Source organism: Drosophila montana, unplaced genomic scaffold, assembly GCF_035044405.1.
Source record: "Drosophila montana isolate Dmon_TW-CO22-7 unplaced genomic scaffold, ASM3504440v1 contig_920_1, whole genome shotgun sequence".
Classification (NCBI taxonomy): domain Eukaryota; kingdom Metazoa; phylum Arthropoda; class Insecta; order Diptera; family Drosophilidae; genus Drosophila; species Drosophila montana.
Genome location: NW_026999206.1, coordinates 160,001 through 217,577, shown reverse-complemented (window position 1 = coordinate 217,577; position 57,577 = coordinate 160,001). Strand labels below are relative to the sequence as shown.

The window sequence follows — 57,577 nt, the reverse complement described above, 5'->3', positions numbered from 1 at the left end:
GACGGCCAAGATGTTGGCTAAGCGGCAGAGGCGGGTAGAAGGGGGGGGGTTAGCTGCAGGCTGCAAGCTGCAAGCTTTTGCAGTGACAAAAACGAATGCGCTGTATGCGCTTTGGCCGTCAATCATTGCCATTATTATTATTATTGTTGCATTCTATCAGACAGTCAATCAAGGTGCGACACGGCGCATTTTGGCCGTTGGCTAAGGTCAGCATTGGCCAGCGCTGCGTATGAGTAATATTGGCGCACGGCCGACTAACAGATCGCAATCGCAAATATTTTGTGCCACTGTGCGCCACAGAACGCCCACAACGAATCGCTGCAATATTAAAGATCAGTGGCAGCGCGCACATTCGAGTGGCAAATACTTATTAGCTGAAAATCAAATTAAATTCGAAAATGCATATTCAAATCGATTTTGCCGCAGGTCGTTCCAGCAACAGCATATCGGACGCCATTTTCTTTTTCTAGAAGGCGCGTCCGCTGCTCGGCTGGGAGTCTGTGTGGCTGTGAGGCTGTGAGGCTGACGCATTGAACACGCGCGGCTTAAAAACGATTTAGTATCTAGAAACGCTTTAATACTGCACATGACTAATTGGCAATCAATCAAGTTTTACTGCTGCTTCTTTCGGCCATTACTAAGCAATGCACCAAAGCCGAGAGCAAAACACAACACGAAACGAAAAGAACATAAAAAAATCAAGTATTTACATAACTGAGCATTGTCGATTACTCATGTTTTGCGGTTGATGTTTGTGCATATTTGCTTTATTCACAATCTATTTTCGTAATTTACGCAATTTGCAATTGCTTCAATTTTCAAATTGCTGCGCAGTTCAATGTGCTGCCAGATAGTCTAAAGGACAAGCGCTTGACGCGCAGCCAACTTCAAGTGAGCAGAAAATTGCGCGCAGCCAACTTCAAGCGAACGCATAACTGCGCGATAATGCGATTGCTTTTAGCGCATCGCTGAGCGACGTCCACGAACGGTTGGCGCCACTTTTTAGATGTAAACCATTTATTAATTATTTAATTGGAGTCCGTATGTGGTCATGTATTCGCCGCGCAAGACCCTTGCAGCGCCTGCAGCGCAGGACTTTGGCTTCCCCTACACGCCCTACGCCATACAGGAGCAGCTGATGCAGGAGCTCTTCCTGGTGCTGGAACGCAAGCAGATTGGCATCTTCGAGAGTCCCACGGGTACCGGCAAGTCGCTGACGCTCACCTGCGGCGCACTCACCTGGCTGCGCCAGCACGAGCAACTGGTGCGCGCCGAGCTGCTGCAGCGGATTGGCGAAGTAGAGGCCGAACTGTGCAGGCTGCAGGCGGCCAGTGCGCAGGCAGAGGATTGGATAACGGCGCAAAGCAACACGCGAACGCAACGCCAGGAGCTGGAACAGCTGCAGCGGCTGCGCGAGCTGCTGCAGCAGAAGGAGCAGGAGCTGGACCAGATCAAGCAGCGCCGAAAGCAGCAACAGCGTCCGGCGCGACGAGCAGGCGAGCTGCTGCTGCAGGCGGCGGCGACAGCAGCTGAGGACACTGCCGCCGAACCGGAGCTGGATTCGGACGAGGGGGAGGAAGAGCACACAGATCATACGCTGGCTGAGCAGCCAGCGGAGGAACGTTTTCGTGATGTGCAAATCTTCTACTGCAGCCGCACCCACTCGCAGCTGGCGCAGATTGTGACCGAGCTGCGCAAGACGCCGCACGGCCAGCACGTACGCTGCATTGCGCTCGGCTCCCGCCAGCAGCTGTGCGTCAATGCGCAGGTGCGCCGCCTGCCCAACCTGGCGCTCATCAACGAACGCTGCCTGGACATGGCGCAGGCCAAGCCCAGCTCCCATGTTAATGCCAGCAAGAAGCCGTCGCAGTCGCAATCGCAGTCGCTTAGTCGTTGCGCCCACAAGGCGCCCGCTCAGCTGCAAAAGCTCAGCGATGCGGCGCTCTCTGAGCCGCTCGACATTGAGGAGCTGGCAGCGGTGGGCGCCGCCTGTGGCGCCTGCCCCTACTATGCCACACGCGTCGCCCAGACGCAGGCGCAGCTGGTGTTGCTGCCGTATTCGCTGCTGCTGCAGCGCAGTGCGCGCCAGCAGCTGGGCATTGATCTGCGCGGCGCCATCATCATTGTGGACGAGGCGCACAATCTGCTGGACACCATTGCCCAGCTGCACAGCAGCGAGCTGAGCCTTGCCCAGCTGCAATTGGCCCGCCAGCAGCTGGCCGCCTACAAGGAGCGCTATGCGCGTCGGCTGAGCAGCGCCAATTTGTTGCGCCTCAATCAGCTGCTGTTCGTGGTGCGCCGCCTGCTTCAGCTGTGCGAGTCGAGTGGAGAGCCGCGCCTGCTGCGCACCTATCAGCTGAGCGCCGAGGGCGACTTCTACAACATTGATCTGCACGCCTTGCTGCAGTTCTGCTCGCGCACACGCTTGGCCCAGAAGCTGCACGCCTTTGGGCTGCAGCTGCAGCGTGAGCCGCAGCCCAGCGAGAATCGTCCGCCGCCCACGCAACAGCTGCTCCAGCGACTGGCCGCACAGCATCAGCAGTGCCAGGCGGGCGGCAAACGCAAGCAGCCAGCTGCTAAGGAGCCCGCAACGCCGCAGACACAGCCGAAGCCAACTGTGACGTCTAGTTCAGCTGTGCCCTCGCCTTTGCGTCCATTCCTGGCATTTCTGGAGACGCTCACCAGCAATGCAGCCGATGGTCGCGTGCTGCTCAATCCCAAGACGTCCACTCTCAAGTATTTGCTGCTCAATCCCGCCGAGCATTTTGCAGACATCGTTGCAGAAGCGCGCGCTGTGAGTAGGTGCCATAAGTTTCCGTTCAAGCTTTCTTTCACATTCCACGTCATCTGCAGCTCATCATAGCCGGCGGCACGATGCAGCCGACGCACGAGCTGACCGCCCAGCTGTTTGCCCACTGTCCCGAGCGTGTGGTCGAGCGTTTCTATAGCCATGTTGTGCCAGCCGATGCGGTTCTGCCATTTGTGCTGACCACAGGGCCAACGGGCGCCAAGCTCTGCTTCAACTATGCGCAACGCGCCAGCCCTGCCATGGTGAGTGCCAGAGATGTTCTACTCTAGCTATAAGTTCCTTTGGATCTCGGAGAGTATACCAGGTAGAGCTAGATAAATCAATGGGTATTACTTTCACGTTTAATGTAATCGTAAAAAGAGAAAAAACTTGGATCTTTTCTACACATTTAAAACTAGCATGTCTTTTATCAATTACAATCCGATTCTATTTAATCAAAATGTTGGATAGAGTTGTAAAGAACTCTCTCATTGACCTCTCTAACAAATTTTATATTTTTATATGCCCAAGGATCTCAGAGCCTGCGCTAGACAGAGTCGGCCCTCGCTCAGATGCCAAATAACTTTATATGCAAGCATCTCAAGCAGTCTAAACCGCATCATACTGATGCGAAAGAAAAAGCAGGCTTAGATCTGTTCTACAGATAGAATTACAGAATTACAAATCTCTTTCAGTCAATCAGAATATTAGAGTCCTTAAGAACTGTCCTACAATTTGTATATATCGGTATGTAGCCATGGATCTCAGGGGCTGGGCCAGCTAGAACTTTCAAATTTAATATGTAACTGCTCTCATACCAGATAAACGAGTATAACTTTTACTTGAAGTTTTTAAATGCTAGCATTAGCTTTATTTTTGTAAAATCCACGGCTCCATACTACATATGCTCTTATGTAACTCAGGGACTCTAAGAGTAAGAGCCATAAAACCTAATCCTTGTTTCTTCCTTTCAGCTGAAGGAGCTCAGCATGGTGCTGCAGAATCTTTGTGGCGTGCTGCCCGCGGGCGTGGTCTGCTTTTTGCCCTCCTACGATTACCTGGACACGGTCTATGCCCATCTGGAGCAGAGCGGTGCCTTGCAGCGGATAGGGCAGCGTAAGCGCATCTTTAGGGAAACAGCCGGCAGCGGGAGCGGGGGCGGCGTGGAGCAGCTGCTGCAGCAATATGCTGATGCCATTGGACAGACCGCAGGAGGCGCCCTGCTGCTGAGCGTGGTGGGCGGCAAGCTATCCGAGGGTCTCAACTTTGCCGACGATCTGGGCCGTGGCGTGATCGTGGTGGGAATGCCATATCCGAATCGCACTGCGCCCGAGCTCAAGGAGCGAATGCGTCATTTGGATGAGACGCTGGGCAGCGGCGCCGGCAACGAGTACTATGAGAATCTCTGCATGAAGGCGGTCAACCAGTGCATCGGACGCTCAGTGCGTCACATACGCGACTACGCCTGCGTCTATCTGCTGGACGAACGCTATGCCAGTGCACGCATCCAGCAGAAGCTGCCAGCCTGGATTGCCCAGCACATAACTGTGGCCAGCGACGGCTTCGGAGCTGTTCAAGCGCGCACAGCGCGATTTTTTAAGGTCAGAAGCTAAAGAATCCCCAAAGGGAGTCGTAAATTAAGCTAAGAGCTAGTGTTTAAATTTGCTGGAGAATCTTTGTTTAAATGTAGAATTGAATTGAGATTGCGAAGGGTAGTTTGAGAGAGTTTGCGGAGAATCTGATTGGGGATTAGAAGTATATTCGCAGAGTCCGGCAAGGCGAAGAGCTGCTGGACAATCTCAACGGGATTGGGAGGGGTATGCCGAGAATCTTTATGTGGGCGTGTTGGGACGGGAAGCCAGGCAGCTCAGGCTATCAAACTCTAGAGAATCTAGAAAGAAATTCCAAGTATTATCCAAGTTAATTTAGAATGTAACAAAAATTTTTTTTTATTAACAATAAATTTTTGGGAATTGGCGAAATTATTTCACGTCGATATCTCAACAGCACGAGAATATTGGGCAAAGAGTAGATTGTAGGATGGGAAATTGCAGCACTGCATATCGGTGCGTTTCCAGTTGGATAGCGTTGAGTATTCAATCTCCAGCTCCTTCATTGTCTCGTAGGCCAGCGAGGATTTGTTAGCAAAGATGGTGACAATAAATTTGCCCGGCTTAAAGGTCTTGATAACCTGATTAATCAATTTCGTATAGTTATTTAGCGCCACATTGCTCTCAAAGCTCACATAGGAGAACTTCTCCTCGGGCGTGATGTGTATGGTCATGTATTCGCCATGCTCATTGATGCCGTTCATCGAGTAGCCGCACGGATCGAACAGGAAGTCGTCGATAACCATGTCGGGCAGTATTTGATCTATGCCAGAGTGTGCCGTCGCCTCGGGTCCAGTGGAGAATTCGGTTTTGCTGAAGGCTGACATCACGTTCTTATCCAGATTTTGCATAAGTATCTCGATGGTTTGATCGGGATCAGCGTCTATATTGTTCTCCTCGACAATAATATCGGGCAGGGCTTTCAGCTCCGGCCTGCTGAACGTATAAAGATACCAACATTCCAGATTAATGGAGCCCAAGCAATACGATCGGCCTTCGGGAAATATGGTATCCAAATAGGAGACCTCCTCGTAAAAGCCTTTGTGTGGACTATTCTGTACCTCGGGTCGGGTAAAGTTCTTTCTCGAATAGAATATATCGCTGATCACAGTGAAACCGTGAACTTTGGCTAATTTGAGCAGCTGCTCCAAGCATTTCAACGGTGTCGTTGTTCCACACGTCTTCAGTATCCATCTGCGCTTCGAGACGAACATGCTGCTCTCGCTTAAAAGGAATGCATCTATAAAATCATTTTTGGTGAAGCTGATTATTTCGCATTTCACGTGGCGCAGCAGATTCTCCCATTCAGGCCGCGTTATGTTGCGTAAGTCGCCTGTGGGACTTGAGCTCTCCTCAAACCATATCTCCAATAGCTTCTCAACGCCTTCAAAAAAGTGTGCGACTACCGGGTCCGGCATGGCGAGGGCTTTTTGATCCATTGGATAAAAGAACTTCAAAACAACTAAACTAGGGATGCACAAGATACATCGACTATTTCAAGATACTTTGCAGCAGTCGGCTTATCGATATGTGCAATATATATCGATAGGGCAAGTCGACACGTCGATTCGATCATTTCAGTATGACCGATACCTGTTCAGTCGTGGCTGATTTTAAAATATATGTTAGCTAAATTAACAGAATAGTCTTCGGATTGGCCTTCTTAAACAAAATACAAGTTTCTTTATCGTAGAATACTACAAGTATTAGCCGCGGACAACTTAGCTTGATTATTGCTTAGTTTTGACTGAGCAGCTTGAGATAAACATTACATGGTTGAATCAAATAATTCATCAAATTTTGTTTAGATTTACGCGAATAAAGCAAACAAAAATATATTAAGATATAAAATCCCAATGCTAAGCCACTACAATTCAAATATTTGATTGTGGGCGGGCAGTATCGATATTTAAACATGCATTCGTACATCGATATACTTTTCATAAATTCAGTATTTCTAAAATTTTGGTATTTCTCGCACACATATGATAAATAGGTAAATGAATAAATATATGCATTTAGTAACAATACACATGTAACTAGAAATACAATATATTCTTCGCATAACGAGCATAAGGTAAATAATATTAATTTCCTTTGTCTGCAATACTGAAATAGAGCTGTTAATATTTATCTTAATTAATGTATGTTTCCTGGTGTTTGCTGAAACGTGCAGCAAGCTCTTCATTCTGTTAGAAAGTAATTTGAAAGATTAATTATATGCTAGTGGAGCAATTCTGAAAAAAGCAAATTTGTATATAATATGGCCTAGCTTGCAGGCATTTGTAAGAGTATTTGAACTTCGTTAATTTAAAATTGCCGATTTCTTAGCGGCTTAACAACTACTTTGAGTATTTTCTCTTAGTTGCGCACGGTCACACTGTCGTTTATGTGTGTGTTGTTTGTCGCTCTGCACTCCATAAAGCGGATAGATAGCAGTACGTGCGTTTCAACAAAATTGAACATGTGAAGCATAATTGAGCTTTAAATTACAATTTCATAAACTAAAAAGCGCTGCATGTGCACAAAGTATGTTAATCGGTGGATATTCCAGTGTTTATTTCAACGTGTTTATTCGTGTGCCCGTGTCGCGCTGTATATATACATACATATGTGTGTGCGTGTGCTGAGTGCCTGTTTGTGTGTGTTGGTTTATGTTTGAAAAATGCATTTTGTTCGTTATAAACAGCTACAGTTCCGTGCGATTCGAAAGGCTTTGCAGCGTAGACCCCCAGCAAGAGCAGCCGCAGCCAAGTTCAAGTCCAGTTTCGAATAAACGGTTAAAAAACGCCTTTTAATCGAAAATTCAAAAATTGAGATTCACGTTTCCCTCTATATTTACTTTTCACATGTGCCCGGGCTGATAAGATGCTCGGGAACTGAACTGGTGGCTCCCCTGTTTGCTTATTATATCTACTACGCTTCCCTCGATGTGTGCGTGCGCGCCTTCGCATTGCTTTGATTCATGAACAAGATATGCCGACCCGGCGGACACGCTCTGCTAAAGCAACAACAACTTTTAGAATACTGGTCGCCGCCATTGAACAAATATTTATTACTAATAATATTTTCGCCTCAATTTACTTGACGGCGATAAAACGCTGACGCCAGCTTAAGAATTCTTATAAAAGGTTGCTCAGATTACATGCATGCACACACACACACACACACACACCGTTTGTTCCTCTGTGGGTGTGTGTGTGCGTGTGTTGCCTCTGCCCGGCCAGAATAGTTGTCACCGGAGCTGCAGTCGCAGCGTTTAAAGCGGTTATTCTCGTTAGTTGTTGTTATTTTGCTATAAAAAAACTTGTTTTTATCGCTGACTATGATAAAAGTGGCACACATTTTATACATTTTTACTATACAAAAAAGACGAAAGAAAACCAAAATGAAAACTCAGCTGAAAAGCGCTCAAAAGTGTTGCCCCATCTCTTTTGCTGTTGCAGTTGCATTTAAATATCTGCTATCCAGCCAGCTATCGTTATCGATATGAATCATGCGCCGACTTGTTTACGTTCCTAAACTATAGCACTGTGCCACTATTTTAATTCCAGCTGTACCCCACCCCCCCTCCACAAAACAACTCGACCTCTGTAACTGAGCGCCACAATACCCTTTGCTAGCCGATAGTTAGACCCTGCGGTGCCAGCCAGCGCTTAATCCAAGCTAATATAAGCTATATTCGCTTTCTAGCCATAAGTGTCCAAAAACTAGCTAAATCTGTTTAAAATTGCGCTCTTTCCGGCCGATGACTTCTGAAAACCGTCAAATTTAGCTAGAAAACGCATCAGCCTTTAACAAGTTAGCGCATTTGCTGGCCCAACCCATCTTATATATACATATTAAATATTTAACTTATTTCTGCTATCCATCAGCTAATAAGCTAATAAGAAGAAGAATCGTTTATTGCTTGCATTCGATGCATTTTAACGCCTTGTAGGGCATACGCGTTTCGGTGTGTGCAGCGCGGCGGCGCTGGCGAGTTCATTTTCTTGCCTTTGGCAGCCGAAAACGTTGCGCAGGTTTTTCAATTCATTCGCATTTGGACCGCAGTCGCGGCAACAACGCTACTTGCGAAACGGAACGAAACGGTAAATGAAACAACGCCCCGTGGCCGATAAACGTGCGTCGGTAAAACCAAAGCAAAAAGGAAACGAAAGAATTAATGTAAAAAAAAAAACAGAAAATACACAAAATTTAATAAATTTACAACGCGTGCTGTGCAATAACAACAACAACATTAACGACAATTTACATAATTGTGCATTTATTTTTGACAACAATAATAAATCGAAACAAATCTCCGGCAGTTGCCGATAAGCAGCGCCTTTTTTTTTTATCAAATTGTGTGCTATTTTTTTTTTTGCCTGAAAATTTGGTCCTTTTTTTTTGCTGGTTATGTTTCTGCACTGAGCGCGAGCGAGATAGCGAGCGGCGAATGCGGCAGATGAAATCAAAACAAAAATTGTTGTGTGCTTCGCAATTTTGCAAAGTGCCGTTAGGAAGGCTGCATTAATGCCGTTATATTACTACAGTTGTGTGTAGAATTTATGGTTTTTTTTTGGTGATTCCTTTTTGTTATTTTTTTGGGTGTGTGAAAAGTGAAAGTGAAAATTTAGCGCAGGCAACGCACACGCACACGCACACACACACACACACACACACACACACAGGCATGGGCACGCACGCTGCCACAGGACATGGAAACAAACGAAATAGAGAACAAAGAGAGCGAGCGTGTAAGAGAGAGCGCTTGTCTCTAGGCAGGAGAGCATGCGTTTTGGGGTCGGCGCTACAATTCGAAATTTGGCACAGCGTGTGAAGCGCACGCATTAACACCCCCGCAGCAGCCCGGCGCGCGCGCTCTCTCTCACTCGCTCACTTGCAAGTTCCCTTGTGCTGCTCTGCGCACACATTTGTCAGGCGTGCGTGCGTGCCTGTGCCTATGTGTGTATGTGTGCGCGCGTAAAGCAAAGGAAGCATACGAATGTAGCCCACCCCCCCTTCAACTACTTCTATCCCTCTTGCAGCAGTGAGTGTAATGCGCTAAACTCTCAAGTCAATTTTGCGTTGAAACGAGACGCCGTCGTCGTCGTCGCAGCAGCGACGTTGTGACGTCAAAAGCAGCAGCAGCAGCAGCAGGAGCGTTGCCATATCTACTCCCGCCCGTCGCCTCCCCGCAACACACACCACACACCACAAACACAAACACTCGCATACGAAAACAATATAAAGGAGCACATACCAAAAAACCAAGTAGAAGAAGAAGAAGCAGCAGCAGCACAACGAATACGACAACTAGCCATAATACGTGTGAAAGAGCGGGAGAGACAGATAGAGAGAGCGAGGGAGAGAGAGAGAAAGAGTGTTAGCTTTGTGTGAGCAACAACTACAACTTCAACTACAACTTCAACTACAACAAGAACAGCGACAACGTTGCAAAAGGAGCCGTAAAAATGGAACAGCCGAGCATACTCGTTAAAATCCTGCATTCAATACCGCATGTGAATTACACATTTCGTCGGGTTAATGACACCTTCAATCCGGATAGCGATGTTTACCTAGAGGTGAGTACAGCGCACAAGGATCTGGGAGTAAATACTGCACCCCCCTCGAAACACTCTTCCATACACGCAGCGTGTCAAAGTAGCGCCACGGTTTCCATTTCATTTTCTGTAGCATTTGGAGTGGCTCCAAGTGCCGCCTCAAGAGGTGCCTCTCCTTCTCCTCCTCCTCCTCCTTCTCGCTGGCGTGTTTGCCCCACTTGAGACCCCGCAATTATGCACTTGAAGTGCGTCCCATTTACAATTGATTGCATTTTGATTTGTTTAGTTTTACATCTACTCTGGTTGTATACACTTTATTGTATTGCTTGTCATAAATTTCTAGCTGTCTTTTTTATTTTATATAGTTTTTACTTTTTTATACAAACGCTCTCACTTACCTGTAAGCGGCGCGCTCTCTTTCTGCCGCTCTATCCCGTACCCCCTCCCTCTCCTTCTCTCTCTCTCTCTCTCTCTCTCTCTCTCTCTATCTCTCTATCTCTATCTCTGTCTGCTGCAATTGCACAAAAACTCTCAACAACAACGCGGCTTTGATTAATTTCGATATTTCTCATTTTGTTTACGCCTTTTGTTGTCTGCGAGCGTCTGTCGAGCCCTTTTTGTTTCATTCCCATCACGTTCCGCTCGCACAGCGCGCGCTTCTGCTGCTGCGGCTGCGGCTGCGGCTGCGGCTGCGGCTGCGGCTGCTTGCCATGTGCGCTGCATGTGCCCGGATTCTTGTCTACCTCCGCCCTCGCCTTGCCTTGCCGTGCCTTGTCTTGCCGTGCTTTGCCGTGGTTGGTGGGCGGGGGGCGTGGACACACAGCTACTACACACACTTCCGGCTTCCCATTTTCTTTTTTATTCTTTCATTCTTTTTGTTTGGTTTCTTTTGATTGCCGTTGTCTACGGCCGCCGCCCCCGCCCCCGCCATGTATCCATGGGCATGGCTGCCGAGCCCGAAATCCCGAACCCTACAGCCCCCGGCAACAGCCACTCACCTCGATACGCAGCGGGAACGCACAGCAGCTGCCTTTGTTTGGCTGACGATCTGCCTTTGGGTTTTTGCGCCCTTGCCCCCGCCCCCGCCCCCGCCTGGCCCGCGCAGCTCTTTGAGCCGCGGGTTATCTCTCGGCATCTTTAGCCAGTGGTCCGCATGATAACAGCGGCAAAACATAACACAACCCAGTCCGTTACAGGCGAGCGTATGCGACTAAACGATACCCTGTTCCCAGTCCGATTGGACGGAACTTTCATATAATTCAGGTTAAATCATTCCAGCAGTTCGATTGTCCAACTTTAATCTCAATAAGTTAATCAATTGTCTATAAGTTCGGGGACTTTAAATCTGTGTGACTCTTAAACTGAAGCACATCTAAGGTTGTGCAATATGCAAGATTGGGCGTGGCTAAATTATATGTACTTGGCTTATTTCTTCAAGGCAATCAATAATAATCATCATTAAAAAGAGAATGTGACTCCAAAACTGTGACTCAGCAGCTGTAGACCTAATCGCAATTAAAGACTCTAAAACTGTAAATGTTGACTTTCAAACTGGGGCAAATATACAAACTTCTCTGATTAGTGGTAGCTAAAATGGGCCTAATCAAATATTGTTGAGTTCAACATTTAAGACAATCAACAAATTTATCGACTACAAAACTGTGACTCCAAAACTGTAGTAGTTATACAATTTAGCAATTTGCGATATTAAAGACTTTGACAAACGTAGTTATGCAAGAGCTTTTATACAAATCAATTCGATGACTCTTAAACTGTCAATTCTAAGCGGTGACTCTCAAACTGTGGCAAAAAGATATTCACGAAATGCAGCTGCAAATGTGGGCAGAAGACAAATATTTTTGTTTTAAACTTGTGACCAAATTGAATGGCTCTAAAACTGTGACTCTAAAACTCTGGCTCTAAAACTGTATAGATTTTGGAATAATGCCCAAAACGTAGTCAAACCAAGTTTTGCAAGTTTTAAAAAGTGTTTGCGACAGAGATGACACAAGCCCATCAACTCCTTATGCCCCATAAAAACAGGGTATGCACACAAATAATGTGAAAAAAACAAAACCAAAACGTTGCCTTTGTGCTCGGTGCGACGCCGACGTCAGCGCCATTACGCACAAGGCCGAGCCGGGCCACGACGTCAACATCAATTACCCGGCCAAGAGCCAAGAGCCATATACAGAAACCGAGCTCGAACTCGGAGCTGGCTCGGACGACGCCCAAAGGCGCTGCACGTGCTGTCCTTTATGTCCTTTGGGATGTGGCATAGGTCAGCTGCTCCCCTCCGCTTTGGTCTGCTTTGGTCTGGTCTGGTCTGGTCTGTTTAGGTCTGGTCTGGTCTGGCCTGGTCCGCTCAGCCAGCCTTATGCAAATTACCAAATGCCAAATGCGATTCTACTTTTTTTTTGTCGGCTTTCCGAAGCAAAGCGAAATGAGAGCGAAAAAAAAGTGCCAGCTGCGAGATTTGATAGAAATTAGCTGGCCATTGCAATAGCTTTTAGTCGCTGCCCGCCGCCGCCGGCTCTTGGATGAGGAGGTGGCTTCCAGCGGCATTGTTAAATTCAGGTCAGTTCACCCCAGCTTGACGCTCGTTGAATTTTCTGTGTGTTTTTTTTTTCTGTTTCTGCCTGGTTCGGCTTTGGCTTTTTTCTTGGATGCGGATGTAGGTCAGCTGTCGCTGTCGCTGCTGCTGCTGCTGCTGCTGCATTGGGCGTAGTTTTTTACGCGCGTCAGCAAAAACTGCCGGAGCAGGCACAGTCCCACTCTCAGTCACAAACGAGGGCAGGAGCGACGCCGGGTTTGGTTTTGTTGCTGCTGCTCCAGATTGTTGGGCAGGTGGGTTACGCCATCTCGCCATTTCGCCGGCTATCGACTGCGCAGTCGTTCGGGCCGCGGTAAGTACGTCACAGGGGATTACCCATGGCCATAATGGGGGCTGACAATGAGCCAGCACTTAAGCCAATTCTGTTTGCGGTTGCGTTTGGCTGGCAAATGAGCCCACTAAGCTAATCTGCTTATCGACTGGCTCCGACTGTCAGCCTGTCTGCCCATTGAATGTGGAACGCGACCAGCTGATGGGCTGCTGGCCCCGAAAGACCCACAATAAATCGCTGAAATTGCATAAGTATCTATTACAGCACGATGAGATAAAAGGAAAGATGCGATTGTTATATATTGTGAAGTGTACGCCCTATCGCTTAAGTTCAAGCCAAGCTGGCTTGCTTAGTGCTGCCGGAGAGAGGGAGGTTGGCAGAGCAAAGAGTAAGAAGCAAGATGTTTTCCTATTCAATTAGTGCTGCTTCACATTTATCATATGCCCAGCTACGAGTGGCTGCCTTTGGAAGGCGCGAGCTCACATACAATTTGAGCTGAGGATTAATCCTTGTAGTATATATCTAGTGCTCCTTATGCCCTCTAAATGCCCACATGGAGCTAAAAAGGGGGGCAAATTTCTTACTCAATAAAATTCTTACTCAACGAATAATACAAAAACTTGACAAAATACGCATTTAAGTGTGACGTTTCCCTTCAAGTGAAGTTTCCCATTTCAAGAAGTTTTCATTTCGCAGCGTCGTCTGCTTTGCTGCGCCTAAAGATGATAGCAGCTCGCTCGGCCATATCTAGTTACAGTCTAGGAATACCTGAACACGAGAGGGCCCAAGCCTGATATAAGGAAAACAATTGTACTCCGATCCAAGCAGAGCCAAGATTAACTCAGCTACAGCCCATAGTTGTGTACTAGGTATATGCTGAGTTTTCACCTGTTATTGAAAGGAAAACATCTGCTTATTCCTTTACGCTTTGATCAAAGGAACACTTAAGTCTGATCCAAATAAAGTCAAGATTAACTGAAAGAGAAACATCTGCTATTTAACTTACACTTTGATCAAAGGAACACTTAACTCTGATCCAAGCAGAGCCAAGATTATCTCTTCTATTTCCCATGGTTATGTACTGAGTTTTCAGCTTTAATTAAAAGGGAAACGTCAGCTCTTTACTTTTAAATGCCTCTATTTATGCCCGGTTATTGCCTGAGGCAACATTTCATCATATTTGGAATTGAGACCGGAACCGCAACCACCCTTCCCAATGCCTGAATCCCAGCCCAACCCTTGCCCTAACCCTTAGCAGGGCCGCACTTTATCGGCGCGACATTATTGTTTGCACTCACTTTGTCTAGTCTCTTAATTCAAATTGTGTTTAATCAGCTCGTGTCATATGGCCTTCCTGCCCCCCCCCCCCCCCCCCCTCCTGACTCTGCTCCTGCCCACAATTCACACATTGCAATTCTGCTGGCGTCGTCGCTGCTGTTGCTGTTGATGATGATCAATTTAACCTTCAAATAGCTACACAATTGCTCTTGACAACAATGACAACAGCAGCAGCAACAACAACGACGACGCTGACGCTGACGCTGACGCGTGTTACCCCACAGCCACCTCTTCGGGGCATGCATAACCTGTTTGCCCCACAGCCCGCACAGCACCTCAATGGTTTGTCCTCTAGTGTTGATGAAGAGCCTCTCTCTCTCTCTCTCTCTCATTCTCACACTCGCTGCCTGTCTCGCTCACTCCACCTCCTGTGTCATCAGCTGCTTGTCTAGTTGCCTGCCCCAAGGTGATGACGCATTTTGTTGCCCGTGCGGGCAGCTCGCAGAGCTGGTGTCACTTGTGGGAGGAGGGGTCCCTCTTTGGAACTCGTTACGCATTGGAACCCGCATATCATGTACCATATTATAGATAGATTCGCATCCAGCATTATCAATGCTTGTTGGCTTTCATTAGAAAGCGGGCGGCAGAGGCATTTTAAAGTTGTGCACACGTTTGTGACGGGCAGAAGACACCAAACGAGATGTTTTATGTTCCTAAACGGGTCGACTTGTTTTCATTTGTTTGCTTGTTTAGCTTTTAGCTTCAATTTATCGATAAATATCGATGCTCCACTTCCCATTTGAGAGATAATAAGCTGCGCAAATAAAAATAAATCATTTTACTTGCATTCATAATTCATATTCACAATAGATAGTTATCAGTTTTCTAAATTTATTATTTACGCTCTTGTTCAGTCAGCTATCATCGATAGTTATCGATAGCTTAGAACTGGCAGCCAACTAGAAACGTAAATCAATTTAATCTATTTTGCATTCCATTCATAATTTATATGCATTACCGATAGTTATCGATTTGCCAGAGTAGACTCTCGTAGAGTAAACATTTAAAGCGTATTTCCGTTTTTCGATACGGTTTCTACTGCTACTATCGATAATTATTGATGCGTTTTATAAAAATGGGTAAATATGGTTTTTGAGCGCATTCTTTTATCGATGGCGCTTCATCAAATTGGTTAAATATAGTTACGAAGCTCTTCAAGCAACTCCTTTTCCAATCGGAACTACAGGGTATCTCTTCGAGTGGAACCAAAGCAATTGTTGGTTTTTTTCTGTTCTCATGCCTGCCTCTCGTGGTCGTCACGGTTTAATCCAGTAGCATGCCACAGCTGCCACCAGTTTGTGCAGCGAGTGTGTGGCAAGCACCTCGAAATGCTGCAGCTTTGACAACTGGCCGGAGCTACCCTCGCCGCAAATGCAGCAGCAGGCGGACGCCAGCTGTTGCCAGAGCTCAGAAGTCGGAGTTTACCAACTGCGGCTCGACTATATTTAGCGGGCCCTGTGCGGGACTATCGGGCGGCAAATTATCAGGCACTCTGCCTGACGCCCTCAAGCCCTCCCTCCCCCCCCCCCCTCTCTCTCTCTCTCTCTCTAGCTGTTGCTGACTTTCGTTTTGGGTTATTGCAATTGAAAATGCAATCCGAAAGATGCACTGCTCCTGTCCCTCTCTCACTCTCTCCCTCTCTCTCTCTCTCTCTCTCTGGCAGTTTTTCCGACTGTCTGCCTGTCAAATGCAACCACAACAATAACAACAACAACAACAACAACAAACAACAGCTCACAGGCAGCTGCCCGCACATTTGCCAGATACATCTGCCAGATACATGACATGGCCATGTGCCTACTTACAGATACTTTTGTATCTGCTGTCGTTTTTACGGCTCGTCATAAAACTTCTGCCATTCAATCACACACACACACACACACACACACACACACACACACACACACACACACACACACACACACACACACTTGGCTACTTAGATATAAAGTGCCTGCTATATCAGCGCTGTGTGCCTGGCCTGACTTCTTGCCTTGCCTCAGACTCAGAATCAAACTCGAGCCCGTCCGCTCAGATCGAATGCCTTGCAACTGAGCTGTTGCTGCCCCCGTTTTTGTCCCTGCTGCCCCGCTGCCCCGCTGCTGCTGCTGCTGCTGCGTCTTCTGCTGCTGCTGCCTGTTTATCTCATTTGGCCGTTCTGTTGTTTATTTGTGCAACAAGCGTCGTCGACTTTGGAACTTTGGAATGTTTATTTGCCTTTTGCCTTTGCCGGGGCTGCTCTAATTTCGTTTTGACTTCGATGCACAACCGCCAGGAATTTCTAAACATAAGCCAACCAAATATCCAATGCTCTTGCTATGCCAGCAATGCCAGCATGCCATATGTAATAAAGAAAAATCAAAACATTCAACAAAATCTGCTCATCAAATGACAAAGTGGAGTACATGATGAACTTACTTCCATGCAGCATTTTAGTTGTTTACAAGACAAGTTTTAGTTTGTAGAGAACTTTAAGTCTACAGACCCAAGAGGGCTCCCGGAGACGATAACCTAAATAGTTGCCCATGGAATATAGAAGATCCATTCGGCTTTCGATATACGTACTTCGAGTACTACCGACCTAGGCAAACCCTGATCCAAGTTCACAGCATAGGCCGAGGTTACCTTTCTCATAACCAAGCTCGAATGCCCGGATACTAGTTTATGTACAACATGTCGTTTACATATTTCAAATTCTGTAAACGGCCACACGCAGTCGATGCGAAAGAATTCGAAAATTGAAACATCGAAAACAGTTGAAAATCGGAGCCTTGGCCCACGCCACGCCTCGGCTCGATCGACTGGCTGACTAACTGGCTAACTGGACCAGTCAGCAGGTTTCTTGTTCCCCTCCTACCCTCCGCTCCACCAACCTAACATATTAAACGAGAAATACACACACAAAATAAAAAACAACAACAACAACAACAATTTCAAGTTCAAAAACGTTTCGATTTCATTTTCTTGGATGTCTTGTGGGCGTCGCAAGTGGCTCATTTTGGAATCGATTCGGCCTCATCAGTTCTTGCTTGTCTCCCTCTCTTGGTTGGATATGTGATTCACAGAGATTTTTTGGTTTTTGGTCTTGTTTTTTGTTGGCAGCTTTTGCTGTTGATCTCACCCGCCGCCATATCCATGTGCCCCTCCTCTTTCATGTTGTGTGAAAGTTTGGCGTAGGCGTCATTCTCCCTGGCTATGCGACTGCATCTATACATATATATATATATGTATATATACATATGTGGCCTTTGTGACTTAGGCAGAAATCTCACGCCAACACGCCGAGGCATTGTTTGGACCCGGGCACAGCGTATTTGTTTATATGCGCATCGATTTTACGATCCCCCCAGTTCCAGCAAACATAATTGACTCGCTGATGATGAGGCTTGAATCTTTATTGGTATTGGCATTTTGCCGAAACTATGTTAGTTGGTTAAACGATCTGTTTGATCAGATTGTGGCATATGGGATTTTCGCCGGCCACGCTGGTGACGAAAGCTAACAAGAACCCATAAAAGTTATCTGGAATATGTTAATACAAACATCCGACAGTTATCCATGCATTAGCTTGGAATTTACGCTGGTGACGATAGCTTTAAAGACCCGAAGAAGCAAATCATCTAATGTAATAGACTAGTCTTTGAAAAGCTATTACAAAAAGGCATTCTCATTTAAGTAATAGATGGGCATTTAGGGTTGACTTCCCATTTGAAATGCACTTCACACTAGGGTATGATTTTCTTTGAATATACAAAGTATTTTCATTGTTGTTAGCTGGGAACAAGGAAGAGTGCTCTAGTCGGGAGTGCATACACATATTCCCTAAGCTCGGTGTTCAGAGTCCGATCAAAAGTCTGTTTACACAAACGCGCAAAGCTCTGCCTTAAAAGTTAGTTATTTCATTTTTTTTTTGGGGTAGCTATTCAAAAGCTGAGATATTCTTAATCTGTCTAGGGTAAAGGAGAAACTAAAGGATACTATAGAAATGACAGAAGATATTCAATGAAGCCCTGTCCTGGCTGACCCCCTCAGAGAGAGAGAGAGAGAGAGACAGGTTACATCCCAGCGATCCACCTACGAGGCGATTCATTTATATACCCTACAGTATTACGTATTATGACCTCCTTCCCATTCATTAAAAACACCCCTCAATGTAATTACCATATTTCGCAGTCTTCGCTTGGTAAAGATCAGAAGATACTGATCGATTCCAGCGCTAAAAATAAAACAAGTTGAACTTGTCTTCGGATTTCATGTTAGCTCAGATCTTGTTTTATGTATGTGGATTTTATTCATGTTAATAATATTCTCCTTTGATAGTTTGGCAATATTCTGTAGTTCATCATCTGTTGAACAGTTTTCTTTGTTCTAGTTGGGCGTGTTCGTTCTTTCCATTACATTTGCATTTGCAATATAGATACACACACCTATATATATATATATATATATATATATATATACATGTGTGTGTGTGCACGTGTATGTGATCTTTGTTCTCATCTAGAAATTGCGCAATTGTAATTCTGTCGCTGCCCATTCTTTTTGTATATTATTTTTAATGCTTCACGTCACGTGATTTGCATATGAAATGGCCTGGTCCGGACTCCAGCTGGTTCCCGCCCTGTCCCCCTGTCCATCCCCCTTTCGTATGCCCCCCTCAATGTGCGTTTGTGTACATAATTTTACCTGGCATTTGTGCGCACTTCCTCGACTTCCTCTGGCGACGCTTTTCAATAATTTGCCTCGGCTTTTTATTTATTCATTGGGCACAACAAGTCTCTAGCTGCCCATAGAGCCGGGCTATTGCTGTGGCTTTGGGCTTTGGGTCTGGGTTTGGGTTTGGGTTGGGCTTTGGCCGTTTGCCTTTAGCCGGTTTTAAGTTTTCAGTTTTCTAGTTTGGACTTTGTCGGCTTTGCTTCCTGTGCGATGCGTCAAGCAGCAGCTCGATGACGCTTCCGTTTGGGGAACCAACAGCAACAGCAGCAGCAGCGGCTGCTATATCCCTCGTATAGCCCCTGGTATTGCTGGTCTTGGGTATGCCAAGGCTGCCCAAATCACAGGCTTGTTGCTTAGTCCGGCTGCAATCTGTTCCCATTCTGTCGTGTAGGCGGACATGTGCCCTATGGGCCTGGATTATTGTGCAATGCCCTAACACGCAGCATTTCGATTCTGTCTCCAAATATGGCAACTCGTTCTGTACATGTGATTTATCAGGATATAATTTATATATATTTGTATATATGTTATATATATACTAACTGACTTTGTGAATGGTACTAGCTCTAGTTCTTAACATGGAACTTGTCGACACCAGCTCAAGGAGCTATTGATAAAAGAAAAGCATCTGCGAAACACTTTTGATTTTCATATCATCTTAAGCAAACTCACTTTACTTTTATATGTGAGCGTAATCCTAGTCAAATCAGGCAACTATAGCATAAAGCTACCATAGATAAAGAAGCAAAATCAAGATATTGAAGATCACATTTTGATTAAAATCAAATCAACATGGAACTACTATATCTTGAATTATATGGGGTAAATTGAATGTATAACGGACTATATCACATACATCTATATCATCTGATATATGCTATATCTGCTATAGAAACAGCAGGTCAACAATGGAGTTATTTATTGACAAAAAGCTACTCCTTCAAGGTATCTGAACCAAGCGCAGCATTAAGGGACATCGCAATGTACTTATTATATGTTAAATACAGATAACTTGAAAGACAAGCTTTGGTTTGTAACAAATCTAATCTATATCGGACTTCTATATCATATAGTTACTTTGGGGACCAGGCTTATAGCGGTCTACCTTATTATATACTTACTTAAGGAACTTGGTAAATATCGGTCTACACTTATACAGTTACTGAAGGAACAATTCATCTGTTTCTAGTAACTTTAAAGACCAGCTCACTATCGGACTTCTATATCGTATGGTTACTTTAGGTTTACTTTACTTTACTTTTCCTGACTTAATTAATGTTATGCTTTTAACAGAATATTATTCTGGCAGGGTATCTCAGCTTCGGCTAAATGTTCGCTACATTTTCTGATGCTGTTTCAGCTATCATCGCCTTCAGATTGCGGCATTCGCTTTGTGCCTTGTGCAATGCTGATTGCAGTTGCAGTTCCAATTCCATTTCCATTCGCAGTTGCAGTTGCAGTTAATTTAACTGAAGCCCTCGCAGCGTGCCCCCGGAAGCGGCGCGTCATGGAGCCAAGGCGCATATTCAGATATTCTGATGTTATATCGCATTTGTCCCACAACTCTGTCTCTGTGTTCGCATACGTACATATATGCGAAACTGTAAGCGTATGTGCACACACTTATGCTCATAACTGTTGTTTGACTAAGGGCATTTTTGTTGTTGTTATTATTGTTTTGTTTTTGTTTTGGTTGGTTGTCGAGGGAAAAACTGGTTTTTCCATTAGATCTCAGCACTCAGCTCGGTCTATGTTGACGTTCTAATTTCGGCGCTACGCTAAGAGCCAGGGCAGAGGCCAGGCAGGGGCCCGGCCGGGGGGAGGGCAGCGCTAAAGTTGTCGCAGCTATAAAAAAAAACGTTACGAGAGTCACAAGCAACGCCTACATTTGCCCCAGACAACAACTAGAGACACAAGACAGGCAACAACAACAACGACAACAACAACTCGATATGTTGCATTTCAAATATGAAAGTTTTTTTTCGCCTTTCGAAGCGTAGATTGAGAGAGCGCTCTGCCAACTTGCTTTAAATGTAAGCTGCAGCTGTGCAGCTTTAGCTTTTTTAATATTTACATCCATTGCCAAAGTCTCTTATTGCACAAATAACTCATAAGCTAAGCAACCTTTAGGTACATCTGCAACATTTTGTAACTAAAGTGCATTTTTATTGAAGAGCAGACTCATTATATATTCGCTTTAGCTCCTTTGGTTGGTCAGCCGATTTTCTTCGACGTGGGGTGAATTTGTTCGAAATGTTCGTTTCCAATGAATTTTCACCAACATCTTTCAAAATGATTGTAAAACCGATCGGATGGCAAACTAAAAATTTCCATACAACCGTTTTCCATACGTTATTCCCATCTGCTGGTGGATTTTCCTAAAAATCCCGTCTTAGCGAGCACTTATGTGCAGCCCTTGAGGTAACTACAGAAAATAATGCTACACCAAAGCTCTTATGGTTCAGGGCTGTGCATTGATCACCGGTCAGCCAGTTAATCACTTGGTCACTCAGTCAATCAATCAGTAACGTAGTCGATCAATCAGTGAATCACTAAGTGAGTCAGTCAGTCAATCAGTAACGTAGTCAATCCATCAGTCAGACAGTTACTAAATTACTGAATAAATTAGTCAGTCACAGAGCTAGTCAATCGGTTAGTCAGTCAGTCAGCCACTTAGTCAACCAACTAGTCAATCAGTTAATCGGTCAACCTTTAACCTAGTCAATCGTTCAGTCAGACAGTTACTTAATTACTTAGTCAGTCAGTCTCTCAGTAAATCAGTTTTTGTATAAGACAGTCATTCAATTAGTTAGTCAGTCACTCAGTCAACCAAGTAGTCCATCAGTCGGTCAATCAGTAACCTAGTCAATCAATCATTCAGACAGTGACAGTCAGTCTCTCAGTCAATACATTTTTTAATAAGACAGTAAGTCTATCAGTCAGTCATGCAGTCAATCAAACAGTTAGGCTATCAGTCAGTCAAGCAGAAACGTTGTCAATCAATCAGCCAGGCAATCTTTCAGACAGTAACTTAATCACCAAGTCAGTCACACAGTCAGTCAGTCAATCAGTTAGTTCATCAGTCAGTCAATCAGCTAGTTAGTCAGCCGGTTAATCAATCAATTATAAAGATCATGCAATCACTCAGTCAACAGCAGTAAATCAGTCAGACAGTTAGTTAATCAGACACTGTCAATCAGTCATTCAGTTAGTCCCTCAGTTAGTCAATCACTTAGCCAGTTACACAGTCAATCATAAAGATAGTCCATCAATCATGAAATCAGTCGTGTCAACAGCAGTAAATCAGTCAGACAGTTAGTTAATCAGACACAGTCAATAAGTTAGTTCATCAGTCAGTCAATCAGTTGGCCAGTTACACAGTCAATCAGTTAATCAGTCAGGTCAAACAGTCAAATATATGTATAGATAAATACAAGCGTTGTTTATTTGATTTAATATTCTATTTGCTTGATTCAAGCTCTGAATCTTTGCATTCATCAGTTGATTTGCTGTTTGCCTGCGACTTCCTCTCGCTGCAGCTGTTTTCTTTAAATATTAGCTAATGCTAATTCCGATAACACATGCGCCTATCTCTGCTATATAAACACAAACTAGCAGTATGTAAATAGATTTTATATAGCTACACGTGCCTGTTTGTGTGCGTGTGTGCAGCCAAAAACTCACACATTTCCACATTTCCCATAGACAATTCTCAATTGGAAGCTGTGGCTGCGGGGGTTAACAAATGCGCGGGCCTGCAATATCTCTGCGGGGAATGCATGCGGAGAAACAAAAAGCTCAGCTTCAAGGTTTTTGTTGTCGTTGTTTTTGTGGTTGTTGTTTTTGATGGCAATTTGCTTTGATTTAATTCAATTTAACAGCATCGCCAGCTCGCAATTTGCCATTTTAAGCGTCATTTTGCGGGCCAAAAGGGTTGCCACCCTTGGCTTCAGCGTTGCCACTCGATTGGCTGGGTTGGCGGCTGGCGGGGCCAGTCTTGTCGTGCTTGTTACGGCCAAATTTCCACCTCATTTTGCAGTTTGCATAAAATTGTGGGGGGAGAGAGTGAGAGTGGGGTGAGGTGGGATGGGGTGGGTCTGGGCAGGTTAAGCGGTACCAGGCTGCCCGCTCAAGTGTCATTCAACCGCGAGGACACGCAAACAGCTAGCAACAACAATTCGGGGGCCAACAGCAGGCGACACTCGCCAGTTTTAATGATTATTTGCATGTTGCACGTACAAAAGGCAACTGTAACTGCGACATGCATATAAATAATAAATAATAATGTGCCTCGCCCCGACTGGCGACTACCCTGGCCAGGCTTTAGTTGCTCCTCCACCAAGCTCCTAATGCATTGCGTCCAGTTGCGGGCCGTGTCTTCACTTCTGATTGAACTTGATTGACAAGTTGTGCTACCTATAGTTGCTGCTTTCATTGTTGTTGTTGTTGTTGTCGTTCCTGATGTCTCAAGTGGCCCATCGAAGCACCGAGCTTCGATCGCTGACTCATGCAGCCAGCTAAAGTTGGCGACCGACTGCGTTGGTGTCCAATAACCCGGCCTGAAATTCGAGCAGATGCCTCACGCCCTGCCCCTCAACTCCCCAAAGAAACACACGCACCCACGCATGCTTAGTTAGATATTATATACTCCCTGTGGCGTAAGCATTATGTTACATATGATATATGTACATATGTGGTTGGTTGGAGGGAAGGTGCTAGGGAGCCGGGATTATAATTAAGAAATGTTGATTACAAAAAGTGGTGTCCATTTAATAAGTTCTGTTATAGAAAAGTATTCATATTACACACAAACGTTCTGCTAGTTGGCATAACAGCACTTTCATCCAATTACAGGGTATACAACAAGACGAACTATTCAATTAAACAAACAGAACGCGTTTTATATGCACAGCAAATTATTTTTTACAATTACAGGGTATATCAAACTACTACGCTGAGTAGTCTTCCAGGGTATAACACCTGTCTCTTTTACGTTCTCTGCGAAAATAAACCCTTATATTGCATTTAATGCATCTTTTGTTTGCATCCCACTTTCTCTCCATGAACAGGGTATAACACTAGTCGAGCTTTTCAAACAAACGTCTATTATATAAACGTTTTAATTGATAAATTTCCACGTTACTTTTCTCGTTGCAATTTTCTGCACTAATTAAATTGGATTGGATAATTGAATCACAACCGCAATTACAGGATATGTCAATAGTTGTGCGCGTTGACTATTAAAAAAAAAAAAACAAGATGAAGAAAAAATAAAAAAAGCTTTCATATTTTTTTAATGAGTGCCAATGAAATTTCCGTTAAGCCAACCGTTTTTCTGTACCGTTAACTTCCGCTGGGCCAGCTTAAAAGTTACCCTGGCAACTCTGGGCCAAAACTTGTGCCAGCTCCTTGCTGTATCCTTGTTCTTGTTCTCGATGTTGTTGTCGTTGTTGTTGTTGCTTTTGTTGTCGTGGCGTGGCGTGGCGCAGTGTTGCCAATTCAATTAAATTTTGCACCCAAAATGGGCACCAGGGACAAAAAATTAACTTTCCAGACGTACTTTTACACATTTTCGTTTCGTTTTTTCGGTTTCGTCCTTATTTTTCATTTTTTTCCATTTTTTATTTTTTTTATTTTTGGCAGCGCAGCCAACTAACAGCAACAACAAAAAAAAGCAAGCCCAAACAGCAGAAAACGAGCTGCAAGTTATTCAATTAAAAGTTCACTCAATACCCAGAAACAAATTCGTCTCTCCTCTCTTCCAGCTCTTCCCTTCCCTTCCGCCCCGTCCTCGTTTATGTTAGCATCCTTCGAACTGCGGCCCGGTCTAATGGACGCTTGGCTTGGTCCAGTTGCCAGCCGGAGTCAATATTCTTTTAAATAACGTGAACGTGACTTCTGTACGGATATAACAGCAGGCCAGTTCTGCAGTACTTAAGGAAATATGACCACACTGTCAGCCCTGCTGATGTTTATTAATCGTTTTGCCAGTTATCGATTACATTTGTTTCTTTTTTTTTTTTTTTTGAGTGGGCACAAAAGCAATTTTTCGCAGAAGCGTGACTTGTTTGGTTTAGGGTGTAAGGACTGTGTAAGAGCGGCTGAATTTTGCAATGAAATATGAGCACACATTTCCATTTAATTACGCACATTTTAATGCGCAGTTATCGATAAATTTCTAAGCGTGCCAGCTTCAATAACGCTTTCAATAAAGTACCACTATTGGTACAAACTGTTGTTTATCCAGAAAAAGTGGAAGCATTATGACAATGCTTTAAGTTTTTATATCAAGTAAGGACCTACGGTTATCGATAACACAGTTACGTACTTAATTCAGCGATAATCACGACTAAGAGCGTTGAAGATAAAAGCTTTAGTTACAAATACTGATCAATCTGCATTTATCGATGGCATAAATAAGCTTCAATTATTAATCGATTTCCTTTTATCGATGACATTAATTTACTTACAGTTATTGATTGCTTTTCATTTATCAATATAAAGGGGAGTCAAATTCACAGCCTTAATTAAGGGAATTATTGATTGACCTGCACTTATCGATAACATCAATTTCATTACAAGTCTTGGTCGATTTGCATATATCGATAACGTCAAAGGGAGCTTTCATCCAAATTCAAACTACCTTATTTCTTAGTTTAAACTATAACTATAGATCGACTTGCATTCATTGATAACAATAATTAATTTTACTTGGACTTTTATAGAACGGCAACATCAATTTTCATACTTCCATTATTCATCTATTTCATTTATCGATAACAACAATTATTTTACAATAATTAATCGACTTGCATTAATCGATAGCTACAAAAATATATTTCAATCATTAATTGATATGCATTAACCGATAACATCAATTTATTATCGAATTGAATTACAATTATTAACTGACCTGCATTTATCGATAACATTAATAGGAGTTTTTACTCATATATAAACCACTTTTTCCCTTTGTTAGTTTGTTAGTTTTATGAACTTTTATATTCATTTGCAGCTATCGATAACATTGAAAAGTGACTACTCAAATTTTAACCATGTTGTCTCTCCTCCCCTCTCTTTACAGAGCCTGGGCATCTTGGCCTCGATACCCGCCGGCCTGCTGATACTCTCGCTGCTCGGCCTGCTCCTGTATCTGCTGACGCGCTGCTGCGATCGGAAGCAGCGCAAGCCGAGCACCCAGCGCTGCCAGAGCTGTTCGCTGGTCATCATAACGTTGATGACCTGTGCGGCCATTGGACTAGGTAAGTGCCGGGGTGCATTGAACCCATTTACCATAGACTATATACTGTAGGCCCACGCCAAAAATTCCCACTCGGCCACGCCCAAAGCTCCAGAAATGCACGTACCCGTCGCGTGTTTAACTTGGCAATTAGCCAAAAGTCGATGAGGACGACCGCCTGCATTTGCTCCATTACGTGCGCGGCTTGGGCTTTGGCACGTATCTGGATTTATGGGCGAGCGATCGCCGCCAGAGTCGCGTCACGTGTCAGGCATGAGCGGAATATGAGTGGAACTAGCCACTAATAAAAAATCAACCCAACTGTGCGGCAGCAAAGAGTCGACCACTTAATTTGTACATTTCGGACTAAAGTATGTCAAAGTGGCAAAGGTAATGCCCCAAGTCAAATCGAGCTGAGCCCCATCAACAACTGCGACTGCGACTGCGACTGCGACTGCGACTGCGGCTGCGAGTGGCATCATTATAATCCAGCCTACGCATACAATAAAACTAATAATTTAATTAGCGCTCTTAATTGACGCAAAAATGTGTCCACGAGCTTTGCTCTTGCCGCACATCGAATGCGGTCACTTGTTGAAGCTCGAGGGTTGAGGGGAAGAGCTTGCAATACATCAAAATGTCTCTCTTTGCTCTCACTTCCTCTTATTCATATGTCTAAAACAAATCAAAGATTCTCTCCTAGAATCTCCAGAACTTTAAAGAGGTGTGTACACATCGATCTGTGTACACATATACATACATATATCGAAAGAATATGACTCTTTTATCTTTTTCCAACACTTAAAATGTTTGTAAACTTGAATGAACCCTGGGTGAGGGCATCCCAATTTCTGTACAGATCAAAAAGTATATCAAGGCGCAAACTTACGCCTCTTCTGACTTGGTTCCAATTACGCTGCCATTTTTCTCCCCCACTTTGATACCCTATGCCAAGCACTTGTTAAAGTCGTATATTGCCGCTCTGCTAACTGTTCCCCTCCTTTCTCTTTCAGGTTTATATGGCAACGATGATTTCCACAATGGTCTGCTGCAGGCTTTCAGCTCCGGCAAGAAGGTGGAGAGTCTTGTGCTCAATCTTAAACAAGAGGTAAGTAATGCCTAAAAAGTTTCAGAACAAAGTAAAAGTTTCTCAGGAAACATAATTGAAAATCACTTATATATGGAGCATACTTAATGAGTTTGCGAATTGTTGAAAACTATTTACTTGCCTTGTTGCCTGCAGAGCCTGAACTTAATGGGAAACATGAACTTAACCTACTGCTGACATAATTGTTAACATAAAGTTTGAATATCTAAAGTTTGACTGAATATACAATTAACTGGAAGAAAGTTTCTTGAACGACATTTTTTAAGATTTGACTACAAAAACAATATCGATAGAAATATGTGATATGCTTAAGCTCTTTGTTGAATTCGTTTTAGTATTATGATATGCATATCTAAGTGCTTAATTCATTGTGAATTTACAATGTTGAATGTTAAATGAAAATTGAAGTATGTATTTATTTAATTTATATATCAAAAGCAAAGACTCCGACTGTTCAAAACAGCTATCGACCGATTGCAGCCCATCGATTAATCGCTATTGACGAGGCGTGCAGCCCTGGCACTTTTCACGACATACAACACTGTACTTATGTATATGGGCCTTGCACTGGAATAGATCAGAAATTCAAAAAAGTGGTTTGGGTAATTTCTCATCTTTCTAATTTCATAAGTAAAAGGGACTAAACCAATTGATTGATCTAGAGATGAAATGACGAACTTATTAGATTCATTGCAAAAAAAATCGTAGTAACTACTTAGTTATGCAGCCCTGGCAATTTGCCAGCATACAACCCTGTATCCGTAAAACCGTTTTATGGACAAACTCTTTATTGTCTAATTAATTTTAGGATTATTTTGTTCTTTACAAACACTTTCGTTATGAGAGTGAAAAGGTTATAGAATATTTTAAACAAGCCGCCTACGCATCCTTACGATCGTGATCCATCAAAACGCGTGTAATTTCCGTGCGAAACTTGAGCGTATTGTCATTGGACAGTGTTCTCGTGTGTGCTATGAAGGGCACAAAGGGCAGCATTTGGGGCGACTTGCCCCAATTGGATCGATTCGACCGAATTCGACCCATCGACAAATTCGATCCAATGTTCCCACTGCCCACGCCATTTGGATATCGGTTATTATCGATAATTGTATAGTCGCCGATATTCGGCGGGAAGGGCACCCGTGAACATGGCGCCAGCTTGCTGGGATCGACAACGTTACGCAGAATTTCGAGTGCCTGGAAATAGGACCAGGTCGATCTCTCGGCTCGTTTCTGTTGGATTTTGCGTATCTCGTTGCGATAAACGTTGCGCAGCCCCCAGAAACGCGGCTTACACTCGGGCACTATGCAATTTAATCCATATCTCATGATTTGCTCGGGCGCTTTCATTTTCCAATTACCCTCCATCTGTACTGCCCTCGATACCTCTGGCCAATGCATGTGATGCATGGCCCTGGTCTTTGTCCATAGAGCGCGCCGTTTTTCTACCTCAAATATCAGGCGAATGTATTCAATATCCATTTCACACGCTTGGCCAAAAACTTTCGATACGTTTGTGTTTTATATTTTTAATAACAAAAAATTGTATATCCTCTGCCAACGAAATGCAAATGCCCAGGGCTGCCAAAAACGTGAAATGAAAATAAAATTCCAGGTGTGTAGCTCTACAGGCTCAATGTTTGAATGAATTAACGAAGTAAACGCGATTCTTGAACTTTTACAGCCAAAGGCAAGGCTTGCTTGCATTATCATTTGCTCAGTGATATATTTGAATGAATTAACTAGAATTTAGATTCGGTTTGAATACATATATGTAGATGAACTTCCGCAAAGCCTTCAACCTTTTTATTTGCACTCCGTGCAATTGCTTTTAAGTTTATTTTCAAAGATCTGTTCGAAAATCCATTTAGAATTGGTCTTGCTGCTCCACCTGGTCCTACATTAAATTCACTTCGCAAGGCGGAAAATAAGTGAAAACTGATAGCTTACAATCTTAGGTCTGTTTCTATACTTAGAAGTAGCTTATGCTGTTAGACCTCTAATGCCAGGCTTTCACGATTTCTTCAGTTTCAAAATTATGCCCATATGTTGCCGTTTGAGAGATGACATGCCTTAAAAATACTTAAAGTGTCGCAACACACTGCAAATTAGAGAAATGGAATAAACATGCAATTACTGTACTGAGCTTATGCAGGTGTCTATTGAAAATGCGTTTGCCTAATGCTGCATTTACACAAGCACAAAGAGAGCTGCCAAAAAGATGCAACTTTTAGAAAATTGCCAACGGGTGGCAACACTTTATCTGCAATAAGCAGCTTACGGATAGATGTGTTCGTGCGAAAAGTTAAAAATGCTTGTAAATTGCAGAAGCAAATTCAAATGTTGCCTGTTGGGTGAAGGCTTAAAACAGACTATACGACAAATTAATTAAGAGTTCGTTTTGCCAGAGCAGACATCTAGCCGTAAGACTTTTTCGGAGTATTTATTCCAAGTTTCAAGTTTTTTAAAGCAATTAGATAAAGAATTAGATAAGCGCATGGACATGGCGTAAAATCCATAAACTCTTTAAATGATGATAGAGTTTAAAACCGTTTTCGCGAATTATGGCGTTGCCAGACTTTACGCAATACGCAGCTAAGTTGGCTGCTCCTCATCACATTAAATCAGATTAAATTTCAATTGCATTTGCTAAGTGTGGGCGCCAAAGCCAAAGCAGATATCGATAAACACATTTCATTCAATTAATGCACTTCTTAACTAATTTTTTTAATGGGTTGCGGCGACGGTGATGGGGGGGGGGGGGGAGTGCTTGAAATATATTCCGTTACACAGCGCATACCTATATCCAACACTGATTTCCCCCTCCCCCCCAGTCGCCACAACTGTAACTTCCCACATACACACAGGCACACACACACACACACTCGCACACGCACACAGACACATCTCAGATCTCTAGACAGCGGCAAGAAGTGGGCAGGATAAGCGGAGCTGCGGGGGAGACGCGTTGGCTTTTGCTATTCATAAACTTTGCCAGCTTACAGACACACACACACACACACATGTGTGTATATATGTATGTAGTCTTTATATGTATGCATGCATGCATATATGTATGTATTTGTATATATTTAGATATGTATGTAGATATTCACATTTATATGTTTATACGTACATAAAAGAAGCCGATAAGGCAAAAGGTTAAGAGAGCGAGTCGGAGCAAAAAAGTGAATGCGACAGTGCCTGGAATCATGGTGAGCGGGGGGGGGGGGGGGGGTGTAGTGTGGTGCTTAGGCTCAGCGAGGAGCGTAAGGGGGGCGGGGCGGGGGGCAGCAGTGAGGTGCGGACAAGTTGAGGCTGCGGCCCAAACAGATGGCTGGCATTGCTTGGCCCTTGAGTAAAACGCTATTAATTATCTAGGCACAGGACTAAACACACACACACACACACTCGTTTGGGTGGCTGCCAGACGGTGGGCGGGGCTCTGTGCGTGCGTCTGCTGTCGCTGCTTTTAGGCAAGCTCTCGACCCTACGCCCTGTCACGCTTTCCATGTCTGCCGCCCCCTCTGCCCTGCTGCCCCCTCGGCCCGTCTACCCTTCTGCAGCCCCCTTCGTTTTTGTGCTTTCTCTTTGCTTTGGCTGTGTACTTTAATCCTTGCACAAGTGCGGAAGCAAAAGCATTATGGGTTAAAAAAAAATACAAATAAAAATAAAGGGGAAAAAAAAACTAGTATATTTATGTGCAACGTTTTCGTCCTTTGTTCCAGCGGGTTCTGTCTCCCCTCTATCAGTGGCGTCTGTCTGTTTGTGTGTGAGTCCTTTTTGCGCGACGCTTTCCCTTTGCCCACTTTTGGTCATTAACTTTTGAACTGCTCTCACCTGCCTCTGCTGTGAGTCAGCGGCTCGGCTCAGAGCTTAAGTAATGGGACAACAAAGAGCCGAACTCCCCAAACCCAGACTCGAACTCGAACTGGATCCCACAGCCCGTGCTGTCCAACTATTATGCGCACTTTCAATGGGATTTCGGGGGTAGTTGTCGCCGGATATCGCTTTTATAATCACCAGCGACAACATTCTGTCAGCGAGAACAACTTTAAACTAGCCAAATTACTTCTACTTGTTGAGACTTCGAGTTGGACCAGCCCGGGAAAAGTCTAGCCGGGCTGTCTCGCTTAGGCCATATCCTGCGCACTTTCAATTGGATCAAAATGCGTTGAAAGTTCTATATTTCTGTTAACTTGCCATTGAAAAGGATTCATTTTGATTGATTGACTGACTGAGTGACTGATTGGTCTTCAACGCGCAGCCTGAGCTGAAATTTAAGCTCAATTTACCCGTAAATGTGGAAAATAGATGGAAAGCGGTTGTATGAAACTTTGGTGTCCAACATCCGATTGGCCTCAAATTCAATTTCAAAGATTTTTGTTAATATATATTTAAGATGTGTTTTCGCACTTTTCGCAAAATACATCCCTCTTAAGTGGAAAAGGTTGGTCAAAGGTTGCAAGGGCGCAAATTCAAATGTGAAATGTGATTGCGGCCAATCCACTCCGCTGAGTGGAATTGTTGTTTAAGGCAATTTAGATTTCCCACAGCCTGGAGCCTGGCTCGGGCAAAGCCGGATATTATTTGCTTATATTCTGTTTAGCTCCTGACTCTGGCAAATGTTCCAAAGTGAGCCACAAATCATTTCATCAGATTTTAAAGCTTGCCGGACTTGAGCCAGCTTGCAGCGTTGTGTCAAGCAATAACTTCTATAAGCTGTGCAATCATTATTGGAATTTCTTGATCTCATCATCACATCTAATTTACACAAACTTCGTTTTGTTTTTCCTTTATTGACAGACTGAAACCATCAAGCGCGATCTGGAAACGAAAATGGCTTCGCACAACGTGGTGAACCAGGTGGAGAGACAGCAATACAATCAAACCGCTGTCATGCTGCTCATTGAGACGTCCCGTCTGGTGCGGGAGAATACCTCGCGTGCGGTCACCTCGCTGGACAACATGGTGCTCTACTTCATGAAGACCAAGGGCAGCGAGAATGAGACCTCGCTGATGGGCATTCTGCACGTAGGTCTTGCCCAGCTTCTAATCGAAGAGCCCGTTTTAATAAAGCTTCTCTCTCTGTCTCTCTCTCTCTCGCTCTCTCTCTCTCAGCTGGGCGATCTATATGAATCTATACGCTGGCCGGCCACATTGGCCTTCCTCACCCTGCTCCTATTCCTGTGCACCGTGCTGGTCATCGGCGTTGCCCGTCGCTCGCGCTGCACTTTAATTTTCTTCAGCGTTTCCGGCTTGTTCTGCATCATCATCTGCTGGCTGTTGGCTGGCATCTATTTGGCCTCCAGCGTGGCAGCCGGCGACTTTTGTATGCGGCCGCATGAGTATATGTGCCGCCAGGTGGGCATGGTAAGTACCCAACTCCCACACGCACACACACGCACACACCTAATGTCCTCTTTTTCTATTTGTGTTTATAGCGCAGTCCCTATGTCTATTTCCTCAACTGTGGCACGTTGCGCAATCGCTTTATACTGCGCCTCAACGAGTCTCGGGATCTGGTGGAACGCGCCCGTGAGAGCGTTGAAATGATGCAACGGTAAATACACCATCAAATATCACCAAAAGCAGTGAATATTGGGTGGAAATTGTTTAAAAAGGAGTTTAATTACTTTACGATCGTTTTCAAATCTCTATCGATACCGCTAGCTTAGGTGGAAAATAAGGGAGAAACTTTAGTTTTTGTCCGTTCGACTTAAAACATATTTTCCAAGCTCTTGCTGTATGAAATATTCACCTTCTACAGCGGAAAATGGGTGAAATGGGTCTTTGCCAGTCTGCATCTTTAATTAATAAACCTATTTCGTATCTTTGGCACAGCATGAGCCAGGACACGTATCCACGCATCGACATACAGCGCACGCTTAACGCCATGGACAACGATCTGGAGGAGACAAAACGCAATCTGACAAATCTCTCGGCCACGCTGGACAGACGCGCCATCGACCGGCACTATGCGGAGGCGTTGCACGGCCTCTGCGGCGGCGGCCTGCTCGGGCTCAGTCTGATGATGGTCGCCGGCCTGTTGACCTCGTTTCTGCTCACGATACTCGTCTATGCGGACTCGCATGCCTGGATTTATCTGAGCAAGCGGTAAAAGTGCAGTTCATTTTGCAAATTGAGCCATATTTGAGATCTTTTATATTGTGCATTGCAGGCCCACGATGGATGGCGACAAGTCGGAGACGGCGCCGCTGTTCTCGGCCTCGAATGCGCCAAGCGCCAGCATTTCGCCAACGGCGCCCATGAGCACCGGCACCATCAATCGGACGCTGCTGCATCATCAGCAGGCGCATGGTGGTCCCATTGGTGGCAGCGTTGCCGGCGGCGCTGGAGCCGGGCACACGGGCACGCTGCCCAGCAGCAACAGCTTGGCTGGCGGCAATGGCGCCGGGCCCTACAGGAATGGCACAGCGGGCCTGCGACAAGGGTTGGCATCACCATCATCACAATCAAGCAACAATACATCATCTACTACAACTTACCACCACCACAACAACAACCACAACAACAACCACCACTACAACCACAACAATACACAGCATAGAACTAACTCAGCGGCAGCGGCGGCGGCTGCGGCGGCGGCCTCATCGCTGTCCAGCCGCTCCAATGGCGGCCGCCGTTCGCCGTCGCCGCCGCCCGGCTATGATTTGGTGCATGGCACAAGGCATGAAGTTTAATTTTATTTTTATTTCCTTTCGTGTATTTCTTAGTTTTAGTCGTAGCAGTGCCTTAAAAGATAGTCGATCGCACAGTTTCCTTACATTTCTATATATTTATATTTTTCATTTGCTTTTTAATTTGTCCTGTGTACATTATGTTTGTTTCATCCAGTTGTCTTTGTTTTTTTTTTTTTGATTTCATTATTATTTTCGATTTTCAAATTTTTCATTTATATCCCGTTGTTGTTGTTGTGTGCCCTCTGCCCAGCACTTGGCCACGCCCAACTGCATGACTCACATGTATCTCATACGTATTTCGTAGTAGTTCAGATCACAGTCTATAAACCCAAAATGCGGGTTTATATGCATATATCTTTATCGTACATGGACAACACGCATAACGCACACACGACATATGCACCAGCATTAGGGGTAGTCATGCAATAGGGTGGCACATTACTTAAATATTCTATATAACACCATTTGCGACTGATTCGGCTTTTTAGTTTGATCGGTTCAGTTATAATACCCATGCATATCTAACACCATTCGGGCTTCTTGCCATGTGTACAGTAGCATTTGCCTATAAACAACAGGCTGTGGGAAAATATATAAATATATATTATTATTAAAAAGATGTATATGTATTAAGATTCAAAAATTAATACACATATACATATATTCATTCTGTTTTCATCCAAATAATAATTTATATATTATCTATGAGAGGAGTTTGACCATAAGCCATATTTGCCTATATATTTATAAATATATATATCATCCATAAAATACAATTAGGATTTTCATGCTCAAAAAATGTGTCTAAATTTTGAAACAAATTTGAAACCAGGAAGAAACATGAATTGCATTTCAAAGTTCATTAAAATTTAGATCATTTTAGATAAGTTTAACATTTCCATTGCTGCAAATATTCCTATACAAATATGTTATCAACTGACTGTCAGTTGTTATCTCAGATAATATGAATAGAAAGAGAGAGGTAACATTAATGAGCTTTCATTGGGTTTCTTAGTAAAATGAAAAGCTATACTATTTAGTCTCTTGATAGGGTTGGAATAAGTTACAGATTTGCAGTTAGTAGTTGGTTTCTGATCTACTTGATCTGCTTTCTACAACTTGTAGCAGTTACTTCCATTAGTTGCCAATAGAAAAGTAAGAGCTGATCGTTTCGTAATGAAAATATTTTACATAAAACATAAGCACGTCTTTTTTTTTTTATATATATATTTATATAATTAACGCATTAAGTATTAGGTTTCTAAGTTAATAAAGATCAAAAAAAAATTATGTCTTTATGTGGCGACATGTTCCATAGGTAAATATTCAGTCATAGAGGGAGTAGCTCTAATTAAAGGCGAAATTTAAGTGCACCTCATTTTGATTGTAGAAAAAGAGCTTAGAGGGAGAAGTAGAACAGATCTTATAAATTTGCACTAGGCTAGATCGCCGCAGTTCAGAGGATTTTTAACATAAATGTTATAGAAAAAAGTGAGAATAATAGACTGGGATAAAGTTTAAAAGAAAGTTGTATAAATATATTTATTTTTTTATGCGTTAGCTCATTGTAAATATACATATATATATTATGAATTTTGTATATTAAGTTGAAAAAAAGCAATATCATCGCTGTTCATGTGCCTGACTACCCCTAATGTTGCTGCAACTAGTTAACGTTTTAGCCTACACACTAGCAACTGTTGCAATTGGCCTGCCATTAACAGCAAATTACTCACATATATATGTTTACCGTTATGTGTTCACAGATCGGGCCACCATACGCTGGGTCGCCTGCCGTCGCACCACCAACAGTCGGCGTCGTATCTGCCCGGCCCGAACAATGGCAAATACGCGACGCTCAGCAAGCAGTGTAAGACGCTCGAATCGAACGACTTCTACTGAGATTCGCTTGCCTGCAGCACGTATGCAGGCAATAGCAACAACACGCAGCACAGCAGCAACATCAATCAGCAGCAGCAACAGCAGCAGCAGCAACAGCAGCAGCAGCAACAGCAGCAGCAGCAACAGCAGCAACAGTTGCAGCAGCAACAACAGCTGCAGCAGCAGCAACAGCAACATCATCACAGCAGCAGCAGCAGCAACACATTGAAGAACATATTCGCATCGGCAACGCTGCCCCGCTCGACGGGCAGCTCCATACGCTCCGTGCTGTCCGCCCAGACGGCGAATGCCATTTGCAAGTCGACGGGCAACGGCCTGGACGCGGCTGATGTACTGATCGACGATCGTGATCCGCGCGATGTCACCAACAACAGCTTCAATCGCTTCGATCCCAAGTACATCAGCATCGGGCCCAAGGCGGTGCGTGGCAACAACAATTTGAATATTGTGGCTGCCGCCACGGCCAATAGGTGCGCCACGCTGCGGCATGTCGGTCGCTATGGTGGCTCCCTGAAGGGCGCCTCGCCGTCGCCGAATTTGCGCAGCGCCAAGACGCCATCCATAGCGACAGTGTCCAAGGATTACTGCCAGCAGGCGGAGTGCATGCCGCAGGTCTATGCCGCCGGGTCGACGGACATGCTGGTGCCCAGCTCGACGACGCAGGTGGTGCAGCAGCAGCAGCAGCAACAGCCACCTCCACCACCATCGCAACAACAGCAGCAGCTGCAAATGCAGTTGGTGGTGCAGCAGGTGGCGCCACCACCGCCGCCGCCACAGCAGCAGCAGCAGCAGCAGCTGTTGCAGCCACAGCCCGCACCACCGCCACCACCCAAGCCAAAGATAGTCAACACCTTTACGGAAATACCCGGTACCACGGGCGTGGGCAGCTCCTATGCCAAGGAGCAGCAGCAGCTGCTGGCGCTGCAGCAGCAACAACAGCAGCAGCTGCTCGCCTTGCAACAGCTGCAACAGCAGCAGCAGCAGCAACAGCAACAGCAGCATCATCATCCACCGACCACACACATTCTGCCCCCCTCGGCTGTCTACAGCATTGAGAGCAGCAGCGTCTATCCGGCGACGGCGGCAGCAGCAGCGCAGCAGGTAGCACCAACGGCGGCGCCACGCGTGCAGCGCTCCCTAAACCCAGCCTCGATAGTCAATCAGCCGCTGCCGGAGATACCCGTGCAGTCGCCCACCGGCAACAGCGGCATGCCCGGCACACAGTCGAAGATCTCATCGCAGCCGCTGTGCGCCGCCACCTTGGGGCAGTATCGCTCGCTGCAGCGGCCACAAACAGCGGCACAGCAGAAGCTGCAGCTTGCCGCGCAGCAGCAGCAACAGCAGCAGCCGCCTTCGCTGCCGCCCAAGAATCGGCACAAGAACTCGCGGGATGTGAACAATGCGAATCATATGCAAACGTTGCCGCCCAAATCTGCGAGCCTGCGCCAGCAGCAAACCGCCAGCTTTGGCTATGAGCGCGACAGAGAGCGCGACCGCGACAGAGAGCGTGAGCGGGAGCGAGAGCGTGAAAGAGATCGCGAACGGGAGCGACCACGTCGCGCCGAAACGCTGGACAATGCGCGCAGCTACGCCGAACAGCAGCAATACGGAGCCCAGCCCCTGCTCAGCAGCATGAAGAAGCAGCACTCCTACGACAGCAGTACCTACCACCACCAGCAGCAGCAGCAGCAACAGCAGCAGCAGCAGCAGGCGGCCTACTTCCAGCGGCAGCACAACAACAACTATCATGGCACAGTTTCGAGCAGCGCCAGCAGCAAGCATCATCAGCAACAATTGCTGGTGGAGCAGCAGCAGGCGCTCTTCTATCGCTCGCTAAAGCGCAGCGGTGGAGGCGGCGGCGGCGGCGGCGGCGGCGGCGGCGGCGGCGGGGGCGGGGCTGCTGGTGTTGTGGCAGCGTCTGGCCATGCCAACAGCGATTTGTATTCTGTGACGGAATTGTAGGAGTGCGCCTGCTGCGGCGGCGGCGTTGATGTGCGGCGTGCCACGAACTGTTCGACGGGCACGAGCGCAGCATCAACGGCGCTGCACGCAGCGGCGGCGGCAGCCTCAGCCAGCACACAGACACAAACGCAGCAGCAGCAGCAGCAGCAGACGCAGCTCAGCCAGGCGCCCATACCGCTGCCGCCCAAAAAGCATCGCGCTCAGCAGCAGCAGCAGCAACAGCAGCAACAGCTGCCCTGCAATGCGAATCTGTGCGATGAGCACGAGTACGACGAGTACTGCCCGCAGCAATATGAGTCACAGCAGCAGCAGCCGCAGCAGCAGCAGCAGAGCACACGACATGGCAAACAGCAGCGCGCGGCCACCTTTGACCTGGCGGATGCGCGCGACTACGAGCTGAAGCGTCTGGGCAATCGACGCTCGCAGCAGCAGGCGGCCAGCAGCAAGCGCAATGGCGCAACATCAGCCAGCGACCAGCAACAGCAGCAGCAACAGCAGCAGCAGGGGCAGGGTCAGGGGCATCATCATCATCGCACACACGACCGGGAACGTTCACGCAGCGATCATCGCATTGCCAGCTATGCCTGCGAGGATGCAGCTGCGGCGGCTCTGTGCAGCGCCGGCTCCATGAGCCTGCTGGCAGCCAATGCCAGCGCACAGCAGCAGCAGCAGCAGCAGTCGCATCGCAGCCATCATCAGCAACAGCAGCAACAGCAACAGCAGCAACAGCAGCAGCAGCAGCAGCGACGGGAGAAAACATTCAAAGTATGATTTTTAGAGACGTCATAAAAATTGCCCAGCCCGCGACAAGTTGGCTACAAACACGACAACGACGACGGCGGCGGCGGCGTTGATGTTGCTGCTGTTGCAGCTAAGCGCAGGCGACGCACGCGCTGAACAGCAGCAACAACAACAACAACAACAACAGCAACGACGACGACGACGACGTTGGAGCCAGCCAGCGTTGCGGATTTTTCTAATAATAAGAAAATTGCAAACACAAACACACACACGCGAAATGAAAACCAAAATGTGAAACGATAAACGATAAATTGGCTAATTATATATGAGTCCAGAATGCACCTTTAACTTACGGCCCGCAACACCCCACCCCACCCCACTAAATCCTGCCAACCACGCCACTGAAATGTGTAAACGAAAATATTTGTAGCAATTTGTATTGCCAATTGGCGAAGTTCAATGAAAATCGATGCGAAAATTTGTTCAATTAAGTGAAAAGTGAAGGCAAGTTGCAGCACGTGCAACTTGCAACTAGACAAGCCGTGCCTCATGCAAATGCACACACACACACAACACACACACAACACACACACACACACACACACACACACAACCAACTCACACATACTTGTACATGCCGCGCTCCTGCCCCGCACACAATGCGCCGCTCTATTCGATTCTCATTCATATGTGTTACAGTTGCCAACTGCAGCAGTTGCAGCTGCAGCTGCTGCCCCATTTATCAATTGAAACATCAAATCAAACTTTTGCTCCGTGTTGTTGCCTATTGTTATATATAATTAACGAAAAATCCTTCTTTTTTTTTTGTTTAATATATTTATATATACATATATATACATATATTCATCTACATATATATTAACTATAATTAATCATCAATGTGTTTATATTTAAGTTTAGTGCAGCCTTGTTAAGTCCATCTAAGCTATAATTATTTATTTATGCAACTAAGCAAAGCCCGCCCCTCCCCCAGCTCCCTTCCACCCCTTTATCGACACACGCGCACACACACACACACACACACACACACACACACACACCTAGCCCTCAAACCCAAACAAATACCTGATTTATATTATAAATAATTTTACTACACCCTTTATTTTTTATTTAAAAAAACATTTTTTTTTTTTCAATTTGTTTATTATTTAAAAATCCGTTGCGAAAGCGCAAACAACAACAGCGAAAAGTTCGTAATTTTTGTGACGTCAGAAATCTAAAGAGAAGTAAACAAAAGCAAAACAAAGCACAAAACAACAACAACTGTAATTGTAATTCCATTTTTAAATGTTAAACAGCAGAAAAGCAAAACATAAAAAACATAAAAAAACATAAAAACAAAAATAAAAATAAATAACAAAATGAAAATAAACACTGCAAGCCATAGAAAACCAAGCAAAACACAAACTGTTTAACTATTTTACAATCTAGCAAAAACAAAATAACAACAAAAACAAAAACAAAAACAAATATATATATATATATATATATATATTATATACATTACATACATAAACATAACACATACATAGTATATGCAAAAACTTAATGAAATACGTATATGGATAATTATAATAATAATGCAATTATATATTATTAACGAATGTTCAGGTCAACAACTGCATTTAAAAACAAATTTGTTAGGCGTTATAGATATGCTCCTTTTATATACAAAAAAAAATAAAATAGAAGAAGATATATACGTATATACATATATATATACATATATACATACATACAAGCATACATACCATAACATACTTTACCACAAACTACAAAAGACGTTTGCATGGACAAATGCAACCCCAAATTAATGTACATTACATATTATTAAAAAACAAACACAAAAAACAAACACAAAAAACAAAAACCAAAATAAAATAAAAGTAAAAACAAAAAACAAAAGAGAACACAAATTTTAAATAACGAGCAAGAAGCATGGGAAATTTCTTAAGCACAGCCATATAACACGTATATATAGTTTAAATACATATATATATATATATATATATATATGCCACGCCCACTTAACACAGATATAGACAAATATAAATAATTGCAAAGAAAAATTGAAACTTTCTGCTGTGCAGATGCAAATAAACGAACAAATCAAATGAAGTACGCAATTTAAATACAAATACAAATAAACATTAACAAATTATGATTATTAACAAACAAGTTAAACATTTACTGAAATGTGAACAAAGGCAAATATTTTGCATTCATAAAGCCCGATCGATTCCATATACTTATCACGCGTTGTATATAGTTATAAGAAAAATGCTCCCAACTTTTAACGCTCCACTCTACAACTATCTCTCTCTCTCTCTCTCTCTCTCTCTCTCTCTCTCTCTCGCTCTCTCTCGCTCTCTCTCTCGCTCTTGCTCCACCTGTTTCTGTCTCGCACACAAAACGATTGATATACATACGTAGCGAAAACCTACATTCCACTAGAAAAACAAAAATATATTTGTATATTCCTCAAACTCTTTCATGTTCTGCCCTGCTTCAACCTCTGCCAAACAGTTGGTGGTCCCCATTTTCTCTCAGTGTAGTAGTCACAAAGTTGGTTGTTGCACACAAAAAATCGCTCAATATACAAAAGAATCAAATGATAAGCAAATAAAGAAGTTAACAAAACACCGTAAATTAGTTCAGTCGGCATTTGGCAACAATTATGCAATATTTATACACTTAACAGCCATTGTTACAGGCTGTTTACACTTGTATATATGTAGGTACGTTTACCGTTTAATCTTTATAAGTAGAGACAACTGCAACGGCAATTTAGATGCATATATACATATATATATATATACATATATTTATATATACTTACTATGAATATGTGTGTGGTTCATACATGTACTCTTTTTTTTGTTAGGGTGCCGCAAAAAAATAATGAAAAATAATGAAAAAGAAAAGGAAAAAAACTAATAAGAATTCAAGAAAATCTGTTTCAGAAAGTAGCGTAGTGTAGTGTTGTCTACCCTATAAGGCCAAAATAGTTTTTAGCACATCTAAGAAATTCAATATAGAAAATAGCAGAAAAAAAGAAAAGAAAGGAGAAGAGAAGAGAAGCAAACAAAATACCAAATAAACAAAAATGAGCATGAGCGAAATGCTCGGTTAGGCAGGTATTTACAATACGTATAGCATTTAAATATAAGGCAAACGATTAATGATATTAACAATGATGATAATTATTAACAAATAAATTGCAATTCAATGTAAAGAATGCATAGCGTATGTAATACAGCGGAATTAACAAAACAATACCCATAAGAAACGTTTAGCTAAGTATTAACAACAAACTAGCGCACTTTTTCTTAATAAGCAATTCAAATCGGGTGAAAAACCACAAAAAAGAAAATTGTTCAAAAAAAAAAAGTGAAAAGAAAAACAAAATACGAGTAACCCATACTTACAGTAAGCGAGAAGCAAGACGAATTTTAGAGTGCGCCGTTTTTTTAATTAAATTAAGATGTATTTTAATCATGGTTTTTTTTTTTTTTTTTAAAGGGTTTCTTTCTTTTTTATTTTTTTTTGGACAGCTGCGAATATACGATTAATACGATCAACACATGTACGTTTATTTATGTATGTTCCAAACTCCTGTTATACAACAATTTCAAAGCGAATTATATGAATTATTGTAATAACAATATAAGTCTGTACATTTGTTAACATTTCTAAGCTCGTAAGGTCTTAAGGAAAAAGACCCAGCGTACATCTATGTCGTCTATGTAGTAGTTGTAGTTAAACCAAATTACAATTATAAAACAGATCATATTAACAAAACAAAATCGTGTGAATTATACAGTAATGATTGATTGATTGATTGATTATGATAATTGTTGAAAGCAACTGCTTAAAATCAAAAAAAAAAAATAAATACAAAACAAAAATAATGAACGAAAACAAAAACCATAAAAATTAAAAACAAACAAATAATTATATAACAGTTGTGAACAAATTATATTTACATAGCGTATAAATAAATTGCATAACAATTGATTTAAAATAAAGCAAATGAGTCGTTTTAAGCCGCCAATTCCATTGGCCACTAAGTATCGATGCCAAATTGTACTCGATTATCGAAGAAATGCAAACGTAGTTGCGCCGGCCCTCGTATCAGCTGTTTGTGGCGGCGCGTCAATAAGTTATCGATACCTGCGGCTACAAATACTCCAATACGCTAAGCACGGGACAATAACAAGCCATAGAATTACCAATAGAAACGACAACAACGACAACTAAAGCCAGGAACAATGCAAAAGCTACTCCGTGGCGTTGCATGTTGCCAACATGCCGCCAACAGCGGAGTGAACGTTAACCAGTTGCATATACCACGTACGCAGCAGCTGGGCCGCCGCCTGCTGAGCACCGCGACTGGCCATGCATCAGATGCGGCCGATGAGCAGGTGTTGAGCAAGCGAAAATTTCAGCCACACGAAGCCGTCGATCCCAACGAGAAGCTGGCCGGTCAAGTGCCGGGACAGGCGCGTGTGGTCATCTGTGGTGGTGGCATAACTGGCGCCTCGGTGGCCTACCACCTAGGCCTGCAGGGCTGGGGCGGCGAGACGCTGCTAATCGAACAAGACGGCGTTGGCGGCGAGCTGCCCTGGAGTGCTTGCGGCCTGGCCGGTCGCTTCGAGCCCAGCTATACGGAACTGAAGCTATCGGAGTATTCAATTGATTTAATCAAGCGGCTGACAGAGCGAGGCTTGCCTACCGGCTGGCGGCAGGTTGGCAGTCTGAATCTGGCGCGCAGTTTTGATCGCATGACTTCCTTCCATCGCATGAAATCCCAGGCTGTGGCCTGGGGCATGAACTGTGAGATACTCACGCCGGAACAGTGCAAGCAGCACTGTTCACTGCTCTCGCTGGACGGCATCGAAGGTGGGCTCTGGATACCGGAGGATGGCGTCTGTGATCCGCACCTGGTCTGCCACGCATTCATCGATGAGGCCCGTCGCCTGGGCGTGCGCATTGTGGAGCACTGCGCCGTCAAGAAGATACACAGCGACCACGGCAAGGTGGCGCGCGTGGAGACTACCGGCGGCGATGTGAACTGCGAGTACTTTGTCAATTGCACCGGATTCTGGGCGCGCGAGGTGGGCACTTTGTCCAAGCCCGTGGTAAAGGTGCCGCTCAAGGCCGTCGAGCATCACTATCTGCACACAAAGCCCATCGACCAGTTGGATCCGTATACGCCGTTCGTGCGCGACTTCGACGGACGCATCTTCTTTCGCGAGTGCGAGGGCCACATCCTGGCTGGTGGCTACGAGCGCGAGGCGAAAATGGTCTACGAGGACGGCGTCATACCGCTTTCCCAGAAGGCGCGCCAATATCCGCCCGACTGGGATCACTTTCATGAGCTGCTCGACGAGCTGTTGCAGCGTGTACCCTCATTCCGTGAGGCGTCGCTGGATCGGCTGACGAACTCGCTGCAGGTGTTCTCGCCGGATTGCAAATGGATATTGGGCGAGGCGCCCGAGATACAAAACTACTATGTGGCCGCTGGCAACAAAACGATGGGCGTTTCCGCCTCCGGTGGCATTGGACGTGTGCTCACCGATCTCATTACGAAGGGATCTACGTATCTGGATCTGCACATATTGGACATCAGTCGATTTCTGGGACTGCACAACAACCGCAAGTTCTTGAGGGATCGGTGTAAGGAGGCGCCCGGCAAGCACTTTGAGATCAACTATCCCTTCGAAGAATTTCAAACTGGACGCAATCTGCGCATGTCGCCCATCTATCCGCAGCTCAAGGAAGCGGGCGCTGTCTTTGGCCAGTCCATGGGCTATGAGCGTCCCAATTATTTTGATTTGAATGACAAGCAAGGTGCCTATTCCAGTTCTCTCAATCATTTATGCACTAATCCTTTAACTTCTTGCCTTCAGATGAGTTCGGGCTGCCGCGGTTTCGCATCTCCCAGACGCGCACCTTTGGCAAACCACCCTGGTTCGATCACGTCGCCACGGAGTATCGAGCCTGTCGCGAACGCATCGGCATTGCCGACTATAGCTCCTTCACAAAGTACGACTTTTGGTCCAAGGGCAACGAGGTGGTCGATCTGCTGCAGTATCTCTGCTCCAATGATGTGGATGTCGCCGTTGGCTCCATTATACACACGGGCATGCAGAATCCCAATGGTGGCTATGAGAACGATTGCTCCCTGGCGCGTCTCTCCGAGCGGCAGTGAGTAAAGCAGCGAATCTCTTAATCTCCAGCAGCACGCATCCAAAATGCTCTCTTATTGCAGCTACATGATGATTGCTCCGACCATACAGCAGACGCGCTCCATGAGCTGGATACGCAAGCACATGCCAGATCATCTGCGCCCCAAGGTCAATGTGGCGGACGTGACCTCCATGTACACGGCCATATGTATACTGGGCCCATATTCTCGGATTTTGCTCTCGGAGCTAACCGACACAGATCTCTCAGCCAAGAGCTTCCCCTTCTTTACATATAAGGTAAGCGACTTAAGTTATTGCATTAAGAGGCCTCTCGTTCAATTACCTAGCTTCCCAAATGGATTTTAAATTTATAGACCAGCTTTTAATATTGTTCAGTTCAAAATTCCAAGTTGACATTTCGTGAACGGGGCTTTTAGCCCGGTTAAACATGTATGAATGGGTTTTCATATTTAAGTAAAATTCATTTTGAATGAATTTTCATATAGATTTGTGACAATCACTTTTAATCCGACAATTTGTCGTATGTGTTTTTAATCTACATTACAAATTTGTAATAGAAGTTTTTAATCAATTAACCAATCAATTACTAACATGGTAAGTCACTCAACTAACCAGTTGTAAGTCAGCAGCTGGACAACAAGACAGTCAACGATTCAAACAGATAGACAATCAACCCACCAATCAGTCATTCAGTCAATAACTCGATCGGTCAAGTCATAAATCAATCAATGATTCAAACAATTAGCTAAATAATAATTATGTCAATCAGTGAGTCATTCAATTAATAAGCTGGACTATCAGTAAATCAAATTCTACCACCAATATCAATCAGTCAACCGAACAGTCTACCAATCAATCAGATGGATAATAAGCCAGTCTCCAGGTCATTCAATCAACTTAGCTGGATAACGTCCTAGTCGTCTAGTTAATCATTCAATCAATCGTCTCTGTAAATCAGTCAGTCATTCAGTCTGTCATTCAATCTGACAACTGGACAATCAGTGTGTCAACCATTGAGTCAATAGGTCAGCCAACCCATCAATCATCCAATCAATCAGCTGCACAACCATTCAATCTCACAAGTTGGCCGTCAATCAATCAATCACTCCACACAAATACCTTTAATGGATTTCTGTTAAGCTCTGCCTTACTCTCAAGCGCTTCCCTTAAACAGGAACTCGATGTGGGCCTAGCTGATGGCATACGCGTCCTGAACATCACGCACACTGGCGAACTGGGCTATGTGCTGTATATACCCAACGAGTACGCGCTGCATGTGTACTCACGACTGCACAAGGCGGGTCAAAAGTACCAAATACAGCATGCAGGTGAGTTCCCAAAAAGAAGCAAAGGATGCACACAGAAATCCTCTGAAGCTCACATGGATTCACTGCAACACTTGGCCACACACAGGTTACTATGCGACGAGGGCGCTGCGCATTGAGAAGTTTTACGCGTTCTGGGGTCAGGATTTGGATACGTTCACAACGCCATTGGAGTGCGGACGCAGCTGGCGTGTCAAGTTCAACGTAAGTGGAGGCGAGCTCTCAGTTGGAGTAGGAGGATTGTATTAATCCGTTTTGCTTGTGCTGCCACAGAAACCGATTGATTTTATTGGACGCAAAGCGCTGCTGATGCAGCGGGAGGAGGGCGTGAAGCGAATGTATGTGCAGCTGCTGCTCAACGATCATGATCACGAGGTGGACATGTGGTGCTGGGGCGGCGAGCCCATTTATCGGGATGGCGTCTATGTGGGCATGACGACAACAACCGGATATGGTTATACTTTCGAGAAGCAGGTCTGCTTGGGCTTTGTGCGCAACATTGATGCGCAGGGCCAAGAGCTGGCCGTGAGCAACGAGTACGTGCTGTCCGGGCACTACGAGGTGGAGGTGGCCGGCGTGCGGTTCGAGGCCAAGGTGAATCTGCACTCGCCCAACCTGCCCACCAAGTTCCCGGATCGCGAACGCGAGGCCTACCATGCGACGCGCGACAAACCCGACCAGGCAGATCTGCTCTCGTTCAGCTCAAATCTGACGGAGACGCGCCACTGAGCCCCACCGGCCTCTCCCCACCACCATCCTATCCCAAATCTGTGCCCGTTCTCCATTCTTTTATATTTGATATACAGCCAAGCGAAAATGTTCGTCGCATTTCGTTCGCTCGTTCGTCTCACTTCGAGTCTCAATTGCAACGCGATATTAGTTTATATTATCATTATATAGTAATATAATATTATATATATGGAGAAAGATCGGCGAATGAGCGAATGAGAGAGCCGAGGCGTGCCAGAGTGAGAGATGCGATATTAGTTTAGGTTTTTGCTCAAAGAGGCTGCGCCTCTGCCCCGCAGAGCGCAGCGAAAAGTTGCGTGTTATCGATATTGCCTATCGATATATTTATCGCAGTTGATATGTTATTATTGTTGATTTTCGTTTCGTTTTGCCGTGTCAATTACATTTTGAATATTTTCTATTAAATTATTGGATCAATCAAACTATTGCAATATGCGCTGCCAGCACAGTAAATTTCGCTTCAAGCAATACGAGCACAACGAAATATATTTAAAAAAATTGCCGTTGAGTTTTCAAATCTTCCTAAACTACTTGAAAGCTTGCTATTCAAATTAACGCACATTGTTCTATCTGTGTGTGTGTGTGTGTGTGTGTGTGTGTGAAATGCTCATATTTTTTTACAAAAAAAACTAAAAATATTTTAGCTAAGAATTTCAGTTCTTGCCAATTTTTATATTATAGTAAAAAAAAAGCTTTGCCTTATATAAAAGTAAGTTTTTACTGTACATTGGGCAATCTTTTACACACACACACACACACACACACACACACGTATGCAGACACAAGCAATTAACTAACATACTTGGATATTTATACGCATTTTTTGTGTACTAACGTTGAACTTTATATACAATATATACATATGTATATATGTACACTGATGGCAAAAATAATAGTCACGAATTGTTTTTTGTTTTTTTTTTTCAATATTATTAATTGAATAATTATTCTGATAATTAATATAAGAATGTGGCTTGCCATTTCTATTGTTTTGGCCATCAGTGTGTATATATGAATATATACATACATATATTTATATACAAAAAACAAATAAAAGAACAGTTTATATTAAATGATTGACTAACATTTTGGCTTGGCTATAAGTAAGTGCCCGTGCCCACAGGCTGTGGCAAGTGTAATGCGCCTAATGCGGCTTGTGCTGCACAACTTTGCGTTGGCCAAAACTACAAACTTGGCCAGCAAGCTGGCAACAATGGCAACTTGTGAAAGGGGGTGTGCGGGTGTGGCAAGTGTGTGTGTGTGTGTGTGTGTGTGTGTGTGTGTGTGAGTTGGATCAGCTGACGCAGCTGTTGGGCAATATGCAAAAACTTTCGGCCCCTTCGCAAGTGGGTGTGGCCAGATTTGCATGAACTTAGTTGGCAATTGTTTCAGTTGTTGTTGTTGTTGTTGTGTTTAGCCAAGAAATTCAGGCGTGTGCTAATGCGCAGCAAACTCGTTGCCAAAGATTTTTGCACATGTTTTGGGCCAAGCAGAAGTTTTCGGCTGGCAAAACTAACCAACAACAACAACAACAACAACAGCAACGAGAAACAAGCTAACAAAACGTACAAACTGCTACTGGTCCTCATCAACAACAACAGCAACAACAACAACAACAACAAAAACAACAACAATATTATCAACATGATTGTTGTTGTGGTTGTTGTCGTTGTTACTTGGTTGTTCGGTTGTCCTAGGGGCACTTTTGGCCACGCTCGGCTGGGCTCTCTCGGCCCGGCTAACTGCCTGCCTTTCTGCCTGCCTGCCAGCCTGACTGACTGGCCAACTGTTGGCTCTGTGTAGGATTACAAACTATCTTTTTGTTAGTAATTAGCTGCACACGATAAACGTGACATTATTATTGTTGCCCAGTTGTTGTGCAAAAGTTTGCGGCCTCCGCTTCGGTTTGCAGCAGCAACAGTCACAGCCACCCCCTGCTTCTGCCTTCTTGCCTTTACATACCCTGTATGCATTAAATATGATTTAAAAGGCAGTGCACACCCACACACACACACATAATATATACATATGTACCCGATCAGGATCTGTCTTTCCACATATGTACGTGAGTCGATCAAGGCCCGAGACATTCTATATAGTTTAATACAAGTTTGTTCCACTTTTATCGATAATTATCGATTTTCGCCTGTTGAATGGTCTAGTTTATATATAGCAGCTGAAAGTCACAAGTTTGTGTGTTGTAGACTTGTGTGTATCATATGTAGATCAAATTTCTTTTGCACTTCCCATCATTTTTTTGTGCCCCAATAATCGAAAAGTATCGAGTTGCCTGAGCCCCAGAAGCCCAATAAGTATCAATCGTTTCTAAGTGCGCCAAAAATCGATAAGTATCGATCAGTTCTGTGTGCCCCTAAAAGTCGATAAGCATCGATCAGTTCTTTGTGCCCATTAATGTCGATGAGTATCGATCAGTTATCCGTGCCCCTAAAAATCGATAGGTATCGGTTACTTTGCACTCCTTAGAAACGATATCTAATGATCAGTTCCTTGTATCACTTAATAATCTATAAGTATTGATTAGTTCTTTGTGCCTCTAGAATTCAATAAGCATCGATTACTTCTGCGCGATTCTTAAAATCGATAAGTATCGATTTTAAATTGCCGTTTCTGAGCAGAGCTCGGCAATTATAATCTTTCTAATAACTCCATATTTCCAAAATCCAAAAGCGCATCTGTCAAACTTGCGAGGCGTATCAGAATCTTTTGTAGGGTATCTGCCAGTCGCATATCTTAGACTAGATCACTCATACTTGTTTGTTGCTTGATTTGTTGCAAGGCATATTTGAATTTTGTGGCAGTTGTTGTGGCTGCTGCGGCTGCTGCTGCTCAACAAAGTTTTGACCGTTTTACAAATGAGACTTTTGTTAAATCAAAAATTCAAGTGGCAATGCCGCACTCGGTGGCGCCACACAGTCAGTCAGCCGGTCTGTCAGTCAGTCAGTCTGTCCGACTGGCGAGTCCACGAAATTATCAATTTCTGCAACTGGCCACATCACAATCACAGCGCACATCCTTATGGCCACGTTCCCATCCGCATTCGCGTCTCTTGTCCCAGTCCCAGTCCCAGACCCAGACCCAGCCGCAGCTCCGTCTCCGTCTGCGTCTCCTTCTGTTTTCCATTGGGGGTTTCATCATGTTTTGTAATTTATGCCCATTTATTGTGCGGTTTTCTACCGCATCTCGTCTTGTGGTTGACCAGTTGAACATGGATGCTAGATGCTGCCCTGGCTCTGGCTCTGGCTCTGGCTTGGGCTCCGGCTCCGGCTCCTGGAACTGTAGCTGGAGCAATCAACAAATTTGCATATGACTGGCCAACCAAAGGCAAGCTGGGCATGGACCATGGCTAAGGTCAATTTGCGGCCAGCTGCTGGCTTTCAAAATGTATCTTAAACAAAAGTTCGAGTTAGTTATTGCCCAGAGAAGGCCTCTCCCGGGCCATTGGTTCGTCCAGCGTGAAGAAGGTGGCGAATGTGTTGAGCGCCAGCGACGTCCCCTAGTTTACGGTAGCTGAAATTTATTGCCATTTAGAACACAAATCGGATTTTAGATAAATGCAATTCAGCACTTTTTTATGCCGCTTGGCAAATTTATTAACTGGGATTAACCCAAGTTTTTTTTTTAAACAAATATTTTCTTATGCTTTCTTTTTTTTTTAAAGAAATCTTTTGTTCAACTAGAAACGTTTGCCATTTAAAATTCGACTTCCAATTGCATGTGTAGGTTTTTTCTTAAATTAATAATAAGTAAAGCTAAAACAGACAAATTTTTCAAATATTTTCAATTAAAAGTTTGCATCTGTTGATAATGTTAAAGATATATTTAAAACATCAAGAAATGTGCCTAAAAAGATGAAATCTGTTATTTAATAAATACTATTTTCGAATACGTTTAAAATGTGTGTAGTATTTGAATAAAATGCTTCGATTTTTGCATATTTAAATCAATTTTGAATTATTTGAAATCCAAAATAAGGAGCTCAGTTTGATTAGTAAGTGTCGAGTTTGTTTAACATAAGTATATTGATAAACAAAAAAGTTGTCCATACACGAATCTACTTTTCGAGTGATTTTTTCCTATGGCAGCCAAATGATATAGTGCTCCGATCCGAGCCCTACATGCTCAAGGTTTGAAGACTATATCATATAGACGGCTATATCGGCTGTTGATGCTGATCAAGAATATATATATATATATATACTTTATGGGCTCGGAGATATCTCCTTCTCTTCTCGGCTTGAAAAACCTTGTATCAAATGGTTTATAACATTTGCTATATAGAATACTAAGGTATTTCTGTACAAAAAGATACGACATCGAGGAAATTAGAGTATTTTGCAAATTCAAATGATATATGATATGATATTATATATGACACAAATGTTATATATACGCAAAGGTGCTATTAAATCTGATAGATAGAAGGGAAATGATACAAATCGAATTAGGGAGCTGCAAATTGTATATTTCCAAACAGTATTTTTAAAATACCAGTTCAAAATGCTTTGCAGAGGCTATGATTGGGTGAAAGCGAGTCTTGAGCGGTGGGCTGACTAGTCAACTAAATCTACCTGTCCCTACTAGACTAATACGTATTTTTAATTAATATCTATGCCTTGCATGAACCGTTCCGGGTTCCCTGTGATGATTTCAACATGCATTACAGGGTATATTTGCTCGGAGTCTTCTCTCCTCGTATAAGGTCGTCTATTCTAAACTATTTGGCAAGTAGATAGTCTAAGTATTTTAGTCTTAGTTTATGTTCGTTTTTATACTTCGCGACTCGTGTCGGAGGTGGGATGCAGCACATTGGATTGGGAAAAAAGCTTAATTGCTTATAATTCTTAACTGGTTCTTGCCAAATAGCAAAATGGGAGCCGTGTTTATATCAAAAAGTGCTTTCTGTGTGCAGATTGTGCAATTGCAGCCGAAATGTGCTTAAATAAATAGAAATTGTCTCGAATTGTGAACACGAGCAGGCGCTTCAAATACAGTGCAACTCGAGAGGCAACATTGCCCACATTGAATTATTTATTTAGATGGTATCGAATGTTGACATAAAATTAACAAAAGCTCGAGTGGAGTACGAATATGCCGCATACAAATAAGATTTGTTTTAACGGGATAATCATTTCAAATCTCTTGCTCCCCTCCCCTCCCCCTGCACCCCATCGCCGCATCCAACTGCACACACTCTGCCAGTAGGGCTCGCACCGTAGCCAAACAAAAGTAATGCGCCTCATTAGAGGTTAAGCTGTGGGCGGGGTCCAAGTCGTGTGTCTGACCGAGCCGCTGGCTCGCCTTGGGCATTTGCTACCATCTCGCCCTTTCCCAGTGCCCAATCCCACATTCACCAACACCACCACCACCACCACCACCACCACCCCCACCTTCATGCGCGTCCGGCACTGCCAATACCAAAAGCCGTAGCCCGATTCGGTGCTCAGTTCCTACCGTTTGGCCATTTGTTTGTTTGCCTAATTTTCCACGTTGATTTTCTAGCCGCAAAACAAATGAAACGTTCGCTGCATATTAAGCATCTAATTTAATTTGCGAGAGACCAGCACGAAAAAAAAAACAATTGAAACCGATAAGAAAACGCGCATAGCTGCTGCTCGACTAGCGGATACCCTGTAGGCAGCTACAGACTGCATTCACAAATATCTATGTGAGCTGTAGGCATTTTCTTTAATCTGTAAAGAAAGTGCTTGCATTGGTAATACCCTCATATCTCAGCAGGCAGATACCCTGTAACCAAGTCTAAGTTGCACTTCGAAGCATTCAACTGCTTCTTCTAGTCGAGAAAGCGCTTCAATTGGAAAGAGAAATTGATTTTAAAATTAAATAAAATAAAATATTTATACTTCAAATAAGCCCAAAAAGTTGTCGAAGAAGATTCCAAATTTCGTGTTCAACAAAAGTTCTTCGAATATAATTTTCGCTCTCAGACTTAGACATGTGAGCCTCAGCTGTATTTGGCTTCCCTATAAACTGCCTGCTGTCTGTAACTTGGACTCGTATAGAGCTATACGACCCTTTGTATAGCTACAGGGTATTAAGAATAGGGGGGAAAAAAAGAGCTTAAAACCGTTAGATATCAACCCCTGAGAGCAACCGCAAGGGGTGCACGCGTTTGAGTTGGTTTCGCTTCGCTTCGGATTCGGGTTCGGGTTCGGTTTCGGTTACGTTTCAGCTTTGGGCAACGGATTTTTGGGTTTTGTCGGGCTTACGGGTTTGGGGTTTTGGTTAAATGCTTCATAATGAAAAGCTGTGATAACTTGTCTTGTGGCTTTGATTTGGCCGTATGCTTTTTCAAGTGGTTGATTGTCTGTCAATATGCCGCCAGGGTGGGGGTTGCGACAAGTCCTATGGACTGGTAATATCTTAGCTACATGGCGGCCAGGAGCTGGGCCAGGGCCAGGGGCTGCGATTGGGGTTGGGGTTGGGGCTGGGGTATGTGATTAGGACTGGGAGTAGCGGCTTACAATTGCCAAATTACGCACGTTCGTTGCGGCCGTGCTAAGCCTTTGATTGCCAAACGGTGACCGACTCAAACCACAAGCCCAAAGACAACCCCAGCTTTGGCTTCATAACCAACACAAACTCCAAAGTGTTTTCTAGCCGGGCCGCATTTCGCTTTGATTGCCAAACAGGGCAGGCGCCGACTTGAAGCTAAACCCTGAAGCAAGTCCTAACCCTAATCGTAAGTCATAGCTACCCTGTATGCAGCTGACAGTAGAGGGCATTCACAACACCAGACAGAGTATGTGCATGTGTGCTTGACCAGGATGACGACGCAGACAAAGATCTAGCCGGCCGTCTAGCCTAGTAACTAGTAACAACGATATAAAGTTCTGTTCAAAAGTGTATATTCGCAATAGCTCGGGAATTATGGGAATTATTAACGCCATATTTGGTATGTCGGTTCTTGTTTAGCATAGGCAGATTACAATTATTTTACATTTTGGCTACTAGTTCCATTGCGCCCCGAAACTGAAATAAACCCAGGTTTTAAAGCTAGAGCCTTGCGCTTTGGTTTGTGCACATATTCGGGTATCATATTCGAGATCTACAAATTTCAGTACGATCGCATTATAAATGCCAGAGTTATGCAGGAAGACATTTGACAAAGTGTGGGGCAATAAGCAGAAGAAGAGATAGGAGTGTGTGTGCTTAGCTGGATACAGGGTATCCTCTAGCCAGAGCACGGCTCAATTTGCTTATGTGACTTTTATGTGCACTCAAAGCAAATTGCATTTCAATTCGCGTGATGTTGCGCCCCCTGCCAGAAAATAGCCCCCACCCTAGACCGAGACCCACAACCTCCACCTTAGCCGTAATGCGGCGACAAAGTCAAAGCTACTCCCAAAAATTTGTGTGTTTTTATTGAAATTTGTTGTTGTTGTTTTTGTTTTTTTTTTTGTTCGGTTGCGGCTGAAGGATTTGCATGCGACGAGTTTTGTCGCTGTTGCCGTGATTTATGCGCGAGGTGGTTGCCGCGGTGGGCGGTTGGGTGGTTGGGTGCTCGGTTGCTTTGTTGGCTCAATGAATAGTCGAAAAAATAAAACGCGTTGTTGGCAGCCAAAAAGGCAACAGCCAGTCGCAGGCGTCAACAGGATGCGTCGCAGCTTCTGCGCCTGCTGCCAGCGACAGGGGATGAAGCTGTTGACAGGGACAGGAGCAGGAGCAGGAGCAGGAGCAGGGACAGGCGCAGGAGGAGCAGGGAGGTGGGGCGGAGCGGCAGCGGCAGCGTAAGCTTTGCAGCAGTTGGCTGTCATTGGCAGCGACGGCTGTCACTCCGTCGGCCGCAGTCGACGCACAAATTTGCTGCTCGACACAATTGAAACAGGCAAAAATGAAAAACATTTTTATTTCGTTTTTATGGCTTTTGGAAATTAAATTGTTGTCCCTTTGCCGCGCATGCAAAATTAACTAAATGCGCGGAGGAAGCTCTCGACTGCTGCAGATTTGCATAGTCATTGCCGCAGCGAGAAGGTGTGACCTGTCGCCCCTCTGTGTCTGCGTGTGTGTGCGCGTGTGTGCGTGTGTGTGCGCGTGTGTGTTTGCAACTGTTGTCACTTTTGTTGCCTCTGCTGTTGCTGTTGCTGCTGTTGCTGTTGCTGCTGAAAAGCCACCCGCTGTGGAGTCGGCCGGAGGCATTTTGTTTAACATTTGATTGTGGTTAAGATTACACGCAGCAGGCATCAAGCTATAAACAAACAATGGGTGTGGGTGAGTGCAGGGGGTGGCGGGCGGCACGCTGGCAGGGGAGTGGGAAGCGGGAAGCGGGGGCTGCGGGAAGCTGATCACAGCCAGCAGCAGCTGTCGACAGTGTCAAGAGCTGCTTAATTGTGATATGACCAAAGGGATTTTGATATCAAAAAAGTTAAGCTCATCATTAAAGCACTTGTGGAAAACTTTCGCTTCAGAGCGAGGTATTTAAAAAGTCCTGAAATCAAAGGACGAGCACGAAGGTAATCTAGCTCAAATCGGCTCCAGATAACATTACTCTGTATTCAAGCCAACTTTTGATTAGCTTGACTTCTAAACATAATATATGTATTTTATTTTCTTGAATGTGTTAATATTTATGTGCCAAAAAGTAATTATATCATAATTCAGTTTATCAATTCTTTAAGTAATAATAATAAATTGTTTAATTATAATTTTATAATATGCCATTGAAAATGGGTAAAAGGGGTATAATGTATTTGCGCAAATGTATGTAACAGGCAGAAGGAAGCATCTCCGACATAAATTATATATATTCTTGATCAGCATCAATAGCCGAGTCGATCTGGCCATGTCCGTCTGTCTGTCTGTCCGTCCGTCCGTCTGTCCGTATGTATGAACACAAGAATCTCAGAACCTATAAGAGCTAGAGACTTGAAATTTTCAGCTATAGGTCCTCCGATATTCGATAACTTGCCCGTTTCCAAGTAATCGATAAAAATCGATATCGAAATCCTGTTTTTTTCAGCAATTTTGGTAAAAAATATGAGCTAGAATACCCAAACTTGAAATGTAGCTTCTAGAGTAGTATATATATATATCAAGTATCTTTCATTTTATACCTATCGCTTGTTGAAAGAAGAAGAGGGCTCAGGGTATCCCCTAGTCGGCAGCTCCCGACTAGAACCTCTTACTTGTTAATTTTATTATGACTAAGTAAGCCAACTAAGTTAACTAAGTTTATTCAGGCTTATTGTCTGCGAGTATTACACGACTTTCTCGAGGGTCTAGTTTTTGACATGGCTTTTCTATTTATTTTCACGCTCTGGCCAATTAATTTCTATCCTATCCCAAATACCTCGTCCCAAATAACATTTCACATAGATATTCGAATATGATTTTAAAGCTAATCGCATGATATTACAACTTTTGCTCCTTGACCCCTTTTTTTTCTCGAAAAGCGTGAAACATATGTCAATTGGATTTTCATAAGCATTCAATATCAATAGTCTTATAGAGGTTTTTGTGTTGTGTTGTGTCCGCCCGAGATATGCCCAAATATCAAAGAAAAGTCTTCTCCTTTGAAAAACCGATTCATTTTGGTTCATTTTCGACTGCATTTTGACTTTTTGAATGCGAATCGATAGTCCTGATTTGTCCAAGTCTTCGATGGTCGTTTTTTCGAAAATCGGAGTTTATTTATTCGAAATTGGCTCTTTGTTCATGGCTTGTTCTCTATATTAATTTGTCATCGAAATCTGGCAACATTATAATTGTGTTTAGGTTTTGTCCGATTTGCTTTAAACATATATTTAAAGCTCTACATGAGAACTTATTGAATACGTGCTTCAGCGATTTGGAAAATTTCGCCTGCAACAGTGGAAAAAAGGCGGAAAACGGTTGTATGAAAGTTTTTTGTTTACCGTCCGATCGGTTTCAAACTCATTTTCAAAGATCTCTGAGAGAATTTTATTTTAAACGTAGCACGGGCAATGCCGGGGTATACCCGCTAATGCATATACATATATAAACTTAATTATTTGTATTTATTTATTATAACACATCCATTAGCTAACTAAACACTAAACTAATCACTTTTTGAACACTTTTGTTGTATATTCAAAAATCGCCTTTGAACCCCTCTTAAACCCCTCTTGAACTCACATTTGACACCACATTTGGAAAGCAGCTTTTCCAACAACAATTGTTGTTTGCTTAAATAAAGTTAAAAAGTTTTAAATTAAGTACAAGCACGCTTGGCGTGGCTTACCTTGTAAGCCGTCCAGGGGCGAGCTCTATAAAATATTCAATTTAATGCCAAAGCCAAAATCTTGAACTGAAATCTAAAGTTTAAATTTTGCAGCCGAAGCCGAAACCAATTTGCAATTTGATCTTATCGAGAACTTCTATTGCGACCGTGGGTCACTGCTGGTGTATGCGAGAGGGGGCGGTGGGAGGAGGCGGTGTGTTAGAGGGGAGGCCTGTCGAGGGGAGGGGGGGCCAGTTGTTCGGGTGTTTGGGGCGCGGGCGGCGTGTGTCCGGCTTAAGTCCCGCATAAAAAACTTAACTGGCAGCAATCAATCGATTAAAAAGTTGCACAATTTTTAACAGAGATTTGCTGGGGAACCCGCCTCCGCCTCCGCACCGCACCGCCCCAGCCCAGTCCACCCAGTCCTGCCATGCACGACCGCAGTGCGGCCCATCGAAGGGCGCAAAGGACGCCCCAGGGACCCGCAGCTGAATGAACTCTCCTCTCCCC

The 57,577-nt window shown here is 44.1% G+C and overlaps 5 protein-coding genes across 5 annotated transcripts; 3 read left to right on the top strand and 2 right to left on the bottom strand.

Moving 5' to 3' along the window:
* The first annotated feature begins 949 nt into the window (after window positions 1–949).
* Window positions 950–4,803, top strand: LOC135440312 (ATP-dependent DNA helicase DDX11). The gene is made up of 3 exons (XM_064699411.1): window positions 950–2,794; window positions 2,854–3,051; window positions 3,763–4,803. The coding sequence occupies exons 1-3, from the start codon at window positions 1,052–1,054 to the stop codon at window positions 4,399–4,401; spliced, it is 2,580 nt and encodes an 859-aa protein (XP_064555481.1). The 5' UTR covers window positions 950–1,051; the 3' UTR covers window positions 4,402–4,803.
* Window positions 4,713–5,914, bottom strand: SamDC (S-adenosylmethionine decarboxylase). Its single transcript, XM_064699432.1, has one exon. The coding sequence runs from the start codon at window positions 5,835–5,837 to the stop codon at window positions 4,776–4,778; it is 1,062 nt and encodes a 353-aa protein (XP_064555502.1). The 5' UTR covers window positions 5,838–5,914; the 3' UTR covers window positions 4,713–4,775.
* A 2,438-nt stretch (window positions 5,915–8,352) lies between these two features.
* LOC135440303 (transcription factor Zelda) lies at window positions 8,353–39,825 on the top strand. Its single transcript, XM_064699398.1, is given in 10 exon segments — window positions 8,353–8,489; window positions 9,429–9,965; window positions 25,968–26,145; window positions 27,137–27,231; window positions 32,038–32,265; window positions 32,353–32,604; window positions 32,676–32,794; window positions 33,076–33,348; window positions 33,413–33,922; window positions 35,702–39,825. Coding segments are annotated over 9 exon segments (4,635 nt in total). The 5' UTR covers window positions 8,353–8,489; window positions 9,429–9,854; the 3' UTR covers window positions 38,571–39,825.
* Window positions 28,002–28,879, bottom strand: LOC135440331 (uncharacterized). Its single transcript, XM_064699440.1, has one exon. It carries the CDS (start codon window positions 28,711–28,713, stop codon window positions 28,111–28,113), a length of 603 nt encoding a protein of 200 aa, XP_064555510.1. The 5' UTR covers window positions 28,714–28,879; the 3' UTR covers window positions 28,002–28,110.
* A 2,910-nt stretch (window positions 39,826–42,735) lies between the features above and the next one.
* LOC135440310 (pyruvate dehydrogenase phosphatase regulatory subunit, mitochondrial) lies at window positions 42,736–47,270 on the top strand. Its single transcript, XM_064699408.1, has 6 exons — window positions 42,736–44,414; window positions 44,474–44,771; window positions 44,836–45,049; window positions 45,948–46,101; window positions 46,187–46,302; window positions 46,372–47,270. The coding sequence occupies exons 1-6, from the start codon at window positions 42,833–42,835 to the stop codon at window positions 46,825–46,827; spliced, it is 2,820 nt and encodes a 939-aa protein (XP_064555478.1). The 5' UTR covers window positions 42,736–42,832; the 3' UTR covers window positions 46,828–47,270.
* Window positions 47,271–57,577: the final 10,307 nt, after the last annotated feature.

Coding starts and splice junctions, on each gene's coding strand:
- LOC135440310 (XM_064699408.1), top strand. CDS start 42,833: ATGCAAAAGCTACTCCGTGGCGTTGCATGTTGCCAACATGCCGCCAAC. Junction 44,772..44,835: donor GCGCGTCTCTCCGAGCGGCA/GTGAGTAAAGCA, acceptor CTCTTATTGCAG/CTACATGATGATTGCTCCGA. Junction 45,050..45,947: donor TCCCCTTCTTTACATATAAG/GTAAGCGACTTA, acceptor TCCCTTAAACAG/GAACTCGATGTGGGCCTAGC.
- SamDC (XM_064699432.1), bottom strand. CDS start 5,837: ATGGATCAAAAAGCCCTCGCCATGCCGGACCCGGTAGTCGCACACTTT.
- LOC135440331 (XM_064699440.1), bottom strand. CDS start 28,713: ATGGATATTGAATACATTCGCCTGATATTTGAGGTAGAAAAACGGCGC.
- LOC135440312 (XM_064699411.1), top strand. CDS start 1,052: ATGTATTCGCCGCGCAAGACCCTTGCAGCGCCTGCAGCGCAGGACTTT. Junction 2,795..2,853: donor TCGTTGCAGAAGCGCGCGCT/GTGAGTAGGTGC, acceptor CGTCATCTGCAG/CTCATCATAGCCGGCGGCAC. Junction 3,052..3,762: donor AACGCGCCAGCCCTGCCATG/GTGAGTGCCAGA, acceptor TCTTCCTTTCAG/CTGAAGGAGCTCAGCATGGT.